At 39.0% G+C, this 61,868-nt stretch overlaps 2 protein-coding genes and 2 non-coding genes across 13 annotated transcripts; all 4 read right to left on the reverse strand.

Annotated features, from left to right (window-relative positions):
• Positions 1–3,584: 3,584 nt before the first annotated feature.
• klhdc8a (kelch domain containing 8A) lies at positions 3,585–21,366 on the reverse strand. 3 transcript variants are annotated; one of them, XR_004221072.1, is made up of 8 exons: positions 21,284–21,366; positions 20,449–20,629; positions 14,349–14,767; positions 13,894–14,058; positions 12,719–12,934; positions 5,934–6,035; positions 4,500–5,184; positions 3,585–4,038 (listed from the first exon to the last, which is right to left on the reverse strand). XR_004221072.1 is itself a non-coding variant. In NM_001078849.1 (7 exons), the coding sequence occupies exons 2-6, from the start codon at positions 14,722–14,724 to the stop codon at positions 4,991–4,993; spliced, it is 1,053 nt and encodes a 350-aa protein (NP_001072317.1). In that variant the 5' UTR covers positions 14,725–14,767; positions 20,449–20,580; the 3' UTR covers positions 3,726–4,038; positions 4,500–4,990. The 3 variants fall into 3 exon arrangements, 2 of the variants coding, with proteins under 2 accessions (NP_001072317.1, XP_017946827.1); NM_001078849.1 differs by lacking the exon at positions 21,284–21,366 and having other exon boundaries at positions 3,726–4,038; positions 20,449–20,580; XM_018091338.2 differs by lacking the exons at positions 3,585–4,038; positions 21,284–21,366 and having other exon boundaries at positions 4,501–5,184; positions 14,349–14,794; positions 20,449–20,828.
• Positions 21,367–34,876: 13,510 nt separating this feature from the next.
• lemd1 (LEM domain-containing protein 1-like) lies at positions 34,877–54,722 on the reverse strand. Of its 8 annotated transcripts, none has more exons than XM_012957694.3 (10): positions 54,430–54,487; positions 47,663–47,783; positions 45,714–45,830; positions 44,383–44,462; positions 43,060–43,146; positions 42,544–42,627; positions 42,225–42,302; positions 40,057–40,149; positions 38,479–38,540; positions 34,877–36,873 (listed from the first exon to the last, which is right to left on the reverse strand). In XM_012957694.3, exons 2-10 carry the CDS (start codon positions 47,739–47,741, stop codon positions 36,606–36,608), a joined length of 948 nt encoding a protein of 315 aa, XP_012813148.1. In that variant the 5' UTR covers positions 47,742–47,783; positions 54,430–54,487; the 3' UTR covers positions 34,877–36,605.
• On the reverse strand, positions 53,914–53,985 carry trnaw-cca. Its single transcript has one exon. It is a non-coding gene; the product is annotated as a tRNA-Trp (tRNA).
• trnaw-cca lies at positions 54,244–54,315 on the reverse strand. The gene has a single exon. It is a non-coding gene; the product is annotated as a tRNA-Trp (tRNA).
• Positions 54,723–61,868: the final 7,146 nt, after the last annotated feature.

Consider the following 61,868-nt stretch of genomic DNA (forward strand, 5'->3'; position numbering starts at 1 on the left):
CTCTTGCACCACTTATAGATCAGAGCTTAGCAGCAATATGAAACAAAGCCCCAATGAACTGTTTTGTGATAAAATGATGGTTTTGAATAAATGCTCTGTCCTCTTGTTGCACCTCACTTACTATACATGAGCAGATATGATTCCTTTATTTTACAGAAAAACAGTGCATTCCGGAAAAAGTGTCTGAAAAGTGCACTTTGCTCTATCCAGTGCTGTCCAACTGGCGGCCTGCGGGCCTCTGTGTGGCCCCCCACCTGTCTGGCTGCTTTGATGGATTACCTTTGAGTAAGCTTTAAATGGTATCAGTACTGAGATTAACTGGCCCCCTGCATGGCTCACACCTCAGGCAGTAAACCCTCTGTATTGTTTAAAAATGTAATTCCCTGTGTTGTTCACACCTTTTAATCCTTGCATTGTTCACCCCCTGCAGTGTTCACACCTCAGGCTCAGGCTGTAATCACCCCCATTGTTCACACCTCAGACATTGTAGGTACTGCCTGGACTATGCTGCCTGTGTGTATGGCACACAGAGGGAGCATAGGGTATGCAGATTATGGCACATTGGCAGCATAGGGCAGGGAGGGTGTGGCACACACAGGCAACATAGGGCAGGGAGGGTATGGCACACACAGGCAGCACAGGGCATTTAAAATATGGCACACACAGGCAGCATAGGGCAGGCAGAGTATGGCACACCCAGGCAGGGTAGGGCAGGCAGAGTATGGCACATACAGGCAGGGTAGGGCGGGCAGAGTGCTGCCTGTGTGTGCCATACTCTACCTGCCCTATGCTACTTGTGGGAGGTGAACATGCAGGGGTTTGTTCTGGGAGTTTGTTAGCAGTTAGAAATAGTCATTAAATGGTCCCTAAGGTGTGTAATTATGTGCTGGGGGTTGCTGTGCTATCCACAGGGGAGGATGAGGCATATGGATTTAAGGGTATATCTTAATATGACATAATATAATTCTTTTACATATGAATGACGGTTGATATCCCCACAGTAAGGACCAAGCATTTGGGTTTTTGCTGCACTACCACCATTGTGATAAAATAGGTGTGGGTTGAAGTGGGTGTGGTTTAAAAAGGGGAGTGGTCAAAAGTGGCTTCCATTAGCGGCCCTCCACCATGTATGCGAGAGAAATTCCGGCCCTCGGCACCGCAGAAGTTGGACAGCACTGCTCTATGCAATGCATTTCAAAATTAGACCTCCATTATTTAAAAAAAAAAAAAATGTTACAAAACAAACTATTGCTGCTTACTAGAAATATCAGTTTATAACCTTTGATAATGTACAGAAGAAGTTGGAGAATGTACAGTATATCTATATGAGAAACTGACTGCCCAAATGTAAGGAACATATAAACAGTTTGGTGGGATCTGGTGCCCCTGGTCAAATGTGCACACAAGTGGAAGCATCCTGCTTGTCTAGATGGACCAATTTAAAACTACTGACTTACCTTCCAATGGTTAACCCCTCTCCCATATAAGATATATTGAAGAATATCTATTTATTATGTTGGGTTAAAAAAAACCAACACACTGTTTTTCGACTTCAGCTTATTCTTCCGCTTTTTCTTCTTCTTCCTCTTAGCACCCCCCATTTTTTAAACGCTATTCCTCCTACAGTTTTAGGGGTACAACACCCAAACTCTCCACACTTCTTTTCCCTATAGCGGAGCAGGTTGCTTGTGCTATTCTAAGTGATCCCACCCCCCGTCTTCTTGTCTTCTTACTCCGAATACCCCAATTTTCCCATCGACTTTGACAGGAAAGATTTTCAAACTGCTGCTACTCTTACAGCTTTGAAGCTACACCCCCCAAACTTGAATAACATAATCATGGGGTCACCCCAAATGAAAGAGCGACATTTGTTGGATGACCCAAAGTGGGAGGGGCCAACAACAGCCAATCAAAATTCATCCATTGACTTTAATGGGGAATTTTAAACTGCTGCCAATCTTACAGCTTTAAGGCTAAACTCCCCAAACTTGATTCACATAGTCATGGGGTCAGCCTGAATGAAAATATGATGATTATTGGATGCTCCGAAGTGGGGAATTTCAACCTGCTGCTATTTTCACAGAATTAACACCAGGGTCCCCAAACATTTCACAGTTGGGCACAAGGGGACACCAGTTTTAGTTTTGAAAAGTAGGCGGAGCCACCAACAGCCAATCAGATTTCACCTATTGAATTTTGTTGGTTTGATGCCAGGGTTCCCAAACTTCACAGTCAGTCACTGGGTGACTTCGTACTCAAGGTTAGAAAAAGTGGGCAGGGCCTCCAAAAGCCAATGACATTTCTTTTATTGTTTTCAGTGGGGAAATTTTAACTGTTGCCATTCTCACATGTTTAATGTCGGGGTCCCCAAACTTTGCACAGTTTGTCACTGGGTGACTATGTTCCAAGTTTAGAAAAGTGGGCGGGGCCAACAACATCCAATCAGATTTCACCTACAGACTTCAAACATTTAAACTGAAACTGCTGCCATTCTTTAAATATAAATACTAAGGTGCCCAACTTTGCAGAGCTAGTCACCAGGTAACTGCAGTTTAGGTTTTAAAGAGTGGGTGGAGCCACCAACAGTCAATCAGACTTCACCTATTGAATTTTCTTGGTTTAAATTTAAAATGCTGCCTTTCTCACACTATTTATGTCAGGGTTCCCAAACTTTGCACAATCAGTCATTTCCACCCATTACATTTCATTGGTTTATATTTAAACTGATGCCATAATTTAAGTATTAATTCCAGGCTTGTTAAACTTTCCAAAGTTAGTCAAGTGGGCGGAGCCACCAACAGCCAATCACATTTCACCTATTTACTTTCAATGGGGAAGTGTAAAATGTTGTAAATCTAACAATATTTATGCCAGGGTGCCCACTGTTTGTCACTGGGTGACTTCAACTCAAGATTAGAAAAAGTGGGCACACCCACCAATCACAATTTACTTATTGACTTTTATTGGTTTAAATTTCTGCCATTCAGACACTTTTAAAACCAGGGTCCCCAAACGTTGCACAGTGGTTTTTACTCTATAACTGTGGTCCAAGGTTAGAAAAAGTGGGCGGAGTCAACAACAGATCAGATTTCATTCAGTGACTTCACGTTTTTCAACTCAACATGAAGTTTGTTCTCAAACTTCCCTTTCTAGTTCCCCCTATTCCCTTTCCCTAGTTTTGATTTATCTGCCAGTTTAATTTCTTACCTTTCCTTACTTTAATTTTTTTTTTGATTAATTATTCACTTACCTACAGTGATGTTATATAACAATTGTTCATAACATATTAATCTCTACAGTGTACATTATACATCTTGATTTAAAAATATATATCTTGCGAGCATCTTTGCAGGCCACTAGATGGCAGGCCATACTGTGTAACAGCCATCCATCAGCTCTTCAATGTTATATTGATAACAGCTTTGATATGACTGCATTTCATGAGACCACTCACATCTTACCATCCATAGTTTCTGTACATCTCATCAAGCGTTTATTCCTCAAAGGAAGTGTTAAGTGTTATAGAGCTGAATTATTTTCAGACATTGTTTTACATCCGAGAGCAATTTAAACACAGTCTGTACTTTGCTGTCGCTGGCATCACTTTATTATTAGGAAGCACGGTTGGAGAAAGAACAGCTAAGACATTATCATTCTTTTGTGACCTAAATATAGTTTTCCAAACTGGGACAAGTGCATTAATCACACAGACACAAGCTGCAGTATAAACGCACAGTGACACACTCATGTTTTATTATCAACTGAGATCCATGTAATTATACTGGAAGATGCACTCGCTCATTTATATATTGATTTATAATAACCTGTTTCTTATTGCAGACTTCAACTCTTCTGCAAGTTTTCTTTAGATAAAGGTAGAAAAATAGTGCACCATATGGTCTAATGATAACAGTTAGGAGTAAGAATTTCAGAATGGATATTGCTTTTTACTTGTCTATATCAATACTCAATTCAATGGCATTTAAGTAAACAGTTTACAAACTGTGCTGATATCACATATCCCATGTACACATACACCTAGGGGCTGATTTACTTACCCACGAACGGGTCGAATGGAGTCCGATTGCGTTTTTTCGTAATGATCGGTATTTTGCGATTTTTTTCGTATGTTTTGCGATTTTTTCGGATTCTTTACGAATTTTTCGTTACCAATACGATTTTTGCGTAAAAACGCGAGTTTTCGTATCCATTACGAAAGTTGCGTAAAAAGTTGCGCATTTTTCGTAGCGTTAAAACTTACGCGAAAAGTTGCGCATTTTTCGCGTAAGTTTTAACGCTACGAAAAATGCGCAACTTTTTACGCAACTTTCGTAATGGATACGAAAACTCGCGTTTTTACGCAAAAATCGTATTGGTAACGAAAAATTCGTAAAGAATCCGAAAAAATCGCAAAACATACGAAAAAGTCGCAAAATGTTCGTTTTCAAGTCGGAACTTTTCCAATTCGGGTCGGATTCGTGGGTTAGTAAATCAGCCCCCTAGTATACTGTATTGTACATACATACACTCACACACACTACCATGATATTGTTTGCTCACCAGAGCTGCTGCAAACTGTTGTGTAAATGTTATCATGGCCCTTCAAATAAGCATGGGAGTAAAAATACGCACCAAATTATTTTCAGACCTACATTCAGTGCAGTTAATAAATCTCCCCTTTAAAGCCCATTGTTGGATAATATACATACATGATGAAAAAAATACGCATAGGAAAGCATTACTAGAAAGAATGTAAACTGTAGCTCTACCAAAAAGTGACCAGTTATAATTCAGAATTATGTGTATTTTGTGTATTACATTTTAGTAGGCTTAAAATATCCACTTGGATACTCTGCACATATACAAAGGCATTTTACAGAGTCCCTGTTTACAGGGACACAAACTTGTTCTGCCTACAGTAATACACTGCTCCATATACAACTGTATACATTTAGATATAACAACTAATATCCAAAACAATTACACACTTTCAGGGCTCTACCAAACTTAGCATTTCTACAGCAGAACTAGGACCCTGATTGACCCCACCAATTGCATATAGTCTGTTCTTCAGGACAATGCTAGCACAAGCACAACGTGGAGTAGGCATGGGACTTAAACTCTCCCATCGGCTCTTCACAGGATGAAAGATTTCTGCTGTCTCCAGAACAGAGGGCTGGTTACCTGTGTGGCACAGAAAGGAAGCAATATTAAAAAAATGGTAATTGATGAGAAATGTATTTTGTTCTCTTATTAAAAATGCTGCAGTCTGGATTGACTACTAAGTAGTTAGGTAGCATGGAAAATTACCATGTGGCTGATATTAAAGAGGTGAGGTAACCAAGCTGCAGCATTTTAGACTGTAGCAGATAAACTGAAATAGACTGCAATTATTTGTGCAGGGAATCCCTACGATTTTAGTTCCCGTGATGGTCCATTCTCTGGCCAGGAGTCAGGATCCCATTTAAAGGTCCAACAGTTGACTATATGCCCCCTTAGCCACACATGCTCTGCTGTCTGAATCTAACTTACATTCATTCTGAATACATTTGGGTGAATAATAAACCTTTATGCATTAAACTGACATTTGTGTTTCTTTTCGTGTTCGCCTTATAAACACAGGCCTTTACTTTGGTCTGCACTATTTCTGGCTTCTTATATGGTTACTCCCTGCCCCCCTGTGATGGCAGCCCTGAATAAATACATAGAATTGAGTGTAATAATAATAATAGGAACTAAGCTTCTATCAGGAAAAAAACCTAAAACCAGGTAAAAAAAAATTACAGCTTCACAGCCTAATAAGAAGTACCTATTAAGCAAAGCTGATATGTGATTCTCATTATGCAACAAATCTATACAGTACTAAAGAACAGCTAGTTAGTGAACTGGGGTAAAAGTTAGGCAAGGTAACTAAGAAATGAGCATGTCTTTACCAAGGCCACCTGCCACAACAACTCTTCCGTGAACTGAACCTGCAACAAAGTCGGCTCTTCTTTTTCTTAGAAAGCAAGATCGTTCAGTCTTCATCCAGCCCCCTGAAAATAACAGAAAATATATCTATATGAGTTTGAATTCTCTTACACTGATCCAGAAGCAAAAAAGTACCACAACACTGAGATTTAACTATACTGTTCCACATACAAAGATGCAATAACTTTATTTTTAGAAGGCCACACACTACTAGTGTATCAATCTTTTCTGGAGTAAAAAGTACAGGGAGCATATTTTTGAGTCAGATAAATATTAGCTCGTCATAGTTAAAATAGTAATTTACGTTATTGAGTTCAACCATTTGGTCTAAATGAAACCTGCTTCAATCTGCTAGTTGATGCAGAGAAAGGTGAAAACCCCAATCTAAAGCAGTTGTTCATGTGTCATTGTATCTGAGGAATCAGGTATGTTGTGATGAGAAAAATATATTCATATTTATTGCTGGAAATTCAGATTGGGTTTATACAACTTTTCTACATAATCAGAAATGAATGAGCTTATGTCAAAAAATGTGGGGGATGAAGACTATATTTTCCCCTTTCATAAACTTTTTAAATAATTTGCCCACCACAAATATCAAACTTTTGGGCATACAATTACAAGGGGGAAATCATTTTCTTTTCAAATATTGGAATTACATAATCTTTACTACAATCCATAAGTACCATACCAGACAAAAGTGAGTATAAGAAAATCAGAATAAAGTGGTCTGGCTAAGTACTCAAGGGTGTATTTCATCAGACCTGGCTCCTTGTTCATATTATTTTGAGCAAACAAGTTGTGTGTTTGCCACTGACTTGAATGAGCTGAGCCATCTGTGGGTCTGACTAAGAGCTGATTAAGCACTTTTGCTTCCTTAATAACCAAATTATTTTCATTTTCAAGGGACTCATTGTCTTAATCTGCATCTTTTTACTATTTACATATTTTAAAGAAATCTAGAATTACTCTTTGAGAATCTTCTGAGAAGCAATCTGTTCCCCCTTTAACTTTTTAAGTGGATAAATTAAGAATAGATTGATTTAATGTAATTTTACGTATAAAACTCATGCTTTCCTTTAAGATTGCTTGGGCTGATAGACTCATATATCTGTGCACTAAAGTAATGATATAAAGGTGCTGAAATTTACTTTTTAATTATTTTACTGTCAAAATAATTCTTGTTTATAGTAATCAACCAATGCTTATGTAAACTGTTTTTGGCAATCCCTGCTCCTTAATTGTATTTCTGTATAAACCGCACCCCATGCTGAGAAGTTACTTTTCCACTCCCAAGCTTTCATTTGACTTGCACCTAATTGTGTGGGGAATAATATCAAGATGAGAACAATGTCAAGGTAACTGTGAGGAGGATAACGCTCCAGTTTTATATGCTTGTCAACTTGTTCACTACAAATACACTGTACTCGCATCAATTGTGATAAAGAGAGTTCATTCTTGATGGGATGAAAGATCCTGGCATGTTTCACTATAGTAACATCACTGAATATTGCATTTATATAATGTGCTTTCTCTGCTCAAAAACACACTGGGAAACTGTTCAAAAAAGCTAGGGATGCACTAGATCTGGGATTTGGCCAAGTCCTTGCACTGTTTTTAGAATTCAGCCCAATTTTAAGGAGGAAAAAATGTGATCTCAAATGAAATGCAAAACAATTGATTAGAAAAAATTAACAAGACAAGTTTCTGTAGAAGTCAAAATTAAAACATGTCAAAATTAAAGCTATTTTACAATTTAAGATTTCAAGATATTTTTAAGCTGTCGAGGCTGAATTATTTACATTTTTTTAAAATTTGGAAAAAACTGAATATACTCAAATTTAAATTTTTAAAAGCCTGCCTCCCCATGCAACTTGGAGTTAAGACTCCGACCAAATGTTTTGTTAAGGATTTTGTATTTGCCTGAATCCACAATTTTAGTGTATCCCTACCAAAAACACAAGTGAGGGACTATTAACAGAAAATCTAATGTACAACTGAGGGGCCCTCTATTGGCTTTTACTTTGCTCCTGCAAGGCATGGTCTTCAACACTATGGGGGGAATTCACAAAAGGGGTGATATTAAGACAAAATAAAAGTGGACATAGATTTGTTGGATTTTCCACCTTATTCACAAACCTCTACCTCCACTTTTGTGAATTTGACTTTTAAACAGACAGTTTTCAGATTTTGTCATTTTACCGATATTTTTTTATAAATTTGTCTTTGGCTCTTAGTAAATCTGTTGGTGCCATCAAACCCAGTCCCACATTTACATGAGCCTTGGCTTTTACTAGCAGGATTTTGCATTTCATTTGCCATTTGTCATTTTACTTTGGGGCATTTCCGGAAGGAAAACTATAAATCATTTTTTTCAGGACAAGCTGAGCTTTCAAATGTTTTCTATATTTCTGTGCTTTTCCACTTCTGTAACAAGATTTAGGGTCTAAATACCTTTTTCTCTAATCCCTACTCATTACTGGTCATCAGCAATCCGGCCCCCACACCAACATGCCCAGTGAAAAGAGGTCCAACAAGACTAGGGCCCACCAGGTTTTTATCCAGTGCCCTGAAGGGCCAGTCCAACCCTGTACCCCAATATCCCAGTTTGGGTGCCAGTGTGCATGTGCTGCTTGCTGATCACCAAGATGGTGGCTGGGAAGAGAAGGGGCACAGCTAAAGGAGGTGGCCAATGCTGTTAAGCAGCTCTGTAGTTAAAGAGGGGGCACTGCTGCTAAAACTAAATATTTGCCTGGGAGGCTTTTACTTTTCCTTTAAATCAGAATGTATACAATATATTCACTCAAAATCTTATTATTATCTCATTTATAAAGTTAAAACTAGCATAACAATGCAAATGTAAGATATAAATTTACTTGTTTATAAAATGTTAATGAGGCTTTTTGCACCTATTGTTCTAGGGTTAGACAGAAACTTGTAACCTAACAAAAGTCTGCTACTCCCCATTAATATGTTAATGATCCCGCAATGGGGCTCCTTCCAGAGGTGTAAAATGGAGACTGGGTGAAACAAAGCAAAACAGAAGAACTTAGAATTGGTCTGACAGAGTTACACCGAGCTTTACTCCATTTGAAAATGTCGGGGAAAAATGTCAGGAAAAAATGTTGCTAAAACGCTGTATAAATGTAATCTAAATTACAGGGTTAGGTATTAAGGGCCGTCTATTGCCCCACCAAGGAGGGTAGAGGGAAGTAGTTTTCCTAGTGAGTCATCCACAGAATAGGGACCCGAGCAGATGGGGGTAGGCTAGAAGGAGGGTTTGATGAGCCTCTGGCCAGTGTCGGCCAGTAGAAAAGGCCTGGTGGAATAGCAAAGGGGCACCGCAGGAGGTGCCGGATTGCTGAGCCAGGTGGGGACAGGAGATCCCATGGAGACTGGAGACAAATGTTACAGCCGAAAAGTAGCTACCCCTGGTAAGACTGACGTCCTCTTGGCACTGGGGAACTGTACATGTTTTGTGGAAAAAACCCTGTTTGAAACATTGTGAATCTTTACCTGTGTAAACCTGTGCTGTGATGTGTGATTAAAGTTATTTTGCATTACTGCTTGGAAGTGCTTGCCTTTCCTTGGTACGAAGAGTTACATAGGAGTGACACACTTGTATTTTAGTACTTGTAAAGTACTTTTACCTTCATAGTGTTTTGCTGCTCATTTGATAATGATATGCAATTTGTCATTATGTCATTGTGGTTTGGCAGTATGCAGAAAAGATTAACAGAGACAAAAGCAGGGGGTGTGGCTAGCCATGACTGTTAGTACATGTTGAATGTGAAAGCTCCTTGAGGCATACTCGAATATCTCTCCCAAAACTTCAGCTTCTGGACTGAAGATTAAGTAGCAGAACACACCACCATTCTCATGATGTGTATAACCTCAGGGCAAATATTCCCCCCACTATGCAGTTATTGAAAAAAAATTCAAAAAGCTAAAAACTGAAATTCCAGGAAGAGGATCTTCAGATCCTAAATAGAGAAATTACTTTAGAAGAGGTTTCTGCCACTTTGAAAAACTTTCCTAATGGCAAAGCTCCAGGCCCAGATGGCTATCCATATCAATATTATAAACTCTACAGAACATTTTAGCTTCATACTTAGTCCAGCTTTTTAATACATTTTTGCAAGGTCATAGATCCCCTCCTCGATTTTGCCTCCTATCTATCTTTGATACCAAAAGAAGGCAGAAGACGTATAGACCAATTGTAATTTTAAATTCTTATTTGAAACTGTATTTTGGCAAACTGATTTGCACCAATGCTACAGAGACTTATTAAAGGCAGATCAAGTAGGCTTTATACTAATTTTAAGTCTAGATGCCAAAAAAGCAAATCTGACCAAAACTGAAGCTTTTCCAATACTATTATCAGATGACACTGTAGCTGCATTATTACTTCAATACAAATATAATTGGAAGTCAGACTACAGAAATTACCCCTAAAGTTATCTTCGCTTGCTCAAAAAGTTAGAACTAGTCTGCATAACTGGGACTTCCATTCTATCTCTTGGTTTGGTAGAATTGCTGTAATCAGTATGAATGTTCTCCCAAATTTGTTATATCTATTTGAAACAATACCTGTTAAAACCCCTGTGAAATTCCTTAAAAATTTACAAATGGCAATTCATACTTTTATTTGGGGAGGAAAGAAACATAGGATCAACAAGCGAGTCTTGACCTCAATTAATCAAGGTGGCCTAGGTGTCCCATCATTCCAACAATATTACGTAGTAGCGCAACTTTCCATGCTTACTCTCTCACATTAGATCTTTGGGGGAAATTAAAGCTTAAAGGACATGTAAACCCCACACACAAAAATGTAATCAGTGAACAGCCTCTTTGAAATCTTTCAATACCTGCCACACTGGTTGTCCAGAGGTTAATAGTAAGGCTGCAGCATTTCCTTAATCACTTAGATTTCCTTCTCCTCCTGTAACCCACTCGCCCCCCACCCTCAGGAATTTGCTTTGGCTGTTGGTTTGTGGGCATGCTCAGTTGTTCTAAGCTCAGATTACTAAGCACGCCCCCCAGTCTAGCAGCCAGTGAAGAGATGGCATTGCTGGTTCCCATAGAAACTCAGCTCTAGCTGTCTGCTTCAATTTTTTTCTCCCAACCAACTCTCCTGAGCTTAGCTCAAACAAAGCAGAACTTTTATCAAAGACAGTTGTGCCTGTGTGAGCCTGTATTCCTGATGAAATGTATGCTGAATAAGGGTCTGTGTGTGTATGCTGTTTGCAGATTTAAATGTATCCAATTATGTATCAGAGGAGAAATGGCCGCCAGTTGATAGCTGCCATTTGCCTTAGGAAAATGTGATGGTGCTGGCAAATGGAGGGGATATATGCAGTACAAATAATGCCATTTGGGTGGAGGAGATGTGCCCAACTGATATACATTGTAGGCAAATGTAGGATTTACATGTCCTTTAAACATAAACTGCATTCTCTCTACTCCCCAGTTGCAGCACTGCTGGGCAATCCTTCTTTTCAACCTGCTATAACGCATCCATTATATGAGCCAGGGGTCTCTGCTTTGCTATTTTAAGGTCTATCTCCCTAATGTTACCTTTATCTCTTAACCAAATAAAAGCAAAAGCCCCAGATATTTTATTACCTTGTTTTATGCATCTTCAAATGAGACACTTCAAAGAGAAGCCTCCTGCCTTGTTTGAACCTTAGCATTAAGAGGCCTTCCTTAAAAGGGTCTGATTGTCAAAGATCTACAAGATAATCAATGACCCTCCCTTAATTTTCAGATATAGCCATTCTTAAATGCAAAAATGAGAGGCCATGCTTGGGCATGAAATTTTGAAAGATGATTGGTCTGACATTTGGCAAAACGCTAAAATATTAATTACATGTGTTAAACAGAAAGAAAATATATCTTACCCCTTAAGATTACATATGCTTTTCCCCTAAGTTTCTCCACTCTGTTAAAGGGGTTGTAATGGCTTGGTACCCTGTTGCATATATTTTGGGACTGCCTTTATAAACAACCTTTGTGGCGAGAAGTGAAAGCCCTTTTAGAAAGGCTCACTCATGATACCATTTAACTAGGCATTAACACTTTCTTACTAGGCAAACCTTTTGAAAGGACCCCTAGACAAACTCAAAAATTGAACAATCATGTTTTGTCTTCAGTTCGCATTTCCATAGCTCATAGCAACTAAATGGAAATCAAACATTCTTCTTTCATGGTTCGAGACTGAAAGCAATAAAAGCTTTGAATATAAAATAATATTTTTTCTGAATAAAACAACCCAGTTTTTGGTACCCTGGTCACTATGAAAAAACATAAAGATATAAAGATGTTAAAATATGGTTTTACATTTAATTTTTTACCCCTTGTTTCTCTATATATTTAAGTCTAACAGTCTTTGATTTATTTTGCCCTTGTTTTGTTTCTTTATTTTCCTGTTTTTTTTTTTTTTATATTATATGCTTTTTCTGCTTTCGTTTTTAATTATGCTATCATTGAGGACCTACAGTGAAACCATGATACTGATTATTGTATTCTTTAGCTTGAGTATTAAATAAGACTGGAAACCTTAATCTAACAATGCTATTAATATATACAGCTATGTCTGTATCTCTGTTATTAGGTAAAATTATTTAAGTTACAAAAACAGAGACAAAAAAGGAGAAACTAGTAGAAATACCATAGAAAGAAATCTTTAGAAAATTTTAGAACTTGGTCCTACTTGATTCTTTTTACCATTTAAATGGCCCAAACTAACCTTGCTCCATATCGAATATATCCACTGTCTTGGTGAATTTTGGTCGGCGGTAGGTACCTCCTTGACGCAGGCCTCCAAGGCTGTACAGAGAGCCCTCACTGAGCACATATCTGGAGTATGCCCTTTTATTAGGAATGCTTGGGAATTTTGTCCAGGAGCGTGTCTCAATGTCAAAGACTTCAAAGGCATTAACTGCATATTTGGCCTGTCTTCCCCCTGTGAGAATAGGTCAGTGAGAGACTACTATGTATCTATGCAAGGCAAATGTGCTTTTGCAATATATTAGCCAACTGAGTACTAGATATACTAGACACATGTAGAAGTGGTAATGTAGATGGCTGGGGAGCACTGAGAAAAAGAATGCAACGTCAGTCAATGTGAAATTTGTTCTCTGAGAGTTATAACACTGAGAATCATGAACCACCTTATAAAACCTTTAGGAAACCAATAAAACTGTTCCCCTAATAGTTACAAGGCCATTTTTAGACATTACATGAAAAATATATAGATAAGACCACAATATCAAATTTAATTTAAATCTTTTAAAAAGGACTACCCTTTTTTTTTTATAAAAAAAACATGAACAGGAGGATACAAGGAGGGACTCCTCCCTAATGCTGACTGTGCTACCAACTAGTGATGAAATATTATCACTCTAGCACAATTTTCAACCAGAATGCTGAATTCAAAAGTAAAAAGGCTAAATTAGAACCAATCCTGGTGCTCAGTTATACCAATATTTAGTGATTTTTTTAAATATCATTAGATAAAACTCAATACTGAACTGTGCAGTAATGATGTTGAATCTGTCCTGTTTCGCTTTGTTGGAAATTTGCAAAACGAGAAAAAAAAATTGCGAAACACGTTTGTCATGCAACATTTTTGTTTTACGCGACAGTGTCTATTTTTCACAAAGCAATTTGCCAAAGGCGAAATGCAGAAATTGGCTGGGAATCCATGCCTGCTGAAAAAATTCGCTCATCACTTCTGTGCAGCCTCTACGTAGAGGTATAGTTCAGCAATGCCTGTTCTCGACAGCTATTTCGCCACCTAATGGGGCTTTCTCAAGGGGTGTTGTGTCACCAGGGGAATGGTTTATAATTTGGTTCATTATTATCAGAGTATTGTTTTCACTTTTTGCATTGTATTTAAACATTAAGAATAATTATGCTTACCCAAAACATAGATTTTTGTCCCACGCAGAAAAGAGGTGGCACCATATCTAGGTGTAGGCATTGGAGCAAAATGAACCCAAATATCTTTCAGCATGTCATACTGTTGTAAGAAACAATGCGGTCGTAGATCTGAACCCATCCCACCAGCTGCATATACCCTGCAGTCTTGGACAAGACAGAAGAGGCTCTCTTATTTCTGTTTTCTATTTCCCAGTGACACACTGAAAAATACCCAAAACATACACCACACAAGAGATTTTTAACTGAAAGTCACACTGCAAAGGTAGATTTGTGTTACATGGAAGGAGGTGGGATAACTGTGAACCTTCCTCCTGCTGTGTGACACTAAAACACTGTACATAATCAGGGAAGTTATAGTTTTGCTGTTATTTGGGTGACAGCTCTTCACAGCTCTTCTGGCAGAATTCTGGGCAGACTGATATAGGGAACTTTACCTCTAACGGTGACAGATATTCCCATGGCAGGTTCACGAAGTGAACTCTTCTTCTTCCATTTTCCTTCGTCAATGTTGTAGACCTCCACCACTTTCAGTGGGGTTTGGTTCTCTCCAACTCCCCCCACAACCATGATTCTTTTGCCCAATGCTACCACAGCTACTCCAGCTCGAGAAGATGGCATTGGTTCTAGGCTGCTCCACCGGTTGGCTTCTGGAGAGAATACCTCAAAAGAATTCATTGGGTTTCCTGCATCATCACAGCCTCCAACAGCAAAAATTTGACCCCCGGTTTCCACGAGGGAGCAGTACACACGTGGGCTTTGTAGTGGCGCCAGTGTTTGCCAGTAGAAGTCTTTGGCGCACGGCACCTCCATGCTGGATCATAGGGGCACAATAAATTCATCTAAGGATTGCCATCTTTGGGAAGAATTAAATGGAAAATAACTGTGAGAGAAATGGTTACTTACTACTAGAAATATATATATGGACATTTACACTTCAACTGTTACTAGTATTCCACTGGTACATGGGTCATAGATTTCATATACTTATATAGGATTCAATATTTCTTAATTTCTATTAAAACAAGAAATTATAGTTATTTAATAATGTGCATTTCTGCTTTGCTTCATAAGCTAAGATTAAATGCAAGGCCCATGTGTCTAATCAGTATATATGTAACTTCATGTACACCTTACTAACTGGGAGTTAAAAACACCCTTCTGTCTTTTTTTTTTAACAGTGTTGTTATGACTTTCTTGCAAGTGGAAAAATGCCAATACTTCACAGCAAATCTCTATAAAGCAGTGGTTTATGCTTGGCTCTGTTCATGTTAAGTATTTGGTTGGGTTCACCCTATGTAATAGCAAGGTAACACAGTCATGAGCAGATAGCTGCATAAGGCATCCAGCTATAATTGGATTAGGTTCACCCTGACTCTCACCCTAACTGACCTTCAAGTTGAGCCCCCTCCATCACTGCTTTTGTCCACAGCCCATATTTTGTTTTTTATTAATATCACTCCATCATGAAAGGTAATGAAGTAGATCACAAAGTAAATATTAAATATCTACTTTTATCTGCTAAGTAAAACAACAAATATTTGCACACCTTTCCTTGCCTAGTAAAACAAGGGTACATGTCAGAGAGATATTTTGTGCAAAATTATTTGCCCATAAACCTATTTTGACTACTTTTTAATATTAACTAATTAAGAATGCACTCATTATTGGAATCTAGTAGCCATCCATCCATCCATAAGTAGCCATCCATCAACCAGTGCTTGGGCCTTAGTGTAGGTGCTGGTTGTGAAGGTACAACTGTAAATGCAGTCTTCCAAAAATCTTTAGGCTCTGCAAATTTACTTTATCACAACCACTTTAATTGTACTGAGGAGGTTCAATGATATCTGGAATTTAAACAGCTGTCTGGTTGCAAGAGGACGCTCTTCCAGTTACCTGGTAGTTGGTTGAGTGACAGACATAGATATAAACATGTGAATGGCTGTGGAAAAATACTATATACGTATGTATATCTTTATTTATAAAGCGCTACTTATGTAGCAGCGCTGTACAGTAGAATACATTAATACAAACAGGGGGTTAAAAATAATAATAGATAAATACAAAGTATAACAATAAATACAATATACAGTTGCAATAAGTTAAGAGTCAAAGACACAAGAGGATGCCCTGTAGAGCTATCTATAACTATCTATATATATAGTAAATAGTAACAATAGCATTGTAGACTAGAGATGACTAAACGTTAGGGTCAGTGACATGCCACTTTAAATTTCAGGCTAGAAAAGGGTAGAGTTGTAATACAAAAATGTGTATTAAAACTGCTTTTCACTAAGTACCCCACAGGGCCCACCCAAAAATCGCAGGGACTTATTTATTTATAGTCTCTCCTGCTATAAGAACATGAAGGAAATATTTTGCATAACATTAGCATTTATAGCTTTGGAGGTTAACTGATATTGCATGTTGATGGCACCTCTATACTGGGTAGTTAAAATACAGCTTGATAAAAGCTTGTTACTTAGCAACTGCTTCCCACATAAACACTCCACTCAGCAAGCAGAGCAAGGCCAGAGTGGTCTACAGGGATTACAACTACACATGCATAAATGCACACATATGCATGGCAGCATATTACCTTTAACATACAATCACTTCTCATGATATACATGCAGTTGCAGCTGCCTGCAATATAAGAAGCACATATTCACCAAGTTTGAACTGACTGTGCGCTCCATACTGAACATGGAGAAAAGAAAGAAAAGCAGAAACTAAAGCATGGAAATCTGATGGCTACAAGCCCATATTCAGAGAGATCTTATGTTCCACTGTCCACTGGGCTTCCTATATTTTATCTTTCTTTCCTATTAATAGCATTGGCATTAAAATGCCAAAAGCTTGAGGCCCATGTAGCCAATATCCTTGGATGTTGTTGTGAGAAAAATGAATCAAAGGTTTCAGAGAAAGATTGCTTTAATTGCGGTAAAAGAACTGAGAAGATTCAGATAATCTTTCTCTGAAACCTTTGATTTATTTTTCTCACAACAACATCCAAGGATATTGGCTACAGCGCCATGGGAGTCAAACTTTAATAAATTTAATGCCAATGCTATTAGTTGCTGGAGAGATATAAAGGGGCATTATTTCAGTGATTCTTGCCAAAGGGTGTTCTACCCCATATTAAGACTAGTTTGTCAGTTTTGAAAGTATCTTTTTTTCAGATCTGAAAGGTGTAGTATGATTACTGGGAAAGTCACAGAGGGAAGGCATATCCCAGAATCCTCTATGAAGCAGCACAGAGGGCTCATTTAAATGAGGTTCTGCTCAGGTGTGAGGTCTGGTTAACCTCACTTAGCTAAAAGGTATTGTGGTATCTAATGCTCTCTGCTCTGGGAAAAAGAAGAACAACTGGAGCTGTGTTGTGGAACTCACACATGTAATAGTGGGTTGTTTGGGACAAGGACTGTTCTGCTAGATTTCTTAGTTTTAGGCATATAGGGGCACATTGCTTGAGAGCAAGAACTGGCTACTATCTGCTATCAAAACCTTTGTCAGCAAGACTGCTTATTGCTTTACCGAGGACGTGAACTTTAGTCTAAAACTTCTGTGTGAAAATAAATACACAAGCAAAGTTCTGTTTAAACCCTGTGTACCTGTCCCTTCTCTGTGTGAAAGGAGCTGCTGCTTCTACCAAGAGTGATTTACAACAAAGAATATGTTTTAGTTACTGAAACAAGGAATTGTGGAAACCAGGTTCTGTCAAATGTAAACTTATTTTGCAGTAGATCAGTTTATTTAGAATATGTTTACTTATAATTAAATAGTTCTTTAAAAAAAAGTGTAAAGGTGTCAATATATCTGGCCACGCTTGTATACTGTTATGTGACTTTGTTTTTATTCCTAGACATTCCAATCTAGATTCTATATCCTATATGCTGTACTAAATACTCCCTAATTAAAATGTCTTTTCTGCATTACCCCAGACACTTTAATTTCATGATCTTTATTCCTGCTTGCCTGCTAAAAAGAAGCCTATATTTTATACCAATGAATTCTACAAAAACACGTGGCTCCTGTAGTTCCCCAGAGTTTATGCAGAAGCTGTAACATGCCTGATTTATATCAGTTAAATGTAAGCTTCCAAAATAAAATTAAAAGCAAACAGTTTGAAGAGAATGGTATTAGTGTTTGTGGCACTGACAATTAGAGGAGGTTTAAAACTGTGAAGGAAACTGATTTACAGGTCATTTTGCTTCATCTTAAACCCCCAAGGGACTAAAATGTGTCAATCCTGAATTCTTTGGTGTTACTCCCTGTAGACTTAATCTATATATAGATTTAGAAGCACAGTACATATATTTGATAGCAATGATGTACAAATGAATGCATTATGCTTACAATTCCCTCTAGGATAATATATTATTGATAAAAGCTGTTCTTTTCCCATCTTCCACCTGGGACTGAACAGACACTATGTAACTGTGTCAACAGCAGCATTACCCTAGAATGCAAATGAAAAACAGATATATATAGACATATGTATCATCATGGTAACCAGGGGAGGGCCCAGAATTGGATCTGACCCAGTTAGTGCCCACTGATGCTCTCAGGTCTGCTCTGGGGGTCATACCTTGATGTATGTGGCTCCCAGCACTATAAAATATAGGGCAGGGAGGCTGCATTTTGTGTGAAAATACAACAAATGAATGTGGATCATCTGTAATAATACACAGATGTGGACTGAATTACTAACAATAACCTATTAAATTGGATAACTACCACATGTGTTGCATGCAGGGTCATAATAAGACTTCCCCAGCAAAAACTATTCCTGAGCCTCCTGCAACACTTGTAGGAATATCCTATTTATAATATCATTTATTTTATATTTATATAATATATCTAATATATATTATATAATTAAATGATTCTTCATTTTATTATTGTATATTAAAAGTGATACTGACAAGAAAAAACTACTTTTTAAAATATTAATTAATGTACATAAAAAGTTACCTAAAGGTCATGTTGATCATTTTTTACCAATAGGTTTGCTTTTAGTATTATTGTAACATTTAAATGCATTATTTAGTAGCCTTAAGGGCTCTGGCACATGGGGAGATTAGTCGCCCGCGTCAAATCTCCCTTTTCGCGGGCGACTAATCTCCCCGAATTGCCATCCCACTGTAAATCACCTGTGGGATGGCATACATGCCTTGAGAGGAAACTTTCACGATTGCGCTGAAATCATAGTGCCGCGTATGCCATCCCACCGGCGATTTACATTTTCACTGGTGGGATGGCAATTCGGGGAGATTAGTCGCCCACGAAAAGGGAGATTTGTTGCGGGCGAATAATCTCCCCGTGTGCCAGAGCCCTAAGACATGTTGATCCAAATTATGGACAGACCTCTTATTTGGAAAACCACAAGGTCCTGTATTTACTTTTGTACTGTCAAAATCTAAAAGACAAATAGCTTTTGCATTGAATATTTACACCATTGCAGAATGACAAGATAACTTGACAAGATAACTTAGGCAAAACATTAAACAACAAATAAACCATGTTATAATCAACCACAACCACAACGTTTCTTACAATTTAGTATATTATTATTCCTTGCCCTCTCCTAGCCACTAGGTCTTTTGCCACTACTATCACACCACAGCCCCAATGTTTTCTTTTAAAGCAATGCCATTTACAATATTAATTGAAATAAGATGCATAATTAATTTTGACCTAATCTTGAACTTTTTGATTAAAATCTATCCTTTTTCCTAACCCTATGTCAAACATTTTTCAACTGCATATGAGATACAGGCTCATGTTCACAATACAACTTTTAGGCATTTTAATACTTTCTAATACTATGCCAATAAACTGTTACATCACTAGCTGTAACAACTATACAGTACTTGGAGTACCATAATTATACGGATTACACATTTCCAGTTAACTGATGGCAACCCTGCAGTTGCTGGATTTTCTTTTCTATTGCATTGTTTTCTAAATGTGACTAAACTCTATAAACAGAATACTTTTGGAAATACAGTGAAAGGCTCTGAAGTCAAAAGATACTAAAGAATCTGCAACAGCACAGTTTTATATTGTTTACCTTAGTTTGCAAATAGCATAGACTTTCATCTAGAATAATAAAATGATGCTCAATAGAAAGCTGGAATTACAGCTGGACGGTACGTTCTAAAAACAATACATGATTCTGAATGAGTTATAAATAAACCAGTGGCAAGGAAAATGTGGCAACATTTTCTCATCACACATAAATATTCACATACACCCTACATATACATTTGGTTTGAATAAGTTGCCTGCTGGGTTTCTGTTGGACTGTGAGCTAGTGAGTCTCACATCACCTTGTGACCTGACAATCTGACCACTGTTCAGTCAAAGCAAATGCAGGAATTCAATGCTGTACATCTCAGTCAGGAGAAATGTTAGTTATTATTTTCAGTATAAATTTGTCAGCATTATAATGCCATGCACCATTTTTGCAAAAGTGTTAACCAGTTTTGTTCTGGAGACTGGGAGCCATGCACCGTAGCTTATTGTACTCACCCAGGGATTCCGTGAGGCAAGCTTAGGGAAGTCCAGCTAGAGCATTTCTGTCCTGTGCTCTTTGCTTGCTTATCTCCTGCCTTCTGTAGAACTACTGTGCTGTAGCTGCTGCTTTCACTCTCTGTCTGTCCCTTTATCCCCCACATGGCTGCGCAGTACAGTGTGTGTTATTCGCTCCAGCCTGTGGGAAAGGGGGGGAACCCACTCAGCTGGGATTGGAAGAGATCTGAGATACACACAGATGTCGGATGAAGAAAAAAAGTAACCCTTTTGATGTCATGATTTGGACTATAGAATGAAACTGGGCTCCTGGGTAACCCGTTCCTTCTCATTCTGAATATTTTATTTCTTATCTCACATTCTTCTCAGTTCACAATAATACTGGCAGCCAGAAAAACAAAAGAGCAGCATGGGAAAGGGCGGGGGGGGGGGGGGGGGGCTTATAGAAAGCAGAATAATAGGACACAGGAGAAGGCAGGAAACTGGGAATTGAAAAGAGGTGGGCCTAATGCTGATAAAAGGCAGAATGCAAGCATTACTATTCTGGATTTTGTTTCTACATATTTCAGCGAAGGAAAGCATTTAACCTCAGAATGAAAGGCCTGCATAAACAGAAGGATAATATGCTTGTAGCTAAAAGATTAATAAAAAAAAGTGGGAAGAGAAAACATCTCAAGCCCCTCTGTTCAGCCCCAATGTTTAGCAGCAACATAGCTTTCTATGCAGCATCACACACTGCTCCTATCAACATACTAGAGCAAGCAGTGATTTCCTATCACTCCATTAAGTGGCTCTGAGCAGCTGCACATACCTTTCCTACTACAATGCAACTTACATCATTGCCAAGGGCAAACTCATCAAACCAAGAAAGTTCATCTTTCAGATGGTTGCCTCCCATGGTCAGCTGTGGACTGACACATCATTATAGGCTCTGACTCAGGCACTGAGGATCATTTTAAAACACTTGGCAAATGTGCTCCTGGTCAGTTATCCCTAGCAACCAATCAGTGCTTAGCTTTTTCAGCCAGCTGCAGGTATAACAATAAAATCAAACACATGATTGGTTGCTATGGGTTACTGCTCAGTGCAATTGAGTGTAAATGAGCCCCGATTTCCTGTCATTACTGCATCTCTTTTGGCACCACAAGTGTTACTGCCCAGTATGCTTCTTCCCACAGTTACTAATGTATTGGGCAATATCACTTATGGCACCAAAAGATATGCAATGTCTAGCATCACTTCCTGGAGAATACTACCATTGCCATGTTGAATGTGGTCACTGCCTCCTTGCTTTTTAACTGTTTACCTGCTGTAGCTATAGTAAAAATTAGAAAGTACACAGACCCCCCCCCCCAACCTGCCACCTAAATTCATGGAAGAAGCAGGCTGAGGTAACCTACAGCTTATATGATTATGTATATTTAGAATTACACAGTGATACCGAGTGATAATGCAGCAGGCAATCACAAATCTGTCAATAGCTATGCACTTGTTAGAGTTATAGCAGCAGCACACGGGGTAATTCCTGGCATTTTACTACACAAGTAATTCTCAGCTTGGAAGACAGGTGGCAACATGAGTGATAATAACCTAACACATGAGTGCAATGTAGGGTCGCCACCTCTCCTGCCCAGGAACTTCACGCAGGGAGGCAGGGCGTGACATCAGGGGCCTGTCAATCTTAGAAAATCCTGCCCGGTTTTCCCAAATTGGAAGTTTGACCTGGACAGCACTACCAAAAACAGTGCTGTCTCGGTCAAAACTGGACAGGTGGCAACCCTAGTGCACTGACAGGGTCCAGGTGATTTAATTCTGAAATTGTTGCCACCTTCCCTGAGCTGAAATGTATGCTGGTGGCAAAATGCTAGGAATAGCCCTGTTGCTCTTTTTCATCCAGAAAAACACACACCACTAATTACACACAGTCTTTCCCACTGACCTTTTCATTAAAGGCATTCGGTCATAGTTTTTATGGTTTTCCTTTTTATTTCAAAATTACACTGTTTACATAGCAAATAATTCACTCTACCATTTAAAACTATATTCTTTAACCGATAAATGTATTTTTTTTCAAGTTGTAATATTGGTGTGTAGGTGCCATCTCAGTGCATTGTGCCTGAGTCTGAGTTTTCAGCAGGAGCCATTGCTGCACATTAGAACTGCTTTCAGGTAACCTATTGTCCCATACCTGACTTGGATTTTTAGGGCTGTCGCGGGTGACTAATCTCCCCGATATGCCGAAATCGAGAGGCAACTTCCACGATCGCGGCGCCGTGTATGCCATCCCACCGGCGATTTAAGTTCTCGCCAGTGGGATGTCATATAGGGGAGATTAGTCGCCCGCGACAAAGATGATTTGTCGTGGGCCACAGCCCTTACTGTTGAGAGCTATTCTGATATCTACTGGGAGCTGCTATCTTGCTACCCTCCCATTGTTCTGCTGATCGGCTGCTGGGAGGGGGGCGACATCATTCCACCTTGCAGCTCAGCAGTAAAGTGTGACTGAAGTTTATCAGATCACAGGTCACATGGCTGTGGCACCCTGGAAAATGAAGAATATGGCTAGTCCCATGTGAATTTTCAAAATTAAATATAAAAAAATCTGTTGGTACTTTTGAAAAACAGATTTTAATGTAGGATTCTGCTGAAGGAGCTCTATTAACTGATGCGTTTTTAAAAAAACATGTTTTCCCATGACAGTATTCCTTTAGTTTGCCAGAATATGCAGACAGCCACAAGGGAAACGGAAGACTGAGCCAGTGCAGCAGTGCAAGATACAGCCCTGGTTACCAAGGCTCCTTCAGCCACTCAGCAATTCTGAGTAGCACAGTCCTCTGGGACATTGGCCTAGTCTTATAGCATGAAATCAAAGCAACATAAGACTGGCACTGGGAATCAGGAGGAGTGTGCAAAGTAAAACATTGGCTTTATTGAAACTGATGTATTTGATTCTAACTAGGGCTGTCACCTCCGGGGTACCCGACCCCAGTCACAGACATTACCCCCCCCCAAGAAGGGCCCTGCAGTGCTGCACTTACTTCATTAGCTGCACCCCCCTGCTGTCAGTTGACTAAAAGGTTGTGGCTTAAATTGGGGCATAATGAGTGTACCACATACAGTGGAGGAAATAATTATTTGACCCCTCACTGATTTTGTAAGTTTGTCCAATGACAAAGAAATGAAAAGTCTCAGAACAGTATCATTTCAATGGTAGGTTTATTTTAACAGTGGCAGATAGCACATCAAAAGGAAAATGGAAAAAATAACTTTAAATAAAAGATAGCAACTGATTTGCATTTCATTGAGTGAAATAAGTTTTTGAACCCCTACCAACCATTAAGGGTTCTGGCTCCCACAGAGTGGTTAGACACTTCTACTCAATTAGTCAACCTCATTTAGGACACCTGTCTTAACTAGTCACCTGTATAAAAGACACCTGTCCACAGAATCAATCAATCAAGCAGACTCCAAACTCTCCAACATGGGAAAGACCAAAGAGCTGTCCAAGGATGACAGAGACAAAATTGTAGACCTGCACAAGGCTGGAATGGGCTACAAAACCATTAGCAAGAAGCTGGGAGAGAAGGTGACAACTGTTGGTGCGATTGTTCGAAAATGGAAGGAGCACAAAATGACCATCAATCGACCTCGCTCTGGGGCTCCACGCAAGATCTCACCTCGTGGGGTGTCAATGATTCTGAGAAAGGTGAAAAAGCATCCTAGAACTACACGGGAGGAGTTAGTTAATGACCTCAAATTAGCAGGGACCACAGTCACCAAGAAAACCATTGGAAACACATTACACCGCAATGGATTAAAATCCTGCAGGGCTCGCAAGGTCCCCCTGCTCAAGAAGGCACATGTGCAGGCCCGTCTGAAGTTTGCCAATGAACACCTGAATGATTCTGTGAGTGACTGGGAGAAGGTGCTGTGGTCTGATGAGACCAAAATAGAGCTCTTTGGCATTAACTCAACTCGCTGTGTTTGGAGGAAGAAAAATGCTGCCTATGACCCCCAAAACACCGTCCCCACCGTCAAGCATGGGGGTGGAAACATTTTGCTTTGGGGGTGTTTTTCTGCTAAGGGCACAGGACAACTTATTCGCATTAACGGGAAAATGGACGGAGCCATGTATCGTGAAATCCTGAACGACAACCTCCTTCCCTCTGCCAGGAAACTGAAAATGGGTCGTGGATGGGTGTTCCAGCACGACAATGACCCAAAACATACAGCAAAGGCAACAAAGGAGTGGCTCAAGAAGAAGCACATTAAGGTCATGGAGTGGCCTAGTCAGTCTCCGGACCTTAATCCAATAGAAAACCTATGGAGGGAGCTCAACCTCAGAGTTGCACAGAGACAGCCTCGAAACCTTAGGGATTTAGAGATGATCTGCAAAGAGGAGTGGACCAACATTCCTCCTAAAATGTGCGCAAACTTGGTCATCAATTACAAGAAACGTTTGACCTCTGTGCTTGCAAACAAGGGTTTTTCCACTAAGTATTAAGTCTTTTTTTGTTAGAGGGTTCAAAAACTTATTTCACTCAATGAAATGCAAATCAGTTGCTATCTTTTATTTAAAGTTATTTTTTCGATTTTCCTTTTGATGTGCTATCTGCCACTGTTAAAATAAACCTACCATTGAAATGATACTGTTCTGAGACTTTTAATTTCTTTGTCATTGGACAAACTTACAAAATCAGTGAGGGGTCAAATAATTATTTCCTCCACTGTATAGACCTGGCACTTTTCTAAGAGCAACAGTGGCTGGCTGCTTATGAGAATACATGGAAAAAGCAGGCATCATCACAAAGTCAGGCTAGAGCAGAGCAAGGATATTAGATTGCAAAAAAATATCAGACTGTTTTACAAGCACTTTAAATGTAAATACATGGAGAAATTTTGAAAGGCATTTAATATTTCCCTTGAAAATTTAGAGACACCTCTAGCATATTATGCATCTTAGGGGGCTGAACTGATTGCAATATAATTCAAATTTAATCAGTGCATCCCTGCAACATGCATTTGTCCAAGAATTTTCAAGTGGTCTGGTAACCTTAATAAATGTAAATCAACATAATGTGCACAATAAAATTAGAGTTTATAATTTCTATCTTTGATGAAAGAACATACTATATGCAAATATGACAGAGATTACACAATTATTTGGCAGCCTAGGGACATTTCCTCAAATGCCAGGATTTAACAGGTTGCTTTTGTGTTACATAAAATCAGTTTGCAATCACTGAAGTAAAAAATGTTGCATATGATTATAGCATATGGGATTGTCACAGCAAACTCCTTTTTATACAACTATTTGAACAGCTGTATTTCTTTAAGAGGACATACGAATGTAGGTCACAAAGCACAGCTCTTTCTCTTGTGCCACTGAATGCAGCCCACATATCTTTTACTTTGCTGGATTTAAAACCTGTACTGGATAGTTTGGTAAATGGCAGGGCAAGTAAGCAATTTGTTAAAGAGAAAATATACCCCCTTTTTAAATTATATAATTCATTTGGAGTTATGAAAAAAGTGCAGAAATACCATCTGAAATTCCAGAAATAAGTATAATTGTATTCCCTTTTATAAAAGAAATTATTACACAGATTCCACATGTTGAAAAGAAACCATTCTTTCTATGGTTACTGGGATCAGTTCCCATGCAAATCCACCCATACCTTGTTCCATTGTGAAGTGATGGATTCTGGGATTTACAGTAAGTTGGTGGTGCACAGATTCTCTAGAATCCATCACGTCACAATAAAACAAGGTAAGGAATAGGTTGCATCACACTGGAGAACTGGTCCTATTAAACAGAGACAGACTATTGTGATTTCCTATCAATCTGTGAAATCAGCTATGTCTATGTACAAAAAAAGTTTTTGGGAAGATTACAGTGTTTATAGTAGGGATGCACCAAATCTATTATTTTAGGATCCAGATGAACCCAGATACTTTGTGAAAGATTCGGCTGAACCAAATCCAAATTTGCAAATTAGGCCAATGCAGGTTTAGACAGAATCACGCCAAGTATGCAGTGAAAAATTCTGATTCGGCTCTGCCTGAAAAAGGCAGAATCCTGAACAAAATCCTGGATTCATTGCATCCCTAATTTGTACACCTTTTTATATAATCCCGACTGAAGGAACTCATGATATAAAGAAAAGGGGGTGGGGGGGCTGCCATCAAGTATCCATAGTGACTTGAAAAGAGCTGGGGGCAAAGTTTACCTATGCAAATAGTGGAACATATGAGTCTGTATGTCTAAATTTGAATTTACCTTATAGCCTTTTTTGACTTTTTCCTTTTTAGCTGCTTTGTAATATTCACTATAAGACAATATCACACATTAGAACCATATGCAAAATAAATGGCCGTTGAGCAGAGCTATGATTTAAAAGAATAAGTTTGTAGCACAAGAGTTAAAGCCCACTGATAAGCCCTCTCCTCAAGGTTCAGAAATATAATTCAAGGATTAACAGAAGCTTTTGTGGTATGCTAGAGCCTCTGACCATTTAATTAAAATAAATCCTTTGAGGGACATATAGCCATCTGTGCAAAAATGGATCTCTAATTCTACTTTAGGTTTTTCATGAAGTGGAATTAAACCTCTGCCCACCGAATGCCATGAGCATGAAATATTCCTATTTAGCAAAACTCACCAACACACCCTATCCTTTTAAATAAAATATGCCTGGTGCTCAGTATATAAGGAGGGATCGCCACCCCCCAATATAACCCAGGAGCGCATTTAGGTCCAGTTCTGCTCTAGGCACTGGAACTAAATACGCCCCTACGTTGTGTGTGACGTAGAGGAAACACATGACCCCCCCCCCCCACGGGGGAGACTGTGGGCTTTTTTTTTTTTAATGTGTAAAGTTTGTGCCCCAAAACGTTACATGGCTTGAATAAACACACGGGGTTTCCTGTTTGTTATTGCCTTGTTATGCCAGTAAATAGCTTTTTCTAGATTTTAAGCAATGGAACACCATGAAGTTTACTAAAATCATTTAAACATTAGTTAAAAAAAATAGGATTGTTACTAGACTCTTTAATGCCCCATGATTTATTACCACCTTGCTCTCTCAGCAAGCAACAAGAAACAGATTTAAATGATTCTACCAATATACTAGGGTATACTTAAATATACACCCTGACCATATAGGCATACCCATGAAGATTATGACTAGTGATGAGTGAAATTTTCCACCCAGACATTTATTCACTGCAAAATTCTGGATTTTGCACATGCAAATTTTTTTCAAAACAGCAACAAAAAATTTGCCAAGAAAAAATGTCCTTTGACTTTAATGTCAATGCTCCCATGACCTACCTAGTGGTATATATGAGAAAAAACACTCAATTGTAAAAATCCAAGTCTAGCCATGATTCCTCCAGTAGGAGAAACAGTAGCTTATCTAAAATCAGTTCCATTTTGTAGTGCTGACTTTTTCTAAAAGCACAGAATCAGGCACAGATGGTTGCCTACACACCAATACAACAACAACAACAAAAAATACAATTCCTTTAATATACAAGTGCTCTACTAGTTGCTTGCCAGGTACCAAGCACCAAACTGTCTTTGTTACCTCATTTAAGCTGCAACTTATTATGCTGTATTACTATGTTTTAGAAGATGCCATAAAATTGGATGCAACCATATAGGTGGGCAAATGCCTCCCTCCAGTGCTACATGCATAGGCAATACCAAACTGCAGCTTTCAGTTACTGCCAGGGCCAAGGCAAAAAGTAAACAGTCAAACAAAAATGATGGCCTTGCTTCAAACTTGGTATGGTGCTAGCTTAATTTTGCCACCTTTGGCATTGGTTAAAACCTGACAAAGGGGCAGGCCAATCTTATTGGGGGGCAGGACAATGACATTAGGGGAGGAAGCAAAGACATTTCAGGGTGGAGTTGCGGCATCTGGGGCATGGTAATGGCATCACTCAGACACATTTGGGTGGATTTCTGTCCGGTTTTCACAAAACCAAGATATCCATTAGCCCCTAACTTACCTTAAATAGGTTTAATTACATTTAGGCCAAACTTCCACCTGAATCAAGAATCATCTGAGCCTTGCGGGACACTCATGTCATTTGTTGCTTTTAAAACATACATTTTAACAGGGCACAGAGAATCATCCTGTTTGGCGGCCATAAGGCAATACTTATTTACAGGTTCCAGAACTTCTGCAAAATGAAACACCAGTTTACTAGGCATGCATAATACACATTAGTGCCACCTAGAATACTATATTTATTCTGCAGAAAGCTTTACCATACCAGAGTAAATAACCATAGAAGCTCCCTCAGTTTGTTTAGATTCCTGCTTGCAGCTCTAGAGGCTGGTAGCTCAGATTTCACATTCCTAAGGGAGTGAGTTTAATAAATTCTTATGGGAGGCTGGGGCAGGAGAAGGGAGAGAGGAGGAAGCTGTGCAGACTCTGGCCCTGGGAGTGAAGGATTTTTCTGAGAGAGGAAGTCAGATGCAAGAAATCCTGTGTTTCATAGATAGAGGACTCAATGCAGCTTTTCTGTGCTTATGGCTATATTTACATGCCTGCCTGCTATCTAAATTATAACAGAACATTGAGAAGGAATTTTGATGTAGCATATACAGGTATGGGACCTGTTATCCAGAATACTCAGGACCTGGGGTTTTTCGGATAAGGGATCTTTTCATAATTTGGATCTACATAACTTAAGTCTGCTAAAAATCATTTAAATATTGAATAAACCCAATAAGCTTGTTTTGCCTCCAATAAGGATTAATTATATCTTAGTTGGTATCAAGTACAAGGTATTGTTTTATAATTACACAGAAAAAGGAAATCATTTTTAAAAATTAGAATTATTTGCTTATAATGGAGTCTATGGGTGATGGCCTTTCTGTAATTCGGAACTTTTTGGATAAGGGGTTTCCGGATAAGGGATCCCATACCTGTACTGCATGTCTTCTATAAGGGCCTTCAGTTATTTGCATCTGGAGCATGCATATTACAGGGCTCCAGATTCACAGCACAGAATTTTGAAACATGTTTAGATTTGCTGATTATAAATACTTCATAAAGAATCTATATGTTCTGCAGTGCTATACAATAAATGGGTATATATTTATTTTATATACTGATAACACCATCACATTTTTGTAGTGCTCATACAGATACTATACGATTCACATCAGTCCCTGGCCCAGTGAAACCTACAATTGAAGGTCCCTATAACAATCATACACAGTAGGGCCAATTTTAGCAGAAGTCAAATAACTTGCCTGTAACACTGAGCATACAGATTTACATACAAAAACAACCAATAACCGATTTTGTGGGGTAGTATGTATGTACTGTTATACACTGATTAGAGGTTTTTTTTATTGTCACTTTATTGTATTGCTGCTATTATCAAGTAAAAACTATTTTCTGATTGCAAAATAATACCACCTTTTTTGTATTATCCTTTGAGTGAGCCCGGGGAATAAAGCGAATATTGGACCCACAGATCATTACCAGACAATAATCACCACAGCTTTTTAGAATTAAAGAAGTCTAAAATATAAAAAGTGTAACATTTTCAGACTAATTTGTTTTCTTAGTTCTCTGGTAACATGATACATAATTGTAGGCACGGTGTTCCTTAATTCAAAAAGCCCCTTAATCCAGAACACCCTAGATCTAAAGCACTCTGCATAATAAATTCCACACCTCTTACCACTCATGTCTTTTTCAGTCCTATTTTCTGTACACGGCTAAGTACTGCAAATTATGTCTTACTATTCTCTATAACTGTATTTACTGGTCTGTAATGAAATTTCTAGTGGGGGTGGGCGACAGTCAAAAGCTGATGTAAACCATAATGTTACGCTACTTCATGAATAAAAGGAATCTAGAACACTAGTCATTTTAACTGTAAATGCAAGTTGGACTTTCTTCACTTTTACAATCCACTACAATTGGGATCTGTTTTTCTTCTTTCAAGGCCTTGCTATTAAAAAGGTTAGAAAAGACAAGGTATACTTAATCCAGCATATGTCCTATACTCTAAATATTTGTACAGAATGAATAACTCATTTTTAAAGAATGAATAACCCATAGCAAATAAGCAGAATCTAGAGACTCCATAAAAATTAAAAAAGCTCTTTTCTGGTACAAATTACTCATATTTTTCCCAAGACTAAGAGGCAATTACAACAGTTTTTTATATGCCTTTAAATATATTTTCAGTTAAAGAAAGCAAATAAATGTGCCAGTTAAAAGGACCAAACTACTTGTTTAATTATAGATGCCTGTCTTTCCTTTCTATAGTTTCCAGTAAAGGAAACTATATTTGTAAATGCTGCCTAAAGAACAATCCTTAACAAAGACAGGGGATTTATTTAATGGGAGGTGGTAATGTTTATGAAAAGGACAAACTTAGTGGACTCAGAGGAGCCAGAAGGAATGTGTTTTCCCATTTTAATACAGGCAGTAACAACCCTGTTTCCAAGAGAAAGTATTTTCCTTTAAGAGGCATTAAGGATAGCATTGTGTGAAAAGGTTAAATTGATATTTTGCAACTGCTACATCATGATTACCAGACTTAAACCAGGTATTTACAGCATTCTTATATATATTCTTATATCAAGTGAGATTTCTGGATAGGCTCAGACAAGCACAAGACATAAACACTAAGTCAGTTCTTCGTTTGATTCACTATATTGAGGCCTTCCATTTGTGTACTGTAAGGAAAAAATAATGATTATTTCATGGAAGAGGGTTGATTTGAAGAAGGGGAGGGTCATTCTTTTTTTTTTACAAAGTGCTAGTTAGGCCCCTTTTAGAAAATGCAGTGCAGTTTTGGTCTCCAGTACTCAAATTAGAGAGGGTTAGATGGGAAACTGGTAAATGGTATTTAAAAGCTGGTCAAATTGGGGTTGTTTATGCTGGTGAAGAGGTGAGATATGCCTTTAAGAGGGGCTTGGATGAGTTCTTAAACAAGCATAATATCCAAGGCAATTGTGATACTAAAATCTACATGAGTGTATAGATAAATCAGTATAGGTTTGTTTACTTGATGGACTTAATGGACACTGGTCTTTTTTCAACCCTATGTAACTATAGCTATGTATAAATATAATAGGGGATTATATAATAATCTCTAATGCTTTATTCTCTACTAGATTATTTAGCAGACATAAGGGCATCAATCAAGACTAGAAAAAAAGAGGTTCCAAATGTGGGATTCTCCCTGTATCAGTGGAACTGGTACATTAGATAGCTTCAAAAATGGGTTTTTAACAAGTGAGGAAATAGAGGGTTATTGAAATAGCTGTTAGTACAAAGGTAATCCAGGGAGTCAGGAAGGCATTGGATGCATAAGATTATATTTTTGGCCTTCCTTTAGATCAACTATTTGACAGGCAGGTTTAAAAGGGTAAACTTGGTGTATTTTTTCAACATGTGTTACTTAATTTTAAGGGGAAATTAACCTTATCATGGATTCTTCTTTCTATGAGCTGGAGCCTGAAACTGCACTGCATACTCAGCAAGATCTGATTGGCCAACATAGACAAGGTGTAATGGTATTAGATTAGATTACAACATTTACATATAAAAAGACAACAGTTACAGTTACGGGTAGCTGAAAGAAAATGTACATAGATCTCATGTAATGAATTTGCAAAATACAAGCAAGGGGAAGTTCAACTAAAATGTTAATGTTCTTAAATAAACAAAAAAACAACTGATTGGCGGTTGGTGGCTCCACCCACTTTTTCTAACCTGGAACTGCAGTTACCCAGTGACTAACTCTGCAAAGTTTAGGGACCCTAGGATTAATAGTTAAAGAACAGCAGTTTAAATAAAAAAAAAATATAAGTGAATTGTGATTGGTGGTGGTCGACTGCAAAGTTTAGGCACCCTGGTATAAATAGTGTTTAGAATTTAAATTTGAACCAATGAAATTCAGTGGATGAAATCTGATTGGTTGTTAGTGGCCCAACCCACTTTTCCTATTTTTGAACTGCAGTCCCCCAGTGACCCTGGCGTAAATAGTATAAGAATGGCAGCATTTTAAAGTTAAACTAAAAAAATTCAATACATGATTGGTTGCTGGTGACTCCACCCACTTTTTCAAACCTAAAAATGCAGTCCCCTAGAGACCAACTGTGAAGGGTTTGGGTACTCTGGTATTAATACTATGAGAATGGCAGCAGGATGAAGTAAAAAGCTATAGGTGAAATCTGATTGGCTGCTGTTGGCTCCATCCACTTTTCAAAAATTAGGACATAATCACTCAGTTACAAACTGAGGAAAGCTTGGGAACCCTGGCATTAAACCAATAAAATTCAATAGGTGAAATCTGATTGGCTGTTGGTGACTGCCCAGTTTTTCAAAACTGAAACTGCAGTCCCCTAGTGATCAGCTGTGAAGAGTTTGGGGAACCTGGTGTTATTACTGTGAGAATGGCAGCAGGTTGAATTTCCCCATTGAAAGGCAATAGGTAAAATCTGATGGCTGTTCATAGCTCCACCCACTTTTGGGCATCCAACAATTATCATATTTTCATTCAGGTTGACCCCATGACTATGTGATTCAACTTGTGGTGTGTGTACCCTCAAATCTGTAAGTGTGGCAGCAGTTCAAATTTGTATGTATGTGTATCTTTATTTATAAAGCGCTACTTATGTACGCAGCGCTGTACAGTAGAATACATTAATACAAACAGGGGGTTATTAAGATAATAGATAAATACAAAGTATTACAATAAAGACAAATAAATCAAAGATACAGTTGCTATAAGAGTCAAAAACACAAGAGGATGGAGGTCTCTGCCCCGTAGAGCTTACAATCTATATGGGAGGGTAACTTACAGACACAAATAGGAAAATATAAGTGCTGTAGGTCACAGTGGGTGATACTACAATATAAGTGCTAGTTACCAAAATCAATTGGTGAAATTTGATTGGCAGTTGTTGGCTCTTTCCACTTTGGGTCATCCACGAAATGTTACCGTTTCATTCAAGGTGACCCCATGATTATGTTATTCACATTTCGGGAGTGTAGCTTTGAAATGGCAGCAGTTTAAAAATCTTCCCTGTCAAAGTCAATGGGAAAAAAATCGGGTGTTCGTAGCGGCACCACAAAAAGATGGGGGCAAGATCCCTTAAAAAAAGCACAGGCAAAGAAGTGTGGAGAGTCTGGGTGTTGTACCCCAAAAACTGTAGGAGAAGTAGCGTTTAGAAAAAGCTAAGAAAAAGAAGAATCGGAAGAATAAGCTGAAGTCGAAGAACAGTATGTTGGGTTTTTCATACCAACATAGTCATTAAAATGTAGACTCACAGAACTCTACTTCCTGCTTTCAGCTCTGTAACCTCTTAGTTAGTCAGTGACTTTAGGGGGGCCACATGGGACATAACTGTTTAGTTCGTTTGTGAGCACACAGGTCAGATTCAAATGTAAACTAACTGAACAGTTATGCACGATATGGGGCCCCCCCCTTAAGTCACCGATTGGTTACTGACTGCTAACAGCTTATAGAGCTGTAAAGGAGGAAGTGTTCTGACTATTATGTTAGACATCTGCTCACATTTATAGATTGCATTTTTGCTTAACTATATCGAAAACATTTTTTATTTTGCAGACTATTTTACCCATTTTCATTTTACACTGAATTGTTTCTTTAAGTACTAATGGGTTAATTTTGAAATTACATTTTTTTTTTCCCAATAATTTTTTATTTGCTTTTCAATTTTTACAGAGTTGGATAACAAAATATCACATATTCATGTAAAGTATCTTATATCCTGAAAGAAATAGAAAGGAAGGAAAAGAAGGAGAGTGGTGCCGTCTTAACTAACGAGGGGGCCATAGGGTGAAGAAGGAAAGAGCGGCATGATATACCTGAGAACAAAACAATAGATAAACAATAGATGAATTTGACGGTTGACTTGATCATTACATCTACTTATTTTACATATAGGTGCCTTTGAGGTCCCTTGTTGTGAAAATGGGAGAAAAACAACAGTTCAGAAAGATTGACGTCTATGAGAGTGTGGTTCAAGAAATAATCTAAATAAACTTTCCTTTAGTTTTTATACTTTTTGAGTATTGCTTCATTATTCGGTTCAAAAAGTAAGTGAAAATATATTATTTGAATTCGGGAATGCATAACTATACCATGGTTCCCAGATCTTTATGAACTTATCATGTTTGTCTGTGAGAACGCTAGTTAGCCGTTCATTAACCATGACCCAGTTCATTTTGTTTTTGAAATGGGAAATGGGGATTTGAGTTGTTTTCCAAAATTTTGCGATGGTTATTTTGGCTGTCAGGAAGATAAAAGTTATTAGTGATTCGGTATGGTTGTTAATGTTGGGTATTTTCATATTTGAAATTACATTTTAAAGGCCCAAAAAGGAAAAATTCTTCACTTAGTAAAAGGAAACACAAGGAACAGAAAATAAACATTCTTTATTTAAATACACAGACAAATAACTTAGCATGTGAACAACAATGAAAAAAATAACTGGAGAGGAATTTAAATACTAGGTAGCACATGGGTCTGTACTTTCAAAAGGTCCTGTAACAGTAAAATGAAGCAAGGATCTAAAGAGCTCTGGGTCTGTTCATCAACAGGAGGACCATACTGAAGTTGATGCACTGTCAGAATTTAAAAAAAAAAAAAAAAAAAAACAGACAAAAACAAAACAACTTACAGGGCAAATAAAGTCTGCTCTTAAAAGGGATTGGTTATAACATGCACATTACGATTATGGACCAGGTCAAAGATTCTACATCACAGGATCACCCCCTGTAGGCCAGTAATGGGATAGCTTACGCGTTTGTGGGAGGAAATGTCAGTATAGTAATTCTGTACCAGGTTTCTGCAAGCAGCATGTATTCACAGACAGTTACAGAAATGGATACATTTGGCTATTTGTAGGTATAGGAGGCTAATGTTGTAGGAAATGCGACAATTTCTTTCAACTTGGATTAGTTGTGGTAGTGCCCAAAATGCATAAGGCATTGAGGCTCTGGTCTGTTTTAAAGCTGAGCGGAAAAAAAATTGATTACTTTTTATTGAGAGTTTGGCTGCTGTCCACTCTTCTATAGTTACATTATTTGTTTTGTTTCTACATTCAGTATTAAGAACCCATGTCACATTTACATTATCATTACAGCAATTACAAGCATGTAGCTTTTTCTCAATTGAACACAGGAACAATTAGTTAATTTGGGTTCTGTATGTGCATTCTATAATTGCCTAAGACAGTAATGCACCACAAGTTGCCATTTTATGGATGGATGGATATACAGAACAAATAAACATTGCAGCTCCTCTAGAGCATTATGTTCACTTCTACTGGTCAGGTTATATAATAATAAAAACATACAATTTTCAAGATTAAATAAAACAGTACTTGACACAGAGCTGTAACCCAGTTTGCAGAATTGCTTCTTAAGCAAACATTTCCTGCCTTAACAAGATGAGGTAGATCAGATTTAGAAGAACAGATAAACCATTTGCTAAATACTTAACTAAAATGTTTTTACTGTAGTACATCATACTTATAGCAGACAATTAGAATGATGCAATATATTGTATAGCACTAAGAAGAATAAAGGTAAAATGTGTTCTCAAAATGTGAGGGACATTGCATGAGGCCATCTTTTATGCTGCAATGTAAAGCTTAAGCTACACAGGAGCAACAAAAAGGATGATTTCATGAGTTCTTTTTTGCAGGCAATATGGCTTATGTAGAGGAGAAAAACAGCAGCACATTAATGAATTTGCTTTAGAGAGTTTAACATGAAAATAGGTTCCCCCAGGGAATTCATTAATTAATAAAGTAATAAGTACTGTACTTCTTACACCATAAGGAAGCAACTACCTGCCACTAGGAAGAGCTAGTGCTAAGCACTGAGATGTAGGGACTGATAAACAGCATTTCCTATGATGCAAACGACAGAGCAAAAAAAAAAAAAAAAATTGTGTTGTACCAGGAAACCAATCCTTTCAATATGTCAAATCATATCGATAAAAGTGAGAACTCCGTTTGACCATTTAATTCATTATGGTATAATATTTCCCATTCATTTCAACAGTGTTCCTTTTTCAAAGCTATGCTCAATGTTTCTTTAGGAGAGGATGATCCTTGACATTACCGCTCTATAAATATATTAAGGCTGCTGTGCACTGGCTTCGCTCTCTACAAGCGATCTAAAAGGGTTGTCTGGGCTACCTTCTAAGGTGAAAAAAACCAGTGCTAAAAAGGCAAGCACAATAAAAATAACTATCTGCAGTGGCACTGAGATCAGACGGCCACCACTTTTCTCAGCTGGTATGGCTTTAGTCTTCTCTTGAATACGAGCCTGAGTGGCGAAGTCATCATAACGGAACTGTATAGGCCGCCCAGCTGCACCCTTTATTGGCTTTCTGCGGGTTGCACTATAGACAGATAAACAATAGCAGTCAGATTCCTTTCCAACACACAGTTTTTCCCACCGCATTGTCAAAAATGCAACTTTCATAGGGCCAGGTTATTTATTTTTTACAGAATTCCATTATAATTGTGAGCCATGGAATTATTGCCAGGTCCAGCCTGGCAGTAGTTCCAGGGTTTCTTAGCACCCATGTACACACTTAAAGCAGAATTAATGGGAAAATTGACACTGCCCACAAGCTGCTGGGAAAATGTATAGAACAAGTATGTCTGAATTTTGTTGATAGGCTGATAGACAAATGAAGCATACCATTTAATTCGGGACAATAAATTGGATAGAAACCCCATGACAGAACTTAAAGTAATACTGTCCCAAAATGCATCAGTAATTGGAGTTTTTCAAGTAGAACCCCGAATTGAAATCTTTTTTTTTTTTGGTTTTTTTTTTTAAGCACAAAGATTTTTTTATATTTAATTTTGAAATTTTACATGGGGCTAGTCATATTCTTCATTTCTGATGGTGTCAGTCATGTGACTTGTGCAGTTAGTCACACTTTACTACTGCGCTGTAAATTGGAGCGATATCACCCCCAGCAGCCGATCTGCAGAACAATGGGAAGATAGCAAGTCCCAGTAGATATCAGAATAGTACTCAATAGTAAGAAGTCCAAGTCTGGCTTGCAACTTCAGTTACATGGGAGTAGGAGAAACAATAGGTTATCTGAAAGCAGTTCTAATGTGTAGTGCTGGCTTCTTCTAAAAGCTCAGACTCATTGCACTGAGATAGCTGTCTGCACATCGATATTACAACTGAAAAAAATATATTTTTGTTGGTTCAGTGTAATTAAAAAGTACACCATAAAAAGAATGACCTAGAACTACTCTTTAAATCCTCCATAAAATGTAATTTATGCCTCCAAATTATTAGATTTCATATTGCGTTTGGATTGTCTCCCAGGCCAGACTTTTTGTAAAACATAATGCTTAAGAAATGCCAAAAATTTGTTGTCACATTGGGACTGTTTCATCCCAGAGTTGACAACCCCCCAGTGTGACACACAGACATAAACCCATGTTTTATCACATACTCTTATAAAACAGAATGCAGGCAAGTATAACTTTCAGGCTTTATCTTCCCCCAATAAAATGTGGGTATAGCACGTGGGCTCCGATAATGGCCATGGAATATTTTAAAGCACTGTGATGGAAATTAGCCGACGAGAGGTCTGCATTAATTCTAGAATATCTTTGCTTGTATAACATTAGTTGAGATCCATTTGTTTGGAAATCTAAGTTATCTGCCTAAAGTGGCCATCCAGATAGTGGGCCAAACTAGGCTGATCCAATAGTTGGGAGATATATAGGGTGTTTATAATGATACCAAAAAACAAAAAAACATGTATAGAACAAAGGCATAAGGTATGTTTTGTGGTATTATATTGATCCTTAGGCTTTAACAAATTCAAACCAGTCAGGGAACTTTTATACCTGACATGATCATTAGCAACATCAATAAATCACTACCTATACACCTGCATTTTTATCCCAAACAGCTATTTGTCTTAATTAAATGGGTAACTGTAAAACCCTAGTCCATCTCCGTTCATTACCTTAGTCCAAGGGGAGACTGGGACATAGATTCAGAAAAGTCCTCCAAAGTGCTGTCCTCTGGCTGTAAACATAAAGTACATACCAATTTACTTATGTAATCACATACATGGCCAATGCAATAAGTGCTGTGCTGCAATATCTCAAAGAACATCATTTATCTTACAACAGGCACAACAATCTAGTTAGAGAGGTAAAAATGGTAAAGGCCAGATGCTACCCCGAAAGAAAATTTTAAAAGCAGCAGACTAAGGAGACACACACACTAAAGACATGTAATACTAGTGTTTCTTCATGCTTTCCCCTGTGGTTGCTTTTTCATGCATTGTACCACAAGGGAACACATGAGTTAGCAAAGAATGGGCTGTGTTATTGTTTGTACTCTCTGCACTTCTGTACAGCACAGAGAGCATTAATTTATGCGTTCCCTTGTGGTGGAAAACCTGAACACACACTTCTGTATAACAGCCCTAAAGGTGTTAAACCTATGTATTACCAGCCACAGAAAGTATGTGTCACAGTCTCAGTGTGTCTAAGTATAGCTAATAATAAATGGTTTAAACAAAATCATGCCTTTCGCTTGTGCAGCTCCTACGTTTACTACTGTTCGCTGTATTGATGCCAAAAGCCAGGCATATAGGAAAGCAATGCACCATAGGAAAGGGAGGAATTGAGTGCCAGAGCTGTGTGCTCCCAGTGAAAGAAAGAACAGAAAAGGTACCTCATGAGCCTGTGCCACACAAGGGTACTACATGAGTGGTTCCCATCCTGATCTGTGGATGGGTGTATTTATTAACACTGGAGATAATCATCACCGGTGATACTTGGCATAGCAACCAATCAGGTCTTTGCCTTAGATTTGAACGGTCACCTACAGGTTAAAAACAAATTGCTGATTGGTTGCTATTGGCAACATCACCGGTTATGTTTGTCTGCAGTGTTAATAAATACACCCCTTAGTGACTAGTTTGTAGAAAAATAACACCAGATTGCAATGCATAAGGCAGCATATTTATCAAACAGTGAAAACAGAATTAACAGTTTACCAGTAAGGAACACCTCAGCTCTCTGTTCCCTGGTGTATAATTTTTAGGGGAACATCTAGTAAAGAACAATTATAGTTTGCTATATTTTCATACTTTTGGTTTTGTCCCTAAATACAGCTCTAAAATGTCCCAGTTGTCAAACTGTAATAAGCTCTTTTCACCCTTTAATAAATATGCTTCAGTCTCTTGAACAATTCTCACATGTTCAATACACTACAAGTCCTCCAGAAGGAAGCAAAACAGCTTGAACCAAAATTTTTCATGATAGGTCCTAATGTTACAAAAAAGGGCTATTCCCGTTTCACAAGTATGATAAAATTGTTAACTCTAATACAAAGCACTTGTATTATAATTACCAAAGTGAAAGTCCAAAAGAACAATGTGCTAACAGAGTAATGAGCTTCCATAAAGATGACTTAAGGAAAAAGTCAGTGTATATAGTGGTATATGCTGCACTGTAAGTTTTGTTCATATTCAGAGACACACAATGCCACAAACTGTGCTCCACTGTAATACTGTAATAAGCTGAATTGCCTTAGGTTTGCTTTGTGCCATAAACACACAGGCCTTTGGGGTATTTGCTGGCGATCTGTAGGTCATAGTGTTTTTGTCCGCAGTCACCTTTTCCTAACAAATAGATGCACAATTAGAAATTTTCTATACAAATAAAACCTTTTTTTGTGACTGAAAGTCACTCTTTCCTGGAGTCCATAGTTAACATTTGACAGACTAAGACAGGGGTCCCCAACCTTTTATACACATGAACCACATTCAAATGGGAAGAAACACAAGCATGAATAAAACTCCATTGGTGCCAAAGAAGAGCTATGATTGGCTATTTGTGGACTGGCAGTCAACAGAATGCTCTGTTTGGCATTACTCTGGGTTTTTATGCATCCAAAACTTGCCTTCAAGCCAGGAATTAAAAAAATAAGCACCTGCTTTGAGACCACTGGGAGCAACATCCAAGGGGTTGGTGAGCAACATGTTGCTCACGAACCACTGGTTGGGGATCACTGGTCTAAGAAGAAAACATCAGCTTCCACTTATATAAACAGACTGATATTTAGAACTACAAGTGTCTGTGAATAGAGAGGATAACCTACACCAATGTTTCAGTCACCATATACATTAAGGTAATTTTATGCTTTCCTGGTACAAAAAGCTTAGGGGATAAAAATAACAATACTTCCCTAAGAATATGAGAGGGGAATGTAAGTGTTTGCATTTTCTGGTAAAGCGTGCCATGTGTGTACAGTGTTGGGCAGAACACATTCATTGCCGTCATGCCTCACATGAGATAGGTAGCTGTTGAGAAAATGTGATGTATGTCAGAAGCCTAATAGGTAACCCATTAATGGATTTGTTTAAATTAGAGGCAAGGTGTATTACCTAAAGCAGTGCTGTCCAACTTCTGCGGTGCCGAGGGCCGGAATTTCTCGCGCATACATGGTGGAGGGCCGCTAATGGAAGCCACTCCCCCCTCTTAAACCACACCCACTTCAACCCACACCCATTTTTATCACAATGGTGGTAGTGCAGCAAAAACCCAAATGCTTGGTCCTCACTGCAGGGATATCAACCATCATTCATATGTGAAAGAATTAAATTATGTCATAAGACATAATTAAGACACTTAAGACACACCCTAAAATCCATATGACTTCTCCTCCCCTGTGGATAGCACAGCAACCCCCAGTACATAATTACACACCTTAGGGACCATTTAATGGCTATTTCCAACTGCTAACAAACTCCCAGAACAAACCCCTGTCAAGTTCACCTCCCACAGGCAGCATAGGGTAGAAAGAGTATGGCACACACAGGCAGCACTCTGCCTGCCCTACGCTACCTGTGTGTGCCATACTCTGCCTGCCCAATGATGCCTGTGTCTGCCATATGCTGCCTGTGTGTGCCATACTCTGCCTGCCCAATGATGCCTGTGTCTGCCATATGCTGCCTGTGTGTGCCATACTCTGCCTGCCCAATGATGCCTGTGTCTGCCCCACCCTGCCTGTGTGTGCCATACTCTGCCTGCCATATGCTGCCTGTGTGTTCAATACCCTCCCTGTCCTATGCTGCCTGTTTGTGCCATGCCCTCCCTGTCATATGCTGCCTATGTGCCATACTCTGCCTACACTATGCTGCCTGTGTGTGCCATACCCTCCCTGCCCTATGATGCCTCTGTGCCATACTCTGCCTACCCTATGCTGCCTACACACAGGCAGCATAGATCAGGCAGTACATACAATGTCTGAGGTGTGAACAGACGAACAATATGGGTGATTACAGACTGAGCCTGAAGTGTGAACACTGCACGGGGTAAACAATGCATAGATTAAAAGGTTAAACAATACAGAGGGATTACAGTTTGAATCTGAGGTGAGAACCATGCAGGGGGGGGGCAGTTAATCTCAGTACTGATACCAGCAGCCAGACAGGTGGGGGGCCACACAGAGGGGGGTCGCGGGCCGCCAGTTGGACAGCACTGACCTAAAGCTTTCTAAAAGGTATATTGTATAATTGTATTCATTTCATTAACCGGGAACTCCTAAAAGCTACTAGTCTATATTGTACATATACTATTTGCAGTTTGAATTGTTAATCTGGCAAAATATTTATTTTAGGTGGCACCATCTATGTAATTAGCTCATTTTGAACTCTCAAGACCACTTTTTCTATCCTGATATTGAAACATATACCTGGCTTTTTGGAGTCATATTTCGGGCATTCAGCTCTTTCTTGAACACAGCCTGTTCCAGAGAAGACCGCCTCTCCATCTGTTTATTAAACATGTAACTCTGCGGTCAGAGTATTACATTGGCAATGCAGCAATTTGAAAAGCCAGAAGTGTATCTTTGCTTTAAAACCAATAAACCCCACATACCTACTAACGGTTTTCACTCTATCAGACAGCTATACACAACAGTTACATTGCCTTCATTTTCTGAAATATTTTTTGTGTTACTGCTAATTTACAAACTTGCATTTAAAGCTATGAAAGAGGGTAATGGTACTTTCCTGCTTAAGTATTCTAGTTACAGTGAAATCATCCCCTAATGTTGCCAGGTTCTGGTTGTATTCAGCTGCAAGGGAGGCTGGGATCTGGAAAAGGTAAAACAAACAGTTCTACTAGAATATACATCCTGCCACTTAACTGTGATATTCTGCGTTCTTTTGAAGGAAAATACTTAACTTCAGTTTGCAGTACCAAAATGTATATTGTATCTGTATTGAATCTGTATTGTTTTGTAGCTTTCTAGTAAAAAACCTCCATTTTCTAATTATTCTGCAAAATTTCCTTAACGGAAAAAACTAAGAGTTGGTACAAAGGTTAAATAATATTAATAGCAATATAAATGTTGGGAGATTTTTTTTTTGCACAAAATATCCATTAATAACTATTTCCCACTGCACACAATATGCAGTTCCAAACAGTAACATTATATACAATGCTGTCATAATATAAAGACAATCACCAAGTCGTGACATGCAGAATAAATAATGAGTCAGACCACCACCACAATAAGTTTTTACATGATTATACGGGCCAGGAGGAGGTCGTGAAGACAATCCATTTGATAAGGACGAGCGCCTGCGAACAGGGACATTCACTGTAAACACCTACAAGGGAGTGTATGGGTATGTCACAAAGCCAAAGCATCACAACAAACAATACTGTAGACACTGCAAGCAGGTTTCTGTATTTAGGGATAATGTCCAATGGGGAGATTAGTCACCTGTGATAAATCTCTGATACCGTGGGCAACTAATCACCCCAAATTGCCTTTGGCAATCGGCAATAATCTCAACCACTGGTGGGAAGGCATACGCGTCTGAAGTTTCCTCGAAAAGGAAACCACACATTTCTTTGAAAGTTTGACTGAACAGCAGAGGAGCACAAGAACAAAATACGAAAATAAATAAAAAACAAGCACTACAGAGCATTTTTTTTTTGGTTGCTGGGTTAGTGACCCCCAACAATTAGCAATAAAGAAATACTGGACCAATTAAAGTAAAAGTACCCATTAATAGGTTAGTCTATAAAGCGTTAAAAAAAGAAATAAAAGGCTACCCCTTTAGATTTCAGGAACTAAACTTTTATTTATTCATAGCAGTGGGGTTGAGAAATACCCTGCCAGTTGATGTTGCGATGACTGTGATTCTGTTAATGCCTATAAAAGAGCATTGATTTCTTGAACAAGCATAAAATTTGAGGCTATTCTGATCTTAAATACAAATAGACAGCACTTTTTTCCGTTTAAAGCCATCTTGTAGCTGCCCTTGTGCAAGGTATTATGTTTGTAGCACATAAGAAATAAACGACCAGCACAAAGTGACAATATATGATCATATTAACCCTTGTATGGCTAATTCTTAGCTAGCAGCTTAAGTTGATTGTTTATATAAATCAAAAACAGATATACATACCTAGTGTTATAAATAGTGTAAAATTGTACACAAGTGCTTAATAAAAATACTAAAATATTTTTTACAACAGTTTTTATTTAAAGGCTTGTATTTTTAGAGAAAATAAAGTTGTTCCATACAACTTTCCATACAATCAAATCTCAACAGCAAGAAAAGTTACAAAAGTAAAAAAAAAAAACACATTATATTAATTATACAGTTACATATAATGCTGCTGGTATAGTTCAAAGGGTGTGCCAATTAATTGTTGCAAACAGTAGTGTCAAACTTAAAACTAAAATATATTGAGTGAAAGTAAATAGAATACAGTAATGACCTGTTCTGGTTACTCTCCTCATATTGTTTTTAAATTAAATAAAGTTCCTGCACAGGTGGCAGATAAGCTTAATATCAGGAAAGAAATATGATTTGTAGAATAATGCAGCTTACTTTTGTTTGTCCGTTGTTCTGCATTGCATCAGCTGCCATTGTTTCACCTCTCATCTCTTTTTTCTTCTTCATTAAAACACCTTAAATTTGACAAAGTACAAAGCAACTTTTTAAAGCACAAGCAGACACACACCTGCTAAGGAAATCCTTAGAAATGTAAAGTTAGCGTGTGAGTAGTGTCCAGTATAAATAAATAAACATTTAGTAAATCACACTGTGGTTAAGTGGGACCCCTTTACATGTTTTATTAATGTAATCAATAAATGCACTCCGGTTATGAACTTGTCAGAATTCAGAGTTATAGGATTCAACTGGCCACAACCTTTTTCTGATAGTTAGGGCCCATCACCTCAACAAGCCTGATGCTGTTAAACCAGACTGAAGGTCTACGAGTCTACAACCATATTCAGTTCTTAGGATGAGGGCACACAGGGTGTACAGTCTGCATCTCTACTTTACTGTGTAGCTCCACTGACAGGCAAAGTGTCAGCCTGAATGCAACTACGCAGAGCTGAGACTGGCCCAAAAATGCATGCATGTGTGTTTTCGGGCCGACCTCCACTCTGTGTAGCTGCACTCAGGCCAACCTTGTGCTGGTCAGTGTGGAGCTACACACAGGAGTGGATCCACTTCTCTCCACCTGCATACAAAAGACTGTACACCCTGTGTGCACACCAGGCTCAGACTGGCAATTTGTGGATTTTGGCAAATGCCAGAGGGGCTGCTGTAAGAAGCCTTAAACAATCACTATTTATTAGGCTGTGGGGGTGCTTTATGGGCCTCTGTACTGGAAATACCAGGGCCTATTTTGAATCCCAGTACAGGCTTGTGCCTTCAGCCTTATACCTTGAGTTGATTTCTCTGAAATTTTCAGCCTCATGTAGCTACAGGAATAGAGGAGTGAAACAATGTGATTTTGACTTGTGTTTGAGTTATATCTGTGAATAAAATATGACCACAAATATTCTGTCCAAGTTTTTTTCTTAAATATGCTAGTGCTCAAGTGAAGAGAAAAAAAAAAACTATGATCTTGGGAAAAAGTTGCACAAGTTTTGTAATTTTTTTTTTTTTTTTTTTTTTTTTTTAATATGATAATTTTTCCTCAACCACAAAAATTTGTAAAATCAGCCTCCTTACCCAGTTTAACACCATATTAGTAAAATGATTTGTGTTCAGGAGAGATATGCTGTGCTTCCCAGTTGATTCATTGTGGAAAAATACAGCCAGTATCTGGACTATGACAACATTGTATCAAAATGTTTACATAATTATTTTTGCAACCAGCAAAATAGTTTTTGGAATGGATTCCTTTATGAATTATGAGTACTAACCTTCATCTTCGCTATCTGAATACTGATCCTGGTTGCCTGATCGGTTCTCTTCAGCTGGATATAGCACTTCATCCAACAGCTGCTGCAGCCTCTTCTCATAAACACCTCTTGTGGTTGCTAAAAAATAAAGAAAAATATAAAAAGGGAATGCCAGCTAAAAAAATAACCAGTTTTACAAATGTTAATAGTTTTAATAAATGCAGCAGCTACTGCTAAGTTTCAATAATCAAAATAAATACCAATAAAATTACATTAAATGAGGCATCAGTGGGGTATATGTTTTTAAATATTTAAAAAAAACAAAAAACAGTAAACTAGCTCTGTAAGTGGAGAAGAGGGTCAACAAAAACAATATGAGTACTACCCCATACTCATTGCGCATTAACAAACTTGCAGCAGACCCGGTCCCGGAGGACACGTAAGGGGAAATAAGTATTGCTAGTTGGAGCGGGGCAGGGTACTTGAGGGTCTAGTTGCGGGTGGCCTAATTTGCACGCAAAGGACGGAAGGTGCTAGTCTGGAGGGACCCATGGCACCTGACTCAAGTATAAGCCGGGGGTGACTTTTTCAGCACATTTTGTGTGCTGAAAAACTAGGCTTATACTCGAGTATGTAATAACATTGAAAAATATTGTATTTAATAGGATTACAACAATGGTAGTAATGTAGACAGAAGACAGAATATACCTGTCTGTTTTATACCTAATTGTTATACCTATGCCATAATTCAAATCTGTGACACTGTGGCTAAAATTATTAAGGAGTGGTATCACAAGTAACCGTTTTGCAGCTTAAAATAAAAAAATTAAAGTACCTAATCTCTGTCTCTTCCCCAAAACAGAGCCACTGCAGATAGTCAAAGTTGTGAAATCATATATTATTTTGTGTGTATATATTTATTATCTTATTTCCTACTGCCCCCTTATGGTGCTGCTAGTCCTGAGCTTCTTTAGTCTCCCTTAAACACAACTATGCTTTTTTAAGGATTATAAAAGATTTTTGACTACAGACAATTGCAATCGTTGATACAAAGTGGTCAGCAACTCAAGCATAAAGACAGCTCACATATCCTTTATTGGCCTTTTTAGTTATAAATACACCAGTATGACAATATTCAGTTTAGAAGTAAATTGGAACAGATAAATGTAGCATGATTGTAGAACAGTAATTAAATGCTAATTAGCATAAACCATATTAATTTTGGCCATTTAGTAAGATCAAAACATTTAGTTGCTTTTAGGCTGGCAGCCCACAGAGCTAGTTAAGGTGGCCATACATGGGCCGATTACAGCTGCCAATATCGTTTTTTTAGACCAATTTGGCGGCTTATCTGCCTGTGTATGGGCAACACTGACAGGCCTTCCCGACTGACATCTGGCCTAAAATTGGCCACATCTCGATCGGTTTGATATTTCCGTTGGATCAGGGACTGCTGATTAATGATGGCTCGTTGAGCCTATGCCCGTTGTTTTAATTAGATTGTTTGGCCCCCTAGGTGGGCATATCGGGAGAAGATCCACTCGCTTGGCGAACTCTCCAAACGAGCAAATCTTACAGTGTATGGCCACCTTTAGTCGCCCGTAATAGATCTCTGCTACCACAGGCGACTAACCACTCCAAAATTCCTTTCCCCCGGCAACAAATAGAAGCTGCAGGAAGTAACTTTGCGTGGCTTCGGAAAGCCGAAGCAAAGCAAGGCCTTTTCCCCCGGCAACTCCTATTGTTGTCGGTGGAACGGCATTTCAGAGTGGTTAGTTGCACGCAGTAGCAGAGATCTATTGCGGCCGACTAACTTGCTCCATGGGCCATCAGCCTTAACTGGGATTTATTATATAATTTAGTAGATTATACCAGTCTTATTACTGTGTGCTTAACCTAAGCTTTTGTGCAATGTCCTGACATGCAATTCTTCTAATCCCTTTATGAACAGCCTGAAATTATATGCATACGTAATATGGGACCCGGCTTGACCCCGTGTTTCAGCAGCTGTTCCTGAAGCTCAGTGTTGCTCAGACTTCTCACATCCATCTTACAGTTTCCGTTCCACTCCTCGTCTTCCACTGGTAGAAGCTAAGAAAGAGAGGAAATGCAGCCTGGTTAATAAAGCAGCAAGGCCTGGTTATCTGAAGAATCACTGCAGGGAACGACTGTCAATAAAATATGGTAAAAAGAAGTTTCTTGTGCATTAAGAAATTTAGTCCCCACAGAAACAGTTTAAAGATTAATATGTTTCCAGTGTGACCAATCTGAACACACTATATACATTTAATACTTAAATTAACTTGGCTTCCTGTCATTTGTAACCTGACATCAGCAAGACGTTCATAAAGTGCCAACAGAACTTGGATCATTTTAAGACCTTGGCACTCCAACCCCCCCCCCCCCCCCCCTCAGCTCTGTCCCTCCAGAAATGAATAATACCACAGAACATTATTGGATTTGTAGTCTTTCTGCACATAGTTATGAGGGATTATTAGTGTGCAGAATTAGGCAATATGCAATTTCTGCAGTATGATGTCTATATTACCATCCCATACTGCTCTTATGTTAGTTAAGATCTCATGACCCATGTAGGCATGTTGAATTCTTTATTTATTTATTTCAGTTCTAGAACATGAAGAACAGTGTACTAAATAATAAAGTGACACCAGCAAGATCCAGCTGGCTCTAATGGCTAATAGCTGTAATAGCTGCCAATAATACTTCACAATACAGCATGGTCATTGAAGTTTCTGTACATCTGAGTGATAGCAGCCAAGAGCTTACTTCACGTTCATGCTGCCTTTGCTATATCTTAATGAAGGCCTTAGTCTGTCAAAAATGGTTTTCATGTTCCAGTGCCAAAATATATGGAGTACAGCAATTTCAGTTATGCAAAAGCAGCATCAAACTGACAAACAAATGGTTATAAGGCATAAGGATCCTTATAACCAGACAAAGATGGCACCCCAGTGACGACGGGGGAAGTCATGACAACGTTTTTGGAACAGAGTTGTGACGATGGTGCTGAGGTTATTGTATCACTCTCTGCACTAGCAATGTGGCCTCGGCACAGCAAAGGTAATTGCCGGGGGGGGCAGAATTAAAAGAGTTGCCCAGGGCAGCTTTTGCCATAAAATCGCCCCTGAATGGTGCCTGGTACCCTGAAGAAAACAGGGGTCAAAGAATTTGTTTAGTGACAGTAAAGTTTATTTTGCTCAATAGGGTGACAGGTTTACCCTAACTTTTTTTCCCCAAATGTCTGATCTTGTATTTTAGGATATTTCCTTATATTTTAGGGATGTGCATACATTATGTACTAAATGGTACATTCTGATATCTGAAACCAGAGTGATTTGCGAGCCGTAAGTACAGCATTTAAATAGATCCCCATGAAAACACTCATATTTTAATGCTGCCTGTGCCTACAGCGGTATGTACCTGTTCCAGAAAAATTACTTGTTTCTCCTTAATCAGCAAGTAGCACTAGAACATTCACTCCGAGGACATGGTATTGTTTAGCCCATTAGAGGAAATGCCCTTAAACTACCTAAACCATGTATATAATTGATAAGTAGTATATAATGGAAAAAAAAATTAAGCAAGCATGTGTGTTCTTTACCAGTATTTTACTTCCAGATTCCTCAAGGGGAGGAACCATGGCTATAGTGATTGCTGTAGTTCAGGTATGGGACTTTCTGGATAAGGGATCTATCAATAATTTGGATTTCCATACCGCAAGTCTACCATATAAGGATATGTACATATAAGGTATACATCTGGTTGCAATATAGACCATTCTAGGAAGTACAGTAAGGGCTCTGGCATACGGGGAGATTAGTCGCCCGTGACAAATCTTCCTGTTCGCGGGCGACTTATCTCCCCGAAATGCCATCCCACCGGCAAAAATGTAAATCACCGGTGGGATGGCATAAGCGGCGGCGCAATTTCAGGGAAACGCGCCACGTATGCCATGCCACCGGCGATTTACATTTTCCCAGGCAACTGCAGTTTTCAATAAACAGGCGCGCCAAACATTCGAATTAGCCCAATATCGCGGGCATATCGGGAGAAGGTCTGCTCGTTTGGCAACTTCGCCAAATGAGCAAATATTTCTGTGTATGGCCACCTTAAAGAACAAGGAAAGTCCAATAAACATACTGTGTCATGTGAAATGGCTTACTACATACTACAAGATGTTATTAATCCTCAACAATCACCTTAAAGGAGAAGGAAAGTCAAATTCTATGAAGCACACTATTAAATAGTACTACTGTTGCTGAGTAAAAACGCTATATTCCTGGCTTCCCTAATGAAAGATTTACAGAGATACACTTACTAGAACTACATGCTTGTTTCACTGAACGGCGCCGCCATCTTTAAAATGGCCGCCGCCGGCTTCTAAGTTCACCGTGCCTCTCCCCCCTGTCAGCACCGGCCCCACTGCTCATTTCCCCTCCCGTGCCTCTACCCCGTCAGCACCGGCCCCACTGCTCGTTTCCCCTCCCGTGCCTCTCCCCCGTCAGCACCGGCCCCACTGCTCGTTTCCCCTCCCGTGCCTCTCCCCCTGCCAGCACAGGCCCCACTGCTCATTTCCCCTCCCGTGCCTCTCCCCCTGTCAGCACCGGCCCCACTGCTCGTTTCCCCTCCCGTGCCTCTCCCCCCTGTCAGCACCGGCCCCACTGCTCGTTTCCCCTCCCGTGCCTCTCCCCCTGTCAGCACCGGCCCCACTGCTCGTTTCCCCTCCCGTGCCTCTCCCCCCTGTCAGCACCGGCCCCACTGCTCATTTCCCCTCCCGTGCCTCTCCCCCTGTCAGCACCGGCCCCACTGCTCGTTTCCCCTCCCGTGCCTCTCCCCCTGTTTCTGCGCATGCGTCACCTCAGATCTAAGTCCTCAAGTCTGGGGAAGAGTGTTGCATTATGGGAATCTTCTCTACCCTGCTCAGCGTTTTTTCTTCCGGTTTGGCTTGAGATCTTCTGAACAGGTGAAATATGGGGAGACTTAAGGGCACTATTGAGACAACTGAAGGTATGCCTGCATTTTGAGATTAACTCTTTACTAGCCTTTCCTTCTCCTTTAAATAATCTTCATTTTCGTGCAGCAGAAAAAAAAAAACGCTGACTAGTGAAATCTAAAATATCCCATAGAACATAGAGCAATTCTGCACAGTTTAATCTGGCAAGTGCAGAAATTACCATGTAGAGGGAGCTTTCCTTTTCTGCTGTTAGCATCTCCCAATTGCCTGAATTCAAAGCAGTTTAGTCAATCACATAGGTAGTGTCAGGCTGCCATAGCAACGCGGGAAAGGAAAGCTCACGGCGTGTGTGTGTTGCCCAGTTGATCATTCCTTTCTCTACTTCCTGCACTTGCCTCAGTACCACTACACTACAGTTCATTATACTTTGGTTATAAGTTGTGGGTCAGCTGGCTAGAAAATTGTGGCGCATGCACAGTAACAGTACAGGGGACAAGGAAACATGGCGGCTACTACACTGTGGCAAAAAAAAAAGTTTCAGAAGTGTCAAGTAGGCAAGGGAGGCACTATTGAGGGAAACTAAATCAGCAACTAGGTACAGCAAAGGAGTAAGTACGACATGGGGAATCTATGAAAAAGGCTCCTTGTTCCTCTGCAAGTGGCTCTACAAGGCATCGATGAGGTAATGAGTAGGCATCAATTACTTGGAATACAGAGATTTAAATTTTTTTTTAATGAACATTAAAGGGAAACTATACCCCCTAACAATGTAGGTCTCTATAAAAATATACCGCATAAGCAAGCTTTTATGTAAAACCATGCTTCATCTAAATAAACCATTTTCATAAAAATATACACATTAGTAGTATGTGTTATTGGGTAATGCTAAATAGAAAATTGCCATTTTTAAGAATTAAGGATTCACAGTTCACACAAACAAGCCAAGGCACAAAAACATGTCCATCCGGCACGTGGGTTCGGAATACGTCCCAATCCATATCCAACTATATGGGTTCATCTGAATACCGAAACAAACTATGTGCATCCTGAATTATTAGACAAATTACCAGATTAACTGTACCACATGCCCATGTAGCTCTAATCTCATAGCTACAGAACGTTTACACAATAAGAATCCAGCACCACTAAACATGTCTAGATTAGTCAATCTTGTCCAGGAATCCAGAATTTGGTTGAGCATCTGACCTAATCCCAACCCTTTTTGCATTCCAAGGCAAGGGTAAAATAAGTGGATTGACCACTTTTCTCCACAAGCGTTATTTTATATATCTGCTCTTATGTGCACTACCTTGCAGTCTATTGACAGGCATGGCATCGGCTTGTGTGGAGCTACACAGAGGGCAAACCAGTGTGAAAGTGCATATGTTTGCTTTTTTGTGCCAATAAGCATTCTATGTAGTTCCATGCAGGCCAACACCCAAGTGTGTGCACATCATTCTGCTTATTGTGCCGTTGCTCTAAGGGCATTTCTGCCATGTTTCCCTGCAGATCTTTCATACATGGGACCACAGGAAGAAATGCAGACCCTACTTTCCAATGATTTTGTTCTCACTGAGGCACAGGTGGAACGCATCAAAGGCATATAAAAGGGAAAATAACCAATAGACAACAAAAACGAAAAAATAACAGCTTTTTTTAAAGGGCTCTGGCACACGGGGAGATTAGTCGCCCGCGACAAATCTCCCTTGTCACGGGCGACTAATCTCCCCGAACTACCATCCCACCGGCGAAAATGTAAATCGCTGGTGGGATGGCACACGCTGCACAGGCGATTTGCTGAAATCGCAGAAGTTGCCTCGTGAGGCGATTTGCTGAAATCGCCTGCGCAGCGTGTGCCATCCCGCCGGCAACTTACATTTTCGCCAGCGGGATGGCAATCTGGGGAGATTAGTCGCCCACGAACAGGGAGATTTGTCACGGGCGACTAATCTCCCCATGTGCCAGAGCCCTAAAGAAACAGTACACACATTCTTGGGTGACAGGTCTTACAACCTTTGCCAATAGACAATTTCATATGTTATTATAGAAATACATTAAGATATTTGTATTAAGATTTTCGAGTAATGTGTGTTGTTTAGTATTAGTATCTCAGCAATTGTATTTGTTAATGTGTTACAAATGTGCAATTTATTGTATTAAAACATAGAAGCTTGATCTCTCTTTCTACTTCCAATTCCTTTTCCTATATGTGTGACTATAGTAGTATCATAGCATCAACCTTGTAGACAGCCAAACTTCTGTTCTCAGAACAGTTTCCAGACTCCAGTTAATTTACAAAAAGTTTCTCACATGTACTTGGCTGAGGTACATATTTTCTAAGTGTGACATAAGGCTGAATCATCGTCCATTTTAAAAACATGCTGGTAAAGTAGAGGGATTTTGGGAAAACTGCCCATTATCCATTTAATACTGTGAAGAATGCTTGTTTTGCAGATCAATTCAGATCAGCAACATATGACATTAGTTACCAGGCCCTTCTATATTTCCACCCAGTCCACTTGATCACACACTTCAGCACCACATGCACAAATGAATGAATGAAGAAAAGAAGTACTGTGTGCTTACATGATTTTCAGACAGCATTTCCTCATCATCACTTGAGAACTCCACAGCTTCTTTATCTTTGGGGAAAATGTGTTTATTATATAGCTCTAAATAAACAGCCTTACGCTGGTCACTCGGAGGCAGAGGTATATTATGAGAAATTAGCAAATTTTTTAATTGGTCTTTAGAGAGCTGAGAATGATCTCCTGCAGTAGACGGCATGGCTGACAAGTTGGAAAGGAAATAACTAACAGGCTGAAAGGTCAGACAGCTGGTAGTCCTGAAATCTACACTGCTCCCATAGGCAAATGCTTTATTTTAAAATAGCATTACAAGTTGGGGAGGGGCGAGTATGCCATAAATTGATATGTGCAGACTTTCCAACATTCACACAATTAACAGTTATATAATTAGTTCAGAACTGAACAAATAATCTTAATATGTTCAAAAGCACTGAATACTGTGACCTCTTACAACCAACAGCAACTGCTGCACAGTAATTAAACTGGATAGTTTAACTACAATGCAATTAGTCCTCAAGCTAGTCACACTGAGATTAAACATCATTGTCACAAAAGGAATAGAGCTGCAAATTTTTGCTGTTAGGTGTTTTTCACTCTTCACCAAAATCTGCTATTGTTTAGCACGTTTCAATATTTACAAAAAAAATCGGAAAATACGTGACCCCGACGTGATTCGAACACGCAGCCTTCTGATCTGGAGTCAGACGCGCTACCGTTGCGCCACGAGGTCCATACAGCATAAAAAAAGCATAAACCGACTTTTACCATAATTCACGTTTTCGCTATTGACACAAATCAACCTGTAGTTTATAATCGCACAGAACAAACAAGCCAAACGCTTAAGTAAGTAACAACCCAGTACACACATCAAACCATATTATGCCTTTACACATAGAATTAAATACGAACTTTTTTTGACATGTTTGTTACACAGCAAATCAGTATCATGAAATAATAAAATGCTGCAGTAAACTTAATTAAAAACACTTGACCCCGACGTGATTCGAACACGCAGCCTTCTGATCTGGAGTCAGACGCGCTACCGTTGCGCCACGAGGTCCCTGCATCTACGCTGTTCTTTACAAGCAAACCCAATATCGCGACACAGTTCATTTTTGAAGCTAAACTTACGGTACAGTAAGTCACCTCCTCCCGAAAACTATTTGTACGGCACCTTTTTCCCCCTAGTTGACGAAATTAGGCTGCTGTCCCTCTCCTGTCAAGCCCCAGAGCCAGGCCTCTCACCTGCAATACACAGCATCCGGGTTCCTATAGGACGTTTACGTCGTGCTCCTATCTGTGTTCTCTTCTCCCTTTGCTTTCAACAGGCCCGCGGGTTGCACCATACCTTCAACCATCAATCTACAACCAGAAAACAAAAAAAAAGCCTAGCCATTTTGCTTTTTAGTTATATAGCAATGAAACGGGGATGTGAACAAAGAAATGTATTATTCGGCGTACTTCTGCCGCATATATTTCTTAAAGGAATGACCGTGAACTTTTCGTTGCGTTTGAAATACACCCCCGCCCAAAGGCTGAAATGGGCGCGCCCAGCAGCTTGGCGGGTCACATGAAAAGGAAGGGCGTTATTTTGGGGAAGTCGCAGCGAATATGGTTTATGTCTAGATTTATGTTTGACTGTGAGTTTATCAAGTGTTAATATAAAACATCCTAATCGATTTTGCTGTTTATTTGTTTAAAACTGTTTTCAGAAACTATAAACCACGAATAGCTTTAATTCGTTTGAGATAAAAAAAAGTTATGCTGTTACTTCGCATGGTCACGTCACAGGGAAATGTCTTACTGCCAAGAGCAAAAAGAGGTTAACTGCACTGCCAGTTTGTTTTGTCTTACATGGCAATAGAGAGAAATTAGGAAACTGAGGATTGGGAGTGGGATTTACCAAACCAGAGTTTTCACTTTTCCAGAGTTGCGCTGCGACAAATCTCTGTTGTCCTGGGTGACTAATCTCCCTGCAATGCTGTCCGACCGGCTAGAATGTAAATCACCAGTGGGATGGCATACATGGCGCCACAATTTGCCGAAGTTGCCTTGAGAGGAAACTTTGGTGACTATGGCAAATCACGCCGCCTCATATGCCATCCCACCAGAGATTTACATTACCCACACATTCTTTGCTGTTATAAGAAAACAAGCAAATTGCCTTGGCAGGGCAATACTATTGCAGATACCAACCTGCCTGACTAGTGAGTGTCTTCAGAGGCACATATTAGTGAATGCTGTGGGTAATGATCCAACACTTTTTTATGAATGGTGGAAGTAGAAAGAATGTGGTTCAGGAGAAAGAATGTAAACCAAACAATCACTATTGCTGGCCAAAGGTTACCTGTTATAACTGACCACACTGAACACTATGGGGCTGATTTACTTATCCACGAACAGATCGAAAGCATCCAAATGTGTTTTTTTCGTAATGATCAGTATTTTGTGATTTTTTTTTGTCACCGTCGCGACTTTTTCATAAATTGTCGCAACTTTTTCGTAGCCGTTACAACTTGCGCGAATTGTTGCGACTTTTTCGTAGCCGTCGCGAAAAAATCGGAAAGGTTTGCCCGCCGTTTACTAGTGCTCAATACGAAAAAGTTGTGACAATTCGCGCAAGTCGTAACAACTACGAAAAAGTAGCAACGGCGATGAAAACGTCGCAAAAAATACAAAAAAGTCGCAAAATGTTCGTTTCCAATCCGATTTTTTCCCATTCGGATTCGTGGATTAGTAAATCAGCCCCTATGGCTGTAATACTCTTCACAGCTACATGAAGCTTTGCTCTCCACATTATTATTATTATTAACGTTTATTTATAAAACACCAACATATTCCGCAGCGCTGTACAATAAGTGGGTTTCATACATTGGATATACAGAGTAACGTATAAAGCAATTGATAACCGATACAAGAGGTGACGAGAGCCCTGCCCAAAAGAGCTTACAATCTACAAGGCATTCACTAAGGTTGCACCTAGCTGTTTTTTTTTTATCAGTCTGGCTGTTAAAAATGATAATTGATCCCAATGGTATTAATAGGGAAAATGGATAAATGAATAAGAAGGCTGGTATTTATTCCCAGAAATGGTGGCAACCCTACCTTTCACACATCTGGCCTACTCCTAGTTGCATTAAGGGGGCATTTGCTAAGCCGCAATTTTTTCAAGTTGCGCTTTTTGACACCACAACCCCAAAAAGTTGCGGGGGAAAAAGCACAACTTTTTTGGGATTTATTATGTGACAAAACACTCCAGTTAAAACATGTTGAAAATGTGTAGAAGTCAATAGCAGATGTCCCTTTTACAACTCAAAGATCTTTTTCTGCTTGGGCGATAATCCGAAAATGTCACAGGGCTCATTTCCAGTCAATGAACTGATTGCAAAGTCTAGTTAGGGCCACTACTGTACTAGTTAGGCAGAAACCTGTATGAGACAGCTAGATGTATTATCTGTCTCTTACAGTAAAGGAGGGACACCAAGCCCTTCCCGGTCTTCACCGACGCCCCTTTGGGGCCCTTTAACTTTCTTCTGCGGTCCAAGCTAGGACCTTGCTAACTTTCAGAGTACAGATATATGAGGTACCTGCAAGGATCAGGCAAAAATCGTAATTGAAAAACTGGCAAAGGTCGAGGAGGGCAGCTGGAAAGTAGCCAGAAAACAGGCCAAAGTCAAAAACCAGAAATTCTCAATAAAACAGGGTTAAGCAGGAACTGATACAACCAGAAGCCAGCTTGGGCAAAGAGAGAATGAGAAATCAGCTTAAATAGGCAGTTTTTGGTGCCAAAAACAAATAAGGAAATAGAAAGATACCCAAACTTTTACAAAGATGGCATCTAAAGGCATCATTATGCGCAACTGCACATGTCAAACATCATCATGCATGCACATTTGGACGTTGCCATTTACCAGGACGCGCAACTGTACGGAAGCAAAGGGTATAAGCAGCACGTGTCTGCTGGACGGCATGAACTAAGGTAGGAGACCGCACCGGACCGGCAGAGCGCTTTACCCCCCCTCAGGAGCACCAACCGGGGGCTCCCAGGGTTTCTCAGGAAATTTTCTACGAAAGGATCTAACCAATCAAGGAGCATGGGTATGTCTAGCATCAACCCAGGATCTTTCTTCAGGACCAAAAGCCTTCCAATGCAAAAGATATTGAACTTTACCTCTAGACTTCCATGAATCAATGATATCTTGTACCTCAATTTCCTGTTTACCATCCAGGAGAACCGGAGAAGGAGAAGAATGAGCATTATTGACAACAGGTTTGAGTCGAGAGACACAAAAGGAATCTAAAATATTCATGTTGGAGGGAAGATCCAATTTAACAAAAAACGGATTAATAATGTCCTTGATGGTGAAGGGACCAATAAAGCGTGGATCCAATTTGTGAGACGGTTGATGAAGCTTGATATTTCTAGTAGAAAGTCTAACGGAATCCCCAACACAAAAGGAAGGACCATGACGACGTAATTTATCAGCAGCGGACTTCTGAAGGGACTCTGGAGTGCTTGATGAGCATGTGACCATAGATTCTTAAAATCCTGGACCATAACCTCAGCAACGGGAACATCAGATTTGATAAATGCAGATGGAAGAGCTCGAGGATGAAATCCATAAACACAAAAGAAAGGAGAGAAATCCAAGGACTCATGTTAGAGATTATTGGGTGCAAATTCAACCCATGGGAATTATTCGCACCAATTATCCTGGCTGTAAGAGATAAAACAGCGAAGAAACTGTTCTGGTGATTGGTTAGTTCTTTCGGTCTGGCCATTACTTTGGGGATAGTAAGCAGAGGAGAAATTTAGTTTGACCCCCAGCAATTTACAAAAAGCAAAGTACTTTACAGCCACTATATGAGTTAAATGCCATAAAGATCCTGGCCTTAGCACCAGCTGACTACAAGAACCATATCTTCTTATTCTTATTCTACCACAAGATATTGTAACCTTTAAAAAAGACCCACTCTCTAGAATTAATTACCTTTCAGCTCACATTTTCAACATACAGAAACATATTTTTCATAACGTGCTTTTATTTTCTATTTCCTTAATTTCACTTAACATATAAATAAAGTAATAAAAATGTTGTTAAGTATAGAATAAAACCCATTGATGCTACAACACAAGGAAAGCAAAATCCAAAAACATAAAAAGTAAATTTATTGTAACCATAGCCATGTAACTGTGATGTTAATACCACATTTTAGCATTATTGGCAATAGGACTAAGTGAAAATGAAAGGAATATTTGTTATTGGATCACAGGGAAAATATTTATCTCACCAACATTAAGATTTTTTTTGCTTATTCATGTCTCATATGCATGTGTCAGGACTGTAAACTAGGGGGAGCCCCTACGCTCTTAGACATTACTCAGACACAACATGACTTAAATATGATATATGGCATTGCATTCTTAGCTTGCTAATTTATGTCTTTTAAAATGAACCCTTTTAAAATACATATGTTGCAGGGTTGATGCTTACTACAAATTGTTCTGGTTTCAGTGCAGCCAGTCAGTATAAGTTGAAATGGGAAAGTAATCAACCCTACACTGTGTAGAATAATAACTTTGGGCACAGAACTTTATAGAATCCCATACCTACAGTATGTAGCAGGAGTGCAGTTTACTGATAAATGCTTGAAAAACGTGCAGAGAGCTGCTTCCTTACTGAATTGCATGTATTAAGCATTCAGTATTGCTCTATTAATGTTAATGTGATGGCTAATTTGATGGCCAGACAGCTGCAAATTCATAGTCCATGTTTTAATGATATAGCTAAACCGCATGAACCAGTTATTTGAACCTCTGACTGAGTAAATTCAACCCATATGTGGGCACCCATACCCCTAGCATTCTTGATTGCACCTAAGAAAACAACTAAAGTTATATAGCTGCATTCATTTTTATTTCAGTTGAGTTTTTGACCATCTTAAAGCCACTAACTCATTAGGTACATTACATTAAAGCAATACTGTCATGGGAAAACATGCTCTTTTTTTTAAAACGCAACAGTTAATACAGCTTCTCCAGCAGCTGCATTGAAATCCATTTTTCAAGAACACAAACAGATTGTTTTATATTTAATTTTAAAATTTTACATGGGGCTAGCCATATTCTTCATTTCCCAGGATGCCACAGCCATGTAACCTGTGCTCTGATAAACTTCAGTCACACTCTACTGCTAAGGGGCAAGTTGGAGTGGTGTCACCCCCCCTCCCAGCAGCCGATCAGCAGAACAATGGGAAGGGAACAAGATAGATATCCAGTAGATATCAGAATAAAATTCAATAGTAAGAAATCCAAGCCCCACTTGTGACTCTTAGGAGAAAAAATAGGTTACCTGAAAGCATTTCTGATGTATAGTACTGGCTCTTTCTAAAAGCTTAGACTCAGGCATGTACTAAGATGGCTGCCTACACACCAATATTACAACTTAAAAAGAAAATACATTTGTTGGTTCAAGAATAAAATTTTATGGGTAGGTGAATTATTTACTATGTCAACAGTATAATATAGAAATAAAAAGTACACCATCATGACAGTATGCCTTTAAAGATTTTGTGGTTGCAAGTTGACTATTTGCTGTAATTGTAGAGGAAACATATTACCTTAGTAAATCCACTTATTTTTTTGATATAGGTTTAAAGTTTCATTGCTAGGTCATTAAAAATAGATTAGCATCACCTTTACTCACATTGGTTGTATCAAGTTTACCTGAAAATATAGTTGTACCATACCCCTTGATGTACTTCCAGGGCTATTCAAAAAATAAATAAAGCATTTGCTAAAATATCACTCTTCTTTTCCTCATCCACTGAATTGGGCCCCCTTTGGGATAAGGCAGTCTCTGTTCTAAGGACACACTAGCACTAATCTCCAACTGGAAGCTCTTAGCTTGCCCTTGGACTCCATAAGGATCAGTTTATGGTATCAAAATGTTATCTTAATTTGACTCTCCAATATATTGTAGCAAAATGAGAAATAGATCCAGAAATTTGTAAAGTAATATGGCTTTACCCCATCTCTGGAAACATTCTGCACACAGTTTTTTATCCAAAAAGCTCCTAATTATGTGAAGGACATCTCCCATGGACTTCATTTGAAGCAAATCTTTAAAACTTATTTCCTTTTTCATTTTAATAATAAAACAGTACTTTGTACTTGATGGTACCTAAGCTGTCTGAATTTTTTAAAATCCCATCATGGAAACATGAAAGTAGGGAAACAGGACCGCGACGCTTATTCCATGATCACTATAACAATCTAGTTGCTAAGATAATATATCAGTATATAAATCTGCAATGGACTGCTGTCTATTGTTTTATTTTTAAAACATAACTTTTATTCATATTAGGCTGAAAGAAATCCCCATCTACAGTGGAGGAAATAATTATTTGACCCCTCACTGATTTTGTAAGTTTGTCCAATGACAAAGAAATGAAAAGTCTCAGAACAGTATCATTTCAATGGTAGGTTTATTTTAACAGTGGCAGATAGCACATCAAAAGGAAAATCGAAAAAATAACTTTAAATAAAAGATAGCAACTGATTTGCCTTTCATTGAGTGAAATAAGTTTTTGAACCCCTACCAACCATTAAGAGTTCTGGCTCCCACAGAGTGGTTAGACACTTCTACTCAATTAGTCAACCTCATTAAGGACACCTGTCTTAACTAGTCACCTGTATAAAAGACACCTGTCCACAGAATCAATCAATCAAGCAGACTCCAAACTCTCCAACATGGGAAAGACCAAAGAGCTGTCCAAGGATGTCAGAGACAAAATTGTAGACCTGCACAAGGCTGGAATGGGCTACAAAACCATTAGCAAGAAGCTGGGAGAGAAGGTGACAACTGTTGGTGCGATTGTTCAAAAATGGAAGGAGCACAAAATGACCATCAATTGACCTCGCTCTGGGGCTCCACGCAAGATCTCACCTCGTGGGGTGTCAATGATTCTGAGAAAGGTGAAAAAGCATCCTAGAACTACACGGGAGGAGTTAGTTAATGACCTCAAATTAGCAGGGACCACAGTCACCAAGAAAACCATTGGAAACACATTACACCGCAATGGATTAAAATCCTGCAGGGCTCGCAAGGTCCCCCTGCTCAAGAAGGCACATGTGCAGGCCCGTCTGAAGTGTGCCAATGAACACCTGAATGATTCTGTGAGTGACTGGGAGAAGGTGCTGTGGTCTGATGAGACCAAAATAGAGCTCTTTGGCATTAACTCAACTCGCTGTGTTTGGAGGAAGAAAAATGCTGCCTATGACCCCCAAAACACCGTTCCCACCGTCAAGCATGGGGGTGGAAACATTTTGCTTTGGGGGTGTTTTTCTGCTAAGGGCACAGGACAACTTATTCGCATTAACGGGAAAATGGACGGAGCCATGTATCGTGAAATCCTGAACGACAACCTCCTTCCCTCTGCCAGGAAACTGAAAATGGGTCGTGGATGGGTGTTCCAGCACGACAATGACCCAAAACATACAGCAAAGGCAACAAAGGAGTGGCTCAAGAAGAAGCACATTAAGGTCATGGAGTGGCCTAGTCAGTCTCCGGACCTTAATCCAATAGGAAACCTATGGAGGGAGCTCAAGCT

The sequence above is a fragment of the Xenopus tropicalis genome, chromosome 2 (genome assembly GCF_000004195.4).
Source record: "Xenopus tropicalis strain Nigerian chromosome 2, UCB_Xtro_10.0, whole genome shotgun sequence".
Lineage (NCBI taxonomy): Eukaryota > Metazoa > Chordata > Amphibia > Anura > Pipidae > Xenopus > Xenopus tropicalis.

Excerpts from the sequence above, each read along its gene's own strand:
- klhdc8a (NM_001078849.1), bottom strand. The coding sequence starts at position 14,724 with ATGGAGGTGCCGTGCGCCAAAGACTTCTACTGGCAAACACTGGCGCCA. Across the intron at positions 14,059-14,348 it reads AATATCTGTCACCGTTAGAG|ACTGCAGGGTATATGCAGCT; the intron begins GTAAAGTTCCCT and ends GTCTTGTCCAAG. Across the intron at positions 12,935-13,893 it reads GACAAAAATCTATGTTTTGG|GGGGAAGACAGGCCAAATAT; the intron begins GTAAGCATAATT and ends CTATTCTCACAG.
- lemd1 (XM_012957678.3), bottom strand. The coding sequence starts at position 53,454 with ATGCCGTCTACTGCAGGAGATCATTCTCAGCTCTCTAAAGACCAATTA. Across the intron at positions 45,831-47,662 it reads CAAGCCGGGTCCCATATTAC|CAACCACAAGAGGTGTTTAT; the intron begins GTATGCATATAA and ends TTTATTTTTTAG. Across the intron at positions 36,874-38,478 it reads CAGTCTCCCCTTGGACTAAG|TGCAACCCGCAGAAAGCCAA; the intron begins GTAATGAACGGA and ends ATCTGTCTATAG.